Raw genomic sequence first — 71,017 nt, forward strand, 5'->3', positions numbered from 1 at the left:
TTTACATGTGAGTGTTATTGGCCGTGACTGAACTGCCTGCAGGCCCTGAGCAGAATCAACATGCAGCTTTAACATCAGCCATAAATTAAATTGTGTCAGAATAAGCTTTTATAGATTAACTTTGCATATTTCCAGTTGAATATATGTATGCAAATTGATTCTGTCAAAAGTTTGCTTTGTCCCTGTCCTGATAACATGACTATGCCCCTGTGAACAAAGCCCTAGTTTGGTGTGGAAGAACTTGGCTTGACCCCCACCCAGTACCACTGGGATAAACTGGAACTGTGAGTCAGACCTTATCACCCACCATCAGCGCTGGGCCTCGCTGCTGCGGCTGAATGGGAGCAAATCCCTGCAGCCATATTCCAGCACTGGTTTAAAGGCTGAGGAGCGGAGGCTGTCACAGCAGCACAGTAAGGCTGTTTTGCAGTGACATGCTCAGCATTTTTTTTTTTTTTTTAACATGTGGAACTTCACACGGTACATTTGGATTTTCACACACGAAAGAGAAACCACTAAAAATGGGGAACTCCTTCTTCCACCCTGTTGCACAAAAGGACTTAAAAACAGATCCGTAAAGATTTAAAGGATGTTCAGCTATGGTTTTATCTTAGTCTTTGTTGGTCAAGAAATGATTAACTTGGGCTTTGGACTGAGAGGTCAAAAAGCATTTCCATAGCAGAGGATTCATTCAGCCCGACTGCTGTCAGCGGAGAAGAAGCACATCTGCAACACCGTGAGTTATATCTTTCAGTACAATACAGGAAGACTGAATGACTAGCCATGAAGCTGATTTTCAGAGTAAAATTAGGTAAATTCATTGTACAACAAAAGCATTTTAACTGATCATTGGATTGGATTAAAAACTGGACTCTAACAGCTGTGTAGAACTACACAATGTGCTGTGTATTCAAAGGAGAGCTAAACTTGCAGATTGTGCAAAAAAAAAAAAAGACCTTTTAAAATAAAATGACTGCACAGAAGAGTAGAGTCACCATCAGTGGTTCAAAAGTCAGGAAGCAAATTTGTGTTTTTATAGGTGCAATATGTAAGAATTTTAGATGGAAACATTACAGCATTTCTTAAAAATATCAACACGTGAAGAAAAATCAGTTTTGACATGTCAAATTGTGCCCCAGAGATATCTACTGAAGTTAGCAGTATGACTAACATTTGAAACCATTAATAGGTGGTGTCATGAGATCATTTTGACCAGAAGGTTGAGAGACATCCAGACAAAGAGAGAAATCAAATGGATTTTCTGCAATAAGAAGCAACTGATACTTATAATTTCTTTGTTACTCTTAAAAAAGGTTTCATCTCTTTGCAGGCATCAGCCTCCCAGTCCCACAGCAATGGATCCGTTTGATGGCTCAAGTCCTGCAGAAACTTTGCGGCGAGTTTCGGCCTCGCTGGGTTGCAGTCTGACCTCTGCAGAAGTGGCTGCATACCTCGACAAACATGACAAGCTGAGGCATCTCAGGGAGCAATTCTTGGTGCCCAAAATTGCAGATTTGCCTCCTTGTGAGTTGACGTTGAGCATCTGAGAGTCAATTCAATATTCCTTTTATTCATCCTGCAAGGGGAAATGCCAATTCACAGCAGCACCAATAAAGCGGATAGAATATTATAACAAGTGCATGCAAGTTAAACACAAGTATATACAAGAGGGTGGGATAAAAAGAAAACGTCATTCTAAAAAAATTGTAAGTATAGTATTTACAGACTGTTATGTACCGGTAGTATTGCACGGTTATTGGACATATTATTGCACATATTATTGCACAGAGCAGTTTCTGCTGTACAGTCCGACGGCTGCAGGAATGAATGACCTGCAACACCACTCCTTCACACACTTTGGATGTAGCATCCAAAGTCAGAGAGTTGTTTAATCATATGAAAATGATTTACGTTTGCTCCCTTTTCATGTTTCTGTAGCTGATCTCTCGCTGGTCGACGGCAGCAAAGACTGCATCTATCTTGTTGGAAACTCGTTGGGGCTTCAGCCCAAAATGGCGAGGAAGTACCTGGAAGAAGAGCTGGAGAAGTGGGCTAAAACGTATGCTAAATCTCATTCTATTCAATGCTTCCCCAAAAGATTTTAATAAGAGAGAAATGTTTAGCTACGGTGTAAAATAAACTGTCTTTCAGGGGCGTTCATGGTCACACGGAAGGCTCTCGACCGTGGGCATGGGCTGAAAACAACATAGAGGAACTCATGGCTAATGTTGTAGGTAAGAGACACGTTTTATTGATTAAATCTGGCTCTGGCCCATGTGTGGCTGCCACATGTGGCTAGGATTTGGGATTTTGGACCTTTATTGAACCAGGAGGGTCTCATGAGATCTAAATCTTCTTTAGCACCCTTATGTAACACACAGCAACACAGGAAAAGGAAAAACAGTGAAAGCAACTAGATAAACCAGATTTTATTCATGCATTTTTTTCTTTTTGTACAACACAAAGTATCAGCATGAAGAGAAGAGGAAAATACATCTTTGGCCATCCTTCAACATTGTTGTTCTCCTCATGGGAAGGGCACACACCTTTGGGCAACTCTTTAACAATTCGTCTGTGAAGCTGCATGATCAGGTCACTGCACTTTTTGTGAGGGCCAAAGTTCACATGAAGGGTCTTTAAACAAACATGTGCTTCCAGACACATGGCCTGTGTGGGGTGCATTGGGCATTTTTAACACTGATGGACCATTGCTTGTAAACAGTTCAACACTAGATGCAGTCCAAATTTCATGTCTGTGCCTTATTTTGCTGCTTGTTTTTACCTGCTAGCTTACGCTCCAGACCTCCAGATCTGTTGCAGGTCTTGAACAAAGTAGATTTTCTCCTGATGTCTTGGTCTTGAAAACATCACTTTGGTGTCAGAATGTTAAGAAGATGTGTGGCTTGTGAAAAATGGGTCCAGTGTTTTCTCCAGTGACAGTGGGATGAAAGAATTGGTTATAATCTGACCTCATGTTCACTTATCCCATTGGAATCAGTAGACTCAACAGGAAGGGGCGGGTCAGTGCCACACTATGAACTTTGCATAAACAGCTTGTGCTTATCGGGAACATTACACAATAATCTGTTTCTTACAGGAGCTAAAACTGAGGAGGTGGCACTGATGAACGGCCTGACTGTTAATTTACACCTTCTGATGGTAAGATACTGACAAAATGGGCATTATTAAAGACATCACTCCAGAGCTGCAAATAAATCCATCACCAGAACCGTGCAAATGACATTTCATGACATTATTCCACAGCTTTCTTTCTACAAACCCACAGCAGCTCGGCACAAAATCCTCCTGGAGGACAAGGCCTTTCCTTCAGACCACGTGAGTAAACCTCTGAATGTTGGCCCAATTTGCACTAAATTCCTTAATTTCGCTCTAAATTATTCGCTGAAGCGCCATATCCTTGTTTGCACAATTTCATTGGCTCTACAAAGCGCCAGTCTTCTGCATAATCGGTTGCAATTGGCTCAGTCTCGCCCTATATTTTTAAAGTGCAGCCTGTCCTGTCATGTCCTGCTCAATAAGGCAGTTAAATATCATCATGTCTTGAGCTAAAAACTGTTTTTTTATTTATTTATTTTATTTCCTTTCCCTGAGACCAGAGCAGTGGCACAATTCAATTAAAAGCAACATAAATTAGTCTTAAGAAAATGTATTTAGTTTTGAGAGCAGCAGGAAGACTCTTTTTGAACGGTACTGTGGTCTCCTCTTGTGTCTCTAACTCCTCTCGTCCCTCCTGTGCTCAGTACGCCGTTGAGTCTCAGGTCCGACTGCGAGGGTTCGACCCCAAGGACAGCATGCTGCTGCTGTCTCCCAGGCCGGTACTGGAGCCACTTTACACTGACGGGATGCAGAATTCATGTTTGGTGTGTGCTGCTGCTCGCTGACTCTGCCTGCTGTTCAGGGAGAAGAGACTCTGAGAACTGAGGACATCCTGGAGGTGATCGAGAAGGAGGGCGACTCCATCGCTGTGGTGATGCTCAGTGGAGTTCAGTATTACACCGGTCAGCTGTTCAACATGGCTGCCATCACCGAGGCCGGCCAGAGGAAGGTACGTGCATCTAATCAGCAGAACTGTGTGATGTGTTTCCTGATTTAAACTGGGCATGAAATTACAGATTATTTTCCTCCATACAACATGTATGTGATGGAATCTAACTCAGTAGGCTTACTCAAGTGCAGTACAGCTTTGAGGGGTTTGAGTATTTCCATTTTTTGCCCTTCAGCTCCACTAGCTACAGTGAAGAGGAAAATCTTACTTTTTACTGCACTTGTTGATTATTATAATACATCCAGTAATAGAACACCACATGAGGAGCTCTGTTACTTCTTTCAATGAGTACATGTTGTTGTGAAAAGTTAAGTCGTGGCTGTGGAGGCGACGTGTGGCCTGAGCACGTCTCACCTGTCCTCAGGTAGTCAAAGACAAGGTGAAAGATGATGTTTCAGAGTATTTTTATTCACCTGAGACAGACTTTCTGCCTCTGCTTTACTACATTTCAGAGGGAAAAACTGTAAATTTGACTTCACTGCATTCATTTGATAACCTTACTACGACTAATACGACATTTTATTTCTAAAAACCTTTTCAAAACAAAGTTACAAAGTGCTGAAAAAGGAAAGACAGGTGAAATCAGACAGTTCAAATAATACAAAATGAAGAGGAATAAAAGCAGCAATGAAACAGGTGAGAGCATCGAGCTCAGAGTGCCCTCCTCTTTGTCTGACAGGGCTGCTATGTGGGGTTCGACTGCGCCCACGCCGCAGGAAACGCCGAGCTGAAGCTGCACGACTGGGGAGTGGACTTCGCCTGCTGGTGCTCCTACAAGGTCAGCTGACCGCTTCAGTCAATGCACGTGTCAACGCAGACACATGTAAACAACAAGCCCTGTCTGTCTTCTCACAGTATCTGAATTCAGGTGCCGGTGGTCTCGCTGGTGCATTTGTCCATGAGAAACATAAAGACACCATGAAGCCTGCGTGAGTGCTGACACACAGTTCACACACATGAAGAAAACACATTAAAAGTTGTTTAATCAGAGGTGGAGTATGTTTGAACATCTGTTCAGTAGGAATACCACAATTAAAAATGCTAAAGTCCGTAAAAGTACCCAATTATTATTATTATTCTGTTAAATTGTTATTGAAGCACGGCCATGTAAGATGCCTTTAAATGATGCAACTGCCTGCATCATTTTTACGTCACCTTCTTCCTCCGTCTCCTGCAGGCTGTTGGGATGGTGGGGACACAACCTGAAGACTCGCTTCCAGATGAGTAACGGTGAAAGCAAATCATTGTTTCTACCTCTATAATGTTTGTGCACTCTGCTGTGCAACATGATGCCAGTTTTCCGTTTAATAGTTCAGAAAAAGTCTTCACCTTCTGAGGCCAGGGGAGGGAGTTTAAGGCTGCTGTGTGCTGCCATCTCGTGGTGTCACTGAATATTGCATCTGCACACACATTTGAGTTTATTCACTTCAGGTTCTAAATGAATGACTGAAACATTTGTGATGTCTTTGACAGTTAAAACAGCTTCAGCAGTGGTAGAATCGCTTAAATGTCACACTTGTGTATTTTAACTGTGTTTTTGTGTGTTCGCAGTGTTGGAGCTGCAGCCCGGAGTCAGCGGCTTCAGACTGTCAAACCAGCCCATCCTGCTGGTCTGCCCCCTGCAGGCCAGCCTAGAGGTACTGCTGTGAGTGAAGTTGGCCCAGAATCTCAGGAAAAGAGCTCTTTTTCAACATTTTTCAGATTATTTACATGCTTATAAGAAGGTTTATTCAATCCACCAAAGAAGACTTAACTACAAAAATTCCACATTTTTGAACATGAAAGGATCTCAAACCTCTCTGACTGACCAGGTGTTCAACATGACCAGCATGCAGGCGCTGCGCAGGAAGTCCCTCCTGCTGACAGGTTACCTGGAGTACCTGATCCAGCACTATTACTCCGAGGACCCCGGCCAGCCACACAAGCCTCACGTCTGCATCATCACGCCCTCTGACCCTCAGCAGAGAGGCTGCCAGCTCTCGCTCTCCTTCTCCATCCACATCCGAAAGGTCTTCCAGGAGCTGGAGAAGAGGGGCGTCGCTGTGAGTAGATGTTCACGTAGCCAACAGGTTTTAGTGGATACTTCAGAGGAGTGTTACTGAGAAGAGCTCTGTGTCCTGTTGCTTATAGAGAAAACAAAAATCAGCACTCCAACTGACATGTATCAGTTGTTTGCAGGTGACGTCACGTCGCTCTTTATTTGTGGCGCAAACTGCAGATGGAGGAAGCACTTTAACACAGACTGAAAGTGCCTGTATTCTTTCAGAACACCAAAATTCAAGGTAACATTGGCGCTGTGACTTTGTGTTGTTCAGTGTGACATGAGGGAGCCCAGCGTGCTGCGAATCGCTCCGGTGCCGCTCTACAACTCCTTCAGCGACGTCCATCGCTTCGTGGAAACGCTGGGATCAGCTCTCACTGCCAGCAGCCAATGAATGACGGGAAGGACTGCGAAGCTTTTCTGAAAACATCAGCTCTGATTCCATCCACTGACTGCTGCAAACTCCTATAGGAAGGTATAGGTCACCTTTATTCTTAGATATGTGAATGTCCATATTGTTTACAGTTGCGTGGAAATGATTAAAACTACTTGAAGTTTATTACTGGAAACAGAAAGATGGTGGTTTAAACCTTTAAAATGGTGGATGCATGTTTGTTGTCGCCTCTGCTGCCTCTTGAAGCCTCATGAATCCTCAGCCGCTCTCTGGAAGTACAGACGATGGTGTTATTTGTCTATTTAGGAGATATGTAACATGCATTGACTGAAAAATAAAAAGCATTTGAACTGCATCCATTTAAAATAAAGTGAAAAACAAGTTGTCAGAGTTGGAGAAGAAAGAAAACATGGGTCTCAGTTCGCTTGCAAGTGAACAGTCAGTACAACATCCAACCAGTAGCTTTGCAGCCTCAGGTGTAGCTCAGTGAGATAAGGTGTTGCTGTCTTGATTCTTTAAGGCCTTTAATGCCTGGAGGGGGGCCAAAATCCTCAGCCGCTCTCTGGAAGTACAGATGACAGTGTTTTTATATTTGTGTGTTTAGGAGATATTTAACATGCATTGACTGAAAAATAAAAAGGATTTGAACTGCATCCATTTAAAATTAACTCAAAAGCAGCTCCCTCCTCTTCAGTCGACACCCACAGAGCTCCCAGCGTCAGGTTTGCAAATGACATGATTTTTGGGTACAAAAAAATTGTATAAAACCCCCTTTCTCCTCCCCCAGCTCTATGTTACACACATGAGTTAGCCAACAGTCCTCCCCTCTCCAATGAACACCTACTTTATTATAACGTTGACTTCTCCCTAATGTTCTCGCATGTGTTTATGCACTCTTACCTTACGCACGCCTGTTCCATGATGACATAGAATTAACATCTCAGTGTGAAAAACCTAAATGGATTAACCTTCTTTAAAAGTTGGGGAATGGACCAGAATTAGCATTTGTCATCTTTTTGGGGTGACGTGAGAATAAATAATGTATGTGTGTGTGTGTGTGTGTGTGTGTGTGTGTGTGTGTGTGTGTGTGTGTGTGTGTGTGTGTGTGTGTTTTTGTATGTATCTATCTGCACATAAGTGTGTGTGTGTATGTATGTATGTATGTATGCATGTATGTGTATATAAGTGTGTGTGTGTGTGTGTGTGTGTGTGTGTGTGTGTGTGTGTGTGTGTGTGTGTGTGTGTGTGTGTGTGTGTTACAGTCTAGGCTACATCAGAATATTCTATTACTGTTAATCCCATATGAATCTTAAAATACGCCGAACCATTTGTCCTGTATCATTACTACATGTATGACGTTTGCAGCAAAAAAACAAAACAAAACAAAACAAAACAAAACAAAACCAAAAAACCGTGTCAAAATCAGTTTTGTATTCAGAGTAACGAAGGATTAAATGCGCTGACATTTGTTTGCGTGTGCCTAACAGCACTGAGTGGAGCGGGTGACCGGTCCAAGACGGCGGCCCCACGGCTCGTCAGCGCCAATAGGCAGTAGCGGTCGATGCGGCGTCTGCTCTTCATATCTCTATGGTCTGGTCCTACAGGACCGGTCCATCCCTCTATCATCCCACTCTGAGTTTGAGTCTTTTGGTCACGTGACCTGGGAGCTATTAAGCTAAAATGCTATTATTTACATCTGAAGATGAGAGATGTATCTCATGCATGGAATAAAAAAAAAAAATAAGAAAAATAAAAGTACTTCAGCAACAGTCCAGTACCATCCAGTGGAATCAATCCAGCGGGGGGAGCATCCTCTACAGCATCCTGAACAGAGGCGCCCAGTGCCCGCAGGGACACCTTGAGACCGCCGCCGCGCAACAGATTTGTACCTGCGCGTCCAAGAGGAAACTGGTGGCGATTCGGGCTCCGCGAGTGGTTTTCAAAGCGGCCTCGCAGGTGCTTGCGAAAACTTTCCGCTTCGTGAAAAATGTAGCGTGTTTTCGGGGTTTGCCGGCGGAAGATCAGCTCCGGCTTGTGCACAACAGCTGGGCGCCGCTGTTGGTTTTGGGCATGGCGCAGGAGTCCGTGGACGCAGCAGCCCAGTTTGTTACACGCGATTTTAAAGCACAGCAAAGAACAAGCGGCCGAGATTGAAGATCCAGGGGTTCCCGTCGGGGACGCAGAGGGCATCGGAACGTGTCCGGTGTCGAGGACTGAGGATCAGCGTCAAAGAATACGCGTTTCTGAAAGGGGCGATGGTCTTCACCCCGGGTAAGACACACCACACGACCCCTTTAAAAGTTTCTCATTTAGGCTCATCATTTTTGGTTTGTATAACAACCTAACGCGGCTTTACTGGGCCACGCCGCAGTGGATTTTAGTATCAACCATCACTTCAGTGACTTTATTGCATGGATCGTCCAGCGCGTCTTTTTAGACTCTGTTTAACACCGTCGTTCTGTCTTCTCTCCCCGTTTGTCCCTGTCCCGCAGAAGTGACGGCGCTGGAGTGTCGGGACTACATCCAGGCGCTCCAGAGAGAGGCTGAGCGCGCGCTTTACGAGCACGTGCGAACGGCGCACCTGGGTAAAGCGGGCGGGGTGGCCAAACTGCGCGCCGTCCTGAACTCGCTGCGGGCCATGGACCCGGACACCGTGGCGGGGCTCTTCTTCAGGCCCGTGATGGGGACAAGCAGCAAAGAAGAACACGTGCTCGCGATGTTTAATGAGAGATAGAATCGCGAAGAACGGAAGACGTTCGGGACTGACGGTTGAATTTTAATGAAATCATGTATTAACTCATTGGTCTGTAGTGTTCTTTGAAGGGACTTCCTGTCTGCTTTCACCGCTCCGAGCAACACAGATGAAAACTGCTTCACATCTTGACTTTTTATATGTTTTTGTAAGGACGTTTAGATCATCTGCTGGTTATTAGCTCTCAAGCAAATCTGAAATATTCTCACCAATTTTTAATGACTTTTGTGTCTCCGTGCGTCTCTCATTTGCTCTCCTTCAATATGTCTCCCTATCCATCGGTCTTCTGTCTCCTCCTCTCTCCGTCACTCCGTGTTATTGTCCCATATCTGTTACGGGGGTGTCTTCCGAAACTCACCTCAACGATCTATTTATAGGACGAATCGTCCATGTTACAGTCATTCATGCCCTTGAAATAAAACCTGAAGCTGTGGGGATTTCATCATCCATTTAGACAACATATTAAGGGAAAGGTGGTCGGGCTTTGGGTATATGCATTGTTAAATAAAGAATTGATTGATTGTTTTATTGTGGCAGAACGTGAATGTGAATTTGAAGACCCAGATTTTCCCTTTAATGCCAGTTGGATCGATTTTTCAAACATTACGGTAGCCGACATTGCCCTGTAAATGAATTTCGTGGTGCGTGTTACCGTAATGGCCGTATTCAGGCAGAGGTAACAGATCACAGATCGTCGCTTTGTTTCTCCGCTTCAGACCTAGCTGGTGGATAGAGAGAAAAATGGATCGCGTTTGGCTGTGGATATTTTTCATAGTGCTCCAAGGTGGTTCCGGTATCAGGTAATACATTTTTATACAAATAAGACCCATGACATTATTTTCGAAGTCGTAGCATAACTTTGCTGCGCTTTGTTTCGTTGTACCTCCTTGAGGTAATTTCTGGTGTAACGTTGGTCATTCATCGCAGGCTAGCTAACTAGCCTCCGAGCTAACTCAACTAAGCTAACTGTTTGCTAACTTTAAGGTTTGCATGATTTGAGGCTAAAAGTTAGCTCGTTTGCTGACGGCAACATTGGCACTAAGATTGAAATGAATGAAATGATTTTATTTCTTTAGGCTGGGGGCGATGTTGGCAACAAGTCTGTTAAGGTAAAGTCGGTTAATACATTTTTTGTTTGGGGGTGTCCTCAGTGGGGGTCCTGACCCAGCAGTAAATTGTAAGGTTAGCTTGATATGAAAACCTATTGTGACATCGTTTGGCATCATTTGTCGGGAAATAATGGAAGTAACTCTTCACTCTGTTATTCATGTGTTTATTTTTTGATAGAACCAGTCCAGGATGTGACCCCCTGATTCTTCTGTCCAGAGAAGCTCCAGAGCTTGTGGATGCAGAGTACACTAAAAGCCGGGCTTGGAAGTCTGAGAAGGTCTGTCATACTGAACCGTCACCACTCCAGGGTCAAATACTCTGCAGTCATGATGATTTTTTTTCACACTGTAGAAGATATGACACTAATTTTACACACTGTCCTGTTCATATGGAGTCTCAAGGGGAAAACAATGTGAAAGTCAGTCTGTGTTAATGACGTACCAGCCCATGTTTTTCTCTCTGTTTTAGGACACTCTTGGTTGATGACTGCAAATACAAGTAAGTTCAATTTTGGACGAAGGGCCAAAATGATGGACACATGATGTTTGAGCAGTTCTGACAGTTCCTCCTTACCTGTACTCACATCTTTGCAGATATTTATTGAATTTCTGAGGTGTGGCTGCCAGCTTCCACCCTCAAAGTTTTGCACCGTTGGAATTGACTGGTCTGAATCTCCCCGGAGAAAAGACACGGCAGGACGGAGATGTAGGAGAGACGCTCTGCGGGACCAGGGCAGCTGTAGCGAAGGGAAACGCTCAGTGATGAATGTAATCGTTGCACCACCACATATGATTTCTGCAGCAACGCGTTGTATGAAAGGCTCTGATTCTGAGGGCGTGTGTATCGGTCCCTCCCTCCTGCTCCGGGGAAAAGTGACGTGGTCACCTGCCCCCCCCCCCCCCCCTTTCTCCTGATCCACCTGCGTTTCCACCTGTGGAGATTTACTGTTAGTTCATCTGGAACTAAAGTTGTTGTTAATTTGGAAGTGTGTTTTGTTGTGGCATCAGGAGAGTTGAGCGGATGCACGGAGTGAGTATTGTTTCTTTGTAGTTGTATGACGTACATCGTTCATTGACATAGGTGTGTGTCTCTGGCGCGAGACGTTTGATTTGTGCCGTTTAACATAGTTTACACATTGTGTGGTTTCTCCAGCTGATAAAGAGTGATTGTGTGTGTGAGTGGGTTTAGCCAACAGTTGGTACCGATGGTGCGATCGGTCGTTAATTGCCGACGTGCGTGTGTTTGTGACATGCTTAGTTTAGCCAGCAGAGGGCGCTATTGGACCAGTTAACCCGGTGTTATGTTTGACGTTTGTAGATCGTGGTTGATATGTGCATTGAACTGCCGTATATGCATAATGGAGGGTTTTGCATACGTTTCCCATTTATGTGGTTATATTTAGTTATTGCTGGGGTGATGTATAACATGGTTTACTGTTATTTTTTGCAGAATTGTTATCAACAGTGGGTGTCCACAATAAAAGCACCACAGCCATTGGATCTGCTGGGAAAAAGATCTCTGGACTATTGTCATTTTTACTCTGTTTTGACCGACACAGCATCTTGTCTGCTGCATAAACCTGATACGAACTAGCCTTGACCCTCACCTCCTTTCCACGTGTATAACATACTATGTTTACACTAAGTAGTCTTATGGAGCTTTCTAATAAATGAACATATTGCTGTGTGTCGGTCCTCCTGACGAATATGTAAATATAGCCTGGTGTATTTTGTTAGTTGTTTATGTGTACGTTTTAATTAAAGGTTGAAAAAACTCAAATCAAAATAAATATATTAAAATAAAAACGAGTTGGGGGCGTGGTCGACGGTTGACGTTCGACGCAGTTCGTGGTTCTGCAGGGAGGTGAAGGAGTTGTTTCAGGAAGAAGTGTGGAGGACGGCAGAAAAGATGAGATACACTGAGAGACGACGACAACAAAAACAACAACAACAACAGAAAGAAGTGGAGAAGTTCGTCGTGAGCGATGAGGTCAGTCACACAAACAAAACGTGGACGCGTCCTGCTTGCTGGCTTCAACTGACTACGCTGCCGTCTGTGCGGCGGTAATTAGAGAACTTCTGGTAACTTGTTGGCGAATAAGAAACGACACATCGGTCAAATTCGGTCGAAGGATACGAGCAGAAAGTCATAGTTTATCGACAGAGTGAAAAATGTGGTTTTTCTATTGTTTTTGTTGTAGTTTTCCAACTATTGTTGCTTGCGGTAATCAGCGGCACCTGTCTGTCAACCGGCTCTTAAAGACACACGGTGACAAGTTCAGATAAACACGGCGCTCACATGAAGTTTGAAATGTTTGTGAAAATGAGTTTGGAAAGTTGTGAAAGTAGCAAAGCTGCGTGCGGTTTATATGGTTGTTATGTGTCGCTCTGCCTGCGTGGTTTAGGTCGCGTGTTCAGCTGTTAGTCGTGGCGCATTTTGAAGTCATTGTCATTCCAGCACACTTTCCACTTATTTGTGTCACGCTTCAACTTAAATTGCCAACTGTTTAAACTGTGCGCGTGGTAAGCATAATTATCTCACTTCCGGAAATGTGGTCGTCACTGAATGTGAATTGAATCATGTGAAATGACAGACCAAACATGACCCATGTTTGGTCTGTCATTTCGCTCCTGAGGTGTCAGCAGTTGTGATTTTTGACACAACAGCGCGCCACTGTGTCAGTGTTGATTAGTCTATGTTGTGCACGGTGTTTCTAGGTACAGTGAACGTTTAAGTGTTAACAGGCTCAGTTGCACAGGTGTCTTGAACGGAGGGCCGGTTGACCCCGGTGACTCTTCTCGCCGTCCCGACTTTCTGTCACGCTGTTTCTGTCGTGCTCGGTGGTGATGAACGGGCAGAGACCGGACTGGATCAGCCGGCACAGGAAGCAGCGCTCTGGCCTCTTTGTTGACGGACCAGATGGTTCAGCCGTACCGGTTCCATTTGAATCCATTATCTGGAGTAATACAGCTGTTTGAAACGCACAATAACATCTCCCCTCTTCACATCTGTAAGCGTGTGTCGTGGTGGCTGGAATTGTTGATTTCAACAGAAAATTAGATATTTCTCGTAACCTCCCCATTGGTTTAATACTTCGGTCGGGCGATCTGACTGTAGACTGTGTGGATTAGTCTTTATTTCAAGCATGTTGAATGGTTAACACTGTTTTATCCTGGTGCGAGTTTGTAGCGCCCCCTAGCGACGGCGGTCCACCGCGTGTTGTTTCAGTTGGTGGTTAATATTCTAACTTGTTGTGCCACGTTTTGACCGGTGAAGCCGAGCTGGTGAGTTCATATGTATAATGATGTTTGTGTATGCTGATTACGTAATGTATCTGTGGCATTAATGTAGCGGTTTTGTTTACATTTGTGTTTTTCAGTTGATTACCTGCTTCTGTAGTCTACCACTGCCACCGACGGCACGTTCAATGTTTCTACTAGTTCATAGCATGTGTGGAGTTGCTAATGAAGAAAATGAACACCTGGAAAAGGACAGAGATCGTGCCGGAGCTGAGTATGACGCTGTTTTACCAGTCAAGATATTGTACGCCCCGTGCGGTGGGAATAATTCGATGAACCAAGTTAAATAAGACCGTACATATATATATACTGCGTGATGGTAGAAACGTGTCCGCCGGTAAAGATTTTTCCATACTGTTTCCACGGCAGAAGGTGTGCATTAAGATATATTTCCGCACTATATATATATTGCCACAATGCCACCCCGCTACACAGCGAGCGAGCGGGCGTTGACGACTTTGCGTGGCGTGCGGCCACTCTGTGCTCCTTCTGCGTGTCTGCGTGTCGCTCTCCACGCTTTGATTGACGTTGCGATATTAATATCAACGTACAAACAGTGATCGTTACGGATGAGTTGTTGTCATCTTCCTGCATGTTCCAGACCAATGCGTTATGTGTCTGTGCGAAAAGGCAATTGTGGACATTTTGCAGACACGACTCTGTTGATATATGTCCAGAGTTGATATGAGAAAAAGGCTTTTCCGATGTGTTTGCGGCAGGCAGCGCAGCGCAGCGCAGCGGAGGCCTCCGGCTTCCTTTTCAGAGAGCAGCGGTCGGTGGTGCCAATGCACCTCATTTCTCATTTACTCGTTTGAATAATTTCTCCTGATTTTTTGTTGTGTCATTTGAGGCACTTTTTTTGATTGTATGGAAGAATGAAATGAAGAGAATAATCATAATAACAGTTTTTAAAGCGTTTCTTAATTGAATTTATGGAACAATGACTCTCTTTACAGTTTGCATCTCGTCCAAGCATCGCTGTGGAGGACGCAGTCGTCTGGCCGCTCCATCGATCTTTTTTCCATCCGGATCAGGTGAGTATCATGTTTTTCGACTTCGGTGTTTTCAACACGGTCCAGCCGTCAGGGGGAAGCCGGAAGGAGCTGACGTAGACTGCCACCTGGCCGCGTGGACCACAGTATGCCAGAGTGAGCGACTGCGTGTCTGATGTGGGGGTGTACAGCACAGACTACTAGAAACACTCCTTTATTTTATGGCTGTAGGATGTTTTTGCATTTACTCCATTTTTCTAATTTGTACAAATGTGTGTGTGTGTGTGTGTGTGTGTGTGTATGTGTATATGTGTGTATATCTATATATACATATATACACACACACACACACACATATATATGTGTGTGTGTGTGTGTGTGTGTGTGTGTATGTATATATATATATATATATATATATATATATATATATAGACTTTTCTGTATTTTGTATACTTGCATATTATTATTGAGTCGTCTTTATGCCACTGTGTTTGCTGTGATGAGTAAATTTCGTTGGTGTGGGATCAATAAAGTCTAATGTTATTGTTACAATGATATCAAATGAGTATTGTTTTGAAACAACGTGGTCACCCATGTGAAGTAGCTCTTTCCCTTTTCTAATGAATGTGAGGGTCCGTTGTTTCAGCTACTTGGGTTATTTGACATGAAACAATGTAAAATGTAAATGTAGCACAGTTTGAGAAAGGACAGTAAAAAGTGAGGGTATTTTTCTGCACAGTGCTGGGAAAAGGTGAGAAATGAAGGTTGATATAATAAATGAAAGGAGGGACAAACGATCGGCGAGCTCGCACCCTCTTTCTTTCACACACACTCTGTCGGTTTGAACGCGCTCACTGCGGTTGAACTTGACACGAACGATCACTGATTTTGTGTTCGATTGTGCAGATGGACCGGTGCGGACACGGTGTCCGGTCTCGAGGACATCGTGAGCCATTTTTCAGTGTTTATGCTCACCCGCTCCTAGATCTGCGGCTTCTGCGGAGGATGAAGAGGATGAAGAGCGCGTTCTGCGGCAAAGCGCTGAGGTAGGCGGCTTTTTCTCAGTTTTACCAGCTGCTGAAGGAGTTGAATATTGAAAGCATACAAACATGTTAAATTGTGTGTTTTTGCTCCACCAAAAGAAGTGAAGTAGAGCCACTGTAAGAAAAATCAGGCCAGAGTCCTGAGTGTTGCTGGCTGGTGTCAGATGGCTTACAGGTGTCAGACTGTGGGGTCGCTGATGGGAAAGGCTGACGTCCTCAGCGTGTGGGCTTCAGTTGTACTTTGTGAACTTGTTACTGGTGCGGTGGATGTGGTTGGATGGCTGTTCCAGTGAGCGCATTTAGTGCTTGCTGTTTGTTGTGTTGTCCACCAGAGGGCAGCTTGCATTGTTTCCAGGTGAATGTGGCCAAAGCAATCTTTGCTTTAGATGCATTTTTGACAGGATTTCCCCTGTGTGTGAATGTCACAATTTCAGTCACTTGTAAGAAAATGTCATTTCATACGTGTTTATGTGTATATTTTTTCCTGTTTGGAAGCAAATGGTTATGTTTTTAAAATGGTGAGATTTTATTTTGAAGACCACTACTTCCTTCCTGTGTTGTATTGTTGTGGAAAAAAACAACCAGCCAGTTGACTATGGAATGAATGAGCTAGTGGTAAAAACCAAGGAAAATAAGGCACCAAATTTAAGGAAAAAAAAAAATGTTGAAGGCTGAGTGTATTCTAGCAGCCCCTGAGGAGGCACGCGGTCAGTGTGTGGGTTGCACTTACGGTCATTTTTTGGATTATTTGATGATTTGTGTGGGGAAATAAGTGAACTTTGTTGGCTGCTTATTTGGTGAATTGGCAGTGTATTGTGCGGTGTAATGCTGAGTTGTTTGAGAAAGTGCTGTCATTATTTCTCATTTCTTATAGCCAGAAATGCGATTGTGTTAGTTTTTTTTTGTTCTGTGAGTAGTCACTTGGTTTCTGGAAGAGCAATAAATGTTGAAAGCATCAGTGGAGTTAGTTGATATATTTTGTAGGGTATGTTTCAGCTGTCATACTCTGACATCTGAGCACTGTTGAAGTGGTGATCAGAGACTTGTGTGTGTGTGTGTGGGGGGGGGGGGGGGGGTTGAAGGCAAAACCCCTCCTAGCAGAAGTTTTCCAAAAATGTGAAGTTGCAATGAAGTTCCAAAATGCTGCTTTGAGTCCTGAGAAGACAGATGAATGACTGATGTTTACTGTGTGTGTGTGTGTGTCATATGATGTTGGAGAGGTCATGTTCAATGAACGCATCCAGGTCTCAGATCAGTTAGCTCTTTGTCTGAGCTTTTCCTGAAGGTGGTTTTGTGTGTGTGTGTGTTATTGTGTGTGTTGTCGATGTGACGGGAGCACAGGTGGGTTTGTATGTTACTACCTCGGGTGGTCAACGGTCAGTGTCTTCTGTCCCCGTGAGTGAGTGGAGTTCAGATGTGTTGTTGGTTGTCTTAGTAGTTTTGAGGAGAAAATGGGGATGATGATGATCGTGAGAAGACAGCTTCAGATGAAGTAACTGTCAGAGTGCGTTACCTCATGGAGTGTCAGCTTTTGATGTTTGTTATGTTTTTGGCTGTGTGTTTTTGTTAGTTTTTGAGAGTGTGACAGCATGAGGTCCATTTTGCACTGAGACCATGTTGGACTGCACGAATGGGAGAATTTCCAGTCAAGTACGTGTGTGTTGATTGAACACGTTTCCTCACATTTGTTGTCCGAGAGATGAACATGGACAATAATTAGTGAAATAGTCGTCAGTGTAATCCGTCCCTGCGTTTGTCTTGCATTTGTTTTTTCCAATGACAGGTTAAGATGGTGGCTTGAGGGTGTGTGTGGTGCCACATTGTGGAAATGGATTCCTATAGACATCCTTTTCTGAATGAAAGAGTCTGATCCTTTTTGTTTCATGCTAAACAACTGCTCTGTTTGTCTCACCTGAGACACCTGTTTGAATCCTTTATGGTGGTTTATGAATGTCAGTGAGCACTCCAGCTGTAAGGCTACCATATTTGACATTGATTGAACACGTGTACAGTGTTGGGTGGGTGTGTTAAAGTCGACAGGCATGTTGCTGCATAGTGTTCAATATGACAAAGAGATGACTGAGGTGTGACCTCCTCCTGCTCTGTATTTGAAGTTCAGTCACACTGAAGGATGCAGTCACTTCCCCCCGTGTTGAATCTGATGGGACAGGGTGAACGACCAGTGTGACGATCTTGTTTTCCCTGTAGAGTGCAGCAAGCTTGTGTTTAGTTCAGATGTTGTGTCACCACAGAAACAGTGAAGTTTGATGTGGCAGCGAGACACTCGGCGGTTAAGGCTTGTTTCTCCAAGCAGTTGGCATGTTTTTCAGCTCATGTCATAAACATGGTGTTCTTGATGGTGTTGTTCATGATCGGTGAAAGCTCTGCATTGTGTGACTGCTGACATGTAATTTGGTTGATTTGAAGGGCTTTGGTGGTTTGAGAGGGTCACATTTATTCCAGGTGTTTAATCCAAATGTTCTGGGATTTCTTTCTTTTTTTTTTTTTTTTTGCTTTTTCAAACATTAGAACATGAGAATCACATGGTGCTGTACTGTACATCCAAGTGGTTGATAAGGTATCTTTTCATGTAAATGTGATCTGTCATCACAAGTAATTTCCAACCTCATGGTGTGTTGTCAGCGGTGGACCTGTATGTCTTTTCAGTCTGATGTGGAGTATTTGGATGTAGTTTTTGTAACTTACTGATGCAATCTTGAGGCCATGTGTTAACACTGTAGTGTCTTTATTGGCACTTTATTTTTGTTTTTGAATGTGGCTCAGGAGGTGCACCTGGGTGGTTCCATCCCTGGTGTTGTGCCATTGGTGTGTGAAATGCATATGTATGTTGTTTTGGATCAAAGTGTCTGCCAAGAGACTCATTGTAATTCTGAAATTTTCTCCCACGTTTTGATCAGCTGTTCATTTTCCCAGAAATCTTTGATGATATTCAGGATTGGAATCCATTTTTTTCAAAGCGTAGTTTCAATCCTAACCTCTCAAATGTAACATCCAAAGGTGCTGCTTGGTTTTGAAAGTGGGTTTTTTTTTTTTTTGGTATTATTCTCAGACCAAATGGATGTCCATGTCTGGAGTTGGTGTTGAGCATTTGTGTTGCTGTATGTGTGTTATGTGTTAATGCATTGTTTTGTGGGTCGAAATGGGCATCCACGCAAGAGGGTAACATCTTTGTCAATGTCCAAAAGAGAAGTGGGTGACTGACAGCCCCCCCCCCCCCCCCCCAAAAAAATGTTAATGTTTGTTTTGACTGTTTCCTGTGTGTGTGTACTGCACTGAGGAACCTGATGAAACATTTGGTTGATACTATTCAGTCCATATTGACATAACAGAGTCCACATGTTTGGCAAGTATTGAATGGTGTCTACTATCCATGTGAGGAAAAGACATTTAGTGGGTTGAGCATTCAGCACCTGTGAAGCTTCCAATTGGATGGTCTAATTGTGTCATTAGCAGCAGCTGTTTGGGGTGAAGCTGGGTGATGTGTGCAAGTCTCTTCCTGTGGAGTTTGTGGTTCACCATTTCAATTTCTTTAAAATTGAAGTGTTTGTGAAGTTTGGTGCAACTGTGACTACTATGATGGTGTTTGAAAGGTTGTTAGGTTTTTCTTTAGTTATTATATATATATTTTTTTTTAATCAAAACAATTGTGTTCTGAAGACTTGTCTTGATGATGTTTTTGCCCAACTTGTTCCCTAAGCAGTTGGCCTCATTTGTGAGTATTGATTATGTGAGCTACACAACTGCAGGGCTGGCTCACTGTGTCTACTCTACATGGTGAAATGAGTTTTGTTTGATTGAATTTTTTTTATTATTCTTATTTGTTGTAGTTCTAGACTGCACTGCAGAATCTCAGCAAATGGAAGTGTTGGGGTACTAACATGATTGTTGACTGCTGAAGTGTGGTCTCACAGAGGACCTGGCTGTTGAATCATTTCAGTTGTGTCTATCTGTACATATAGTCGCCCATTGTTGTGTCAGTCCTGTGTGGATAATCCAAAGTAGTTGAGCAAGCATTAGACAGTGATACAGATCAGCTGTCCATCACGGTGAATGACTGAAGTTCTGTTGGTGAGGACAGCCTTGAATGGGCAGAGTGTGTTTGTATATGGAGTCATTAAATGTGACTGTATGGCGTAAGCCTTACATCGTGTAGCGTCTTCAATGTTTGATCGTTGTTGATGAAATAGTGTCTCTTCCAATTTCAACTGATTTAGTACTGGAGGTGCATGTCGTGTCTTTAAACCATGTCTTTTCAGCCACACAGTGCCAATGTTATCCATGCAACACTATTAAGAGGACATTCAATAGACTTGGTCTGTTTGGATATTGACTTTATTTCCCAGGATCATCTTTTGAGTGGACACCTGTAGCCAACTTGGTTAGCAATCAGTCTAATACAATCCAAAGTGTGTGGACATACAGACAACATATGTTCAAGTTTACTGTTGAGGCATTAAAGTGACAAACACAGAACAAAAGAGGCCAAAAGTCCCAGTCTTTGATTGGTCACATAACACAGGTGAACACATTTTATTAATTAGTTGCCGTTAGCTCAAGGTTACAGCTAAAGGTTGTAAAATGTGGGTCATTAAGAATTGAACAGGAAACCCAAATGAGAAATTACTTTGAATTTTTTGAAGTGTGGGCCAGGCTGTTAAGGCTCATCTTGACTTCCACCACACGGCAGGCCCGAGCACTGAAGAGAGAGCACAGACAAGAAGCGATATTAACAAAGTCATGATGTAACAAACCTAGTACATGTCACAAGCAACAACCAGAGCATGTGGAGCTCCCATTGTTGGAGAAAGAACAATGTTTGTGGAGATAGTGAGAGGAAGAGGGTTAGAAGAAAGGCCAAAAATTGCACAGCAGACAGCATGCAGTCACACAGCATGAGCTCTGAAGACAGGCTGCACACAAAAAGAGATATATTAGTCAAGGAACAACCAAGTGAAGCAAACAAAGAAAATGAGTGTTGCTCTGTGTGGAGAAAGAGCCAGAGCCAGTGAGTGTTAGAAGAGGGTGGAACAGGCAGGCAGGCAGGGTGGGTGAGGAGAGGAGAGGAGAGAGGCTGAAAAAGTCTAAGTGCTCACATGGATTTCTGAGTGCAAACGGGCAGAGTGTCCTGCGGTTCCTGCTCGGTCTCCGCTGCTCGGTTAACGCGCACAGGTCAACGCGCTGGTCTTTGCAAAAAAGGGTCTTCGCTAAAAAGTCTGCCGCTAAAAACGCTGCCGCTTTCGCTGCCGCTCAAGCCGCACTGGCTCCTTTTATCCTACCCTGGCCCCAGGTGCTCTGCGTCCCGGCTCGTTACCGAGGCCCCGTGACGGGGCCTCGGCCAATGCGCCGACAGGAGGTGTGGCCGCCCCAGCTGAACCTCGTGTCCGATTTGCCCGGTCGTTAGTGGCCTGCAGACACAAAAAAAAGCACCTGAAATTAGCATTAGCGGTTAGCTCCTTCCCACATTTTACACACATTTTTCTTGCTAGGTTCACATGTCAATGCGTTTCAACTAAAACAGAGTGCATTCATTTACCACTACAAAACACATTTTGCCAAAATTTGCCTAAACTGGCTCGTTGCTCCCGCCTACTGCACTACCATTTGCAGGAATCCACCACACCCCCACACAAAGCAACCAGTAACAGTGTCAGGAGCATCTGTCAGTGACTACTCACACACACACTGCTAACCACCCCCTCATGCTGCCAGCTGCCAGGAAGAGGCTAGTGGAAGCTATGGCAGGGGGAAAAATACCCATACCACCACTGCCAAAAACAGCATACAGCTCACACAACTAATAACTGTAAAGTTAAGAAACTTATTCTCAAATACTGATCAAATATGGCTCTCACAAAGGTGATTGTGACAGCAGGACGTGAATGCAGCAGAGTGGGAAGGGGGAATGACGTGGAACTGGCATTGACTCAAACTAAGTGTGCTCTCTTCTCCATCTTATCGACTGCAGCTTTAAAGCAAATTCCATTTCAAAGCATTTGCCCTATCTTACATTCATTTTTCCCAACACGCAATTGACGTTTACCATGAAAAAAGAATATCCCCGTAGGTGGACTGACAGCTCTTTGGACTCATATACAACAGTCGTGCCACAATTGTCTGCAGTCTACCCTTCATCCTTCACGGGACCCCGACTGACTCAAATGTTTACAGCTAACTATTACAGAAAACATCTTGTTGAACACTTTGGGACACAAAAACATCTGTATGTCCTTGTCGTTTGGAATCAATCTCACCTCATGTTCTTGAACACATTTGCACATCCTGAAAAATGTGACACTTCAACTTCAAACAGAAATATTAGGTGCCTGGAGACAGTCAATCCAGATAACAACACATGCTCATGGCACCTCTCTTCCTTATTTATGATGCTTGTTATATTATCATCCCCACGCCTGAAAACTGCAAACATACAGATTGTTTATCACATGTCCACAACAAGAGAAGTTGTGCCCAGGACTTGGGAACTAGCCAATTATAATCTGTAACATGAATCTGATTATTGTACAGGGTTGGTCAAACCCAACACCATCATTAACAACTTTAGTCTGAGAACGGTGCTCATTCTGGCTGAGATCCTGACAGAACTGTTCTATAAAACATCTTGTCTCCCTGATAGAAACCTCCAGTCATAAACATCAGGTCCCTGAGGACAGTGCTGATACCGAGACACTCGTGGCACCTCTCCTCCTTATTGATGCACGCCTGAAGACAACACATACACACATATCACTTGTTTAGAATAAACATATGTCGAGCCCAGTACTTGGAAATGTCTATCAGATTAATGTACAGGGTTGGTCAAACCCAATTTCATCAATATGAACTATTGTCTGACAACAGTGCTCACTCTGGCTGAGACCCTGAGAGAACTCTGACACTCTGAGTCCAACGCTGCATTGCCTTACCTGTGACCTACAATAAATACTTAGACTGTGAACTAAACACTTCTCCAGACCGTTCTTGACCTGCCAACAAAGAACCAGGCTTCAAAGCTAACAGAAATCTGACACCAAAGCTGCATTGCTTTACATGTACCCTCCAATAAATACTTGAACTGAAGACTTCTCTGGACCATTCTTGAGCCTCTTAGAAAAAAACAAGCTTCAAACATAACACAACTATTTGCCACATCTGCCCAAACATCAATCCTAAATCACACCCTCTAACTAACTGATTGACTTTTGCCCTCTGCAATGCAGTCCCACTTCCTCCGTTCTCACCAGACTGTACTAAATCACTGATTTGACTTCAAATCGACACCCTCTCATGTTGCCCTTCATACATCGGAACGCCTCCGTCGCTGCTGCTTAATACCCGTGACGGACCTCAACAATTCAAAGACTGCCGACTGACACTCAGAGTTTTACATTTGCCAATGACTTGCCAAAATAAATGCTCACAAGTTGGAACTGTCAGACCGTTGCACAAGCAGCAATGATAAAAAACTCACTTGTTCACACTGACGGCATGGTGTTGATTTCAGGTGAAATCAAGGATGTCTTAGCATTTAGTGTGAGCAGAAGAAGCAGGACTGGTACCAGAGAGGCCAAAACTCCATCAGTGAATGAGTGGATGTGCTTTAGGATGAACATATTTGCAACGAGTCACATCTATCTTCCAAACACACAAAAAACCAAAATGGCACCTCACTACATTCACAGAATAGCTGGCATGTTCTTACTGGTTTCAATTCTGTTCACTCATTACTGCTTTGCAAACACTTCCTACACCACGCAGCTACTTTTGGATTCAGGATTTCCATGCAGAAACTGTGCATTCTAGAAACTTCAGCTCCCCCCAAAACATTTGCTACACAGCAAGACAACACGGCTCACCTAAACCGACCGTCAACAGCATTCAGATTGCAGACAAAGAACAGGGAAACGCACAGGTCTACGGGCAAAACTACAGATCGTGCCGCACCGGCTACCGACAAACCGCTATCCTGCTCGCCAATGTTCACTCTTTGCCAAACTAAATGAACAAACTACCGCTTCAGATCACATCGCAGAGTATGTTTAGGGACTGCGACATCACACTTTTCAGTGAAAACATCCAAACTTTCAACACCTATTGACCGACTGAACTATTGCAAGAGGTTTGGATTTGGAGAGAGACAAGATGTCTGCCTTAAAAACATCTCCTCCACACTCTTTCAGGGAAACACAAAAACCAACACCTTCGAATCAAAGGCTAGCTCTTGCTCAAAATGTTCTCGTGGCAATACCGATTCTTTCCTGATAGCCCCGTGACAGAACACGACAATAAAACTGTCTGAATGAAAAAAGCCAAATCCCAGAGGAACCTACAAAATCAGATCGTGCTGAAGAGTTGGAAATTAGACATTCCTGAAGCTAACAGTTTGGATGTCTGTGTGCCTACTTTCTAATTCACCAGGATTACTGAATCTCTATTTTCATTTAACTTTAGATTTTCTTACAGTGCCAAACCCACCATCTGGAAGATATCAAGGTTTTTGCAGTGGTCCTAGCTTGGAAAATGACAAACCTGTGATTTGAACTTTCCTCCACAGTTTGTCTCAAATTCTACCATGGAACCATGCTGCCATCTACAGATTTGTACTCACACTTTCATTGTTACATTACATACTTCAAACAAAACAAATAAGATCACAAATAAGAATTATTTCAGGAAACTATAATGTCCTTCCTTTATTTCTTTGCTATGTTGTGTTACTTAGAAATTGAGTCATCATATATAATAGGAGGAGTATTAATGTGAATATTATTGTCAACAGTATCAAAATGCCATTGAAAATCAATCATTTGAAATATATCTGATTGACCATCAGAAGCAGATGAGTCCCCTTTACAAATCATTCATTAATCTTCCTCTTTAAAATGAAATTGCTCACTTGCACAAAAACTGCCCCACGTGTACAACAGCCTGTCGGCGATGACACATGCCTCAGAGGATCGCACCATCTGCAGCACACAGCGCAAACTCAATTTCTATTCTGTTCTCATTTTCTGTCGCTTCTTCATTTTTCCTTCTAACGCCTACTTGGTTGTTGTTTGTTAATGTCCAGTCGTTTTGCTCTGTAAGTTTCTCCGTCATATGCGCTACTCAAAACAACATTAACTAGCACGAGTTATTCTTCCAAAAACATCTTGCTTTAGTTTGGTCATGAAACTTTCATTTTACTCGCCACATTAAACCACGTGTTTTTGATTTCGTTTTTTGGATTTATTAGTGAATTTTACTCCAGCAATAATCTTTTTAAAGACAGTTTTCAACCAGCCATCAAAAAAACTATCAATCTTATTGTTATCATTCGAAAATCTTACTTCACAAACACAACTTAGCCAAAAAACCTGCAGCCGGCTGTTGATCCTTCATTTAAATTAACAACCGTCCGGAACCGTTCCTCACCTGCCACCGACACCGTCAAACCCAATTCCTGAAACATCACTGTCCGACCTCAGCTCTCCGCCTCGGTGTGCTCAGGTCTTCCACCAGACAAACGTTGGAAGTATGTTTGGGCCAGTTCAGAGCAGGCCTCGATAAGAACGCCACCGATCGAGTAGGCGTGCAAAACAGGTTGGAATAACACTTAGTCTGGAAAGTTAGGACACTGTTTGCACTAATTCTCTCAACTATTTGTTCAGTCAATTCACTTTACATTTGCATCCCTATAATTCCCTTCAAACTACTTCTTGCTATCCACAAAATCATTTTGCCATTGTGTTGCCATAACTTTCTCTTTGTGTTATGCCATATCACCTATATCTTCTGTCATTCTCTTCCTGATACATTATTCATTATCCATCATTTTTTGGAATAAATAAGACTTAAATGCAAGTCATGGTTCAACAGTGTCCTCTTGAGCTGGATAGAAACAATCCCTGCATCTGGAATTTACACTTCACATTATCAGACTAGTCTACTGTTGCTTCATTCACTAGTATTTTACAAGCATTATAGCAGTTAATCCCTGCAGTCCTTCTTAGCTAAGGAAGGTGGTGCCCCAGCATTTGATCTACAAATGCAACATCAAATTAAGTTCATTCCCCTACACCTGAGTCCTACTTTACAATGATGTGCACTTTGTAACTTTATCCTATATCACCCAGTTTTGATCCCTTAAAAAGGGTTGTTGAAAGGGCTTTTTAGAACCAAATCTGGATTTTTTTTGCCATCTGTGGATTGACAGTGTTAAATTGGTTGAAATTTGATTCATTCAAATCTAAATGACTGCTCAAACTCATAATGTTAGTGTGAAATAGAACACTACATATTGCTGTTGTTTTCCATTAAAAAACATTTGCACAAAGCAAGCCTATCCACTTTTCCATGTTTATAACAGTAAGAAAACAATAATTCCAGGAACATTTAAAATAGATCAAAATGTGCCATTCATTTGCTATTAATTGCCAGTCAACTATGACATTCGTGAGATGAATCACCATTAATTATTTTCATCAATTGACAGCACTAGTATTTACATAAACATAACTTGGTGCACACGCAGCTTATATACCCCTGGATGCTAATCCTATACTAGCAATGATAGAACTGTGTGCTGCAACAAACTGCACACCCTGATGGAGCCTTTATTGTTGCTGGACACTTCAACCGCTCAAACCTGACAATTGCTCTCCACACATTTCACCAAAATGTCTCCTCATCCACCAGACGTACCAAAACCCTGAACCGTTTCTAGACAAACATTCCTGAAGCTTACAAAGACGTCCCCATCCCCAACCTAAGACAGTCTAATTGCCTATCGTAGTTCCTACTCCGTAAGCACGCACCGCTCAAAAAACCTGTGCGACCGGCAAGGACTGCTAAAATATTCCAACACACAAGCAGGATTTTGTCACACTAAACTCAGGATCCATTGATGCCTCCTTCATTTTGGACCATATTAAAATATGTGTTGACAACATCACCGCCCACAAACGCATAACTTTCCCCAACCAAAAGCCTTGGATGAACCATAAGGTCCGCTGAGCGCCTTCGGTGGATTGTCTCAGCAGGCGACACAGCTGATCGCATGACTGACAGCTGACTTAAAAGGAAAAATGTCCAAGATAAAAGCCACGCTGCTGACTCTGGAGGAGCAGCAGCCCAGACCAAACTGCAGCTGTGAAAAACATAAAAGGAAGACGGGGGCAAAACCCAAAAATTACAGTAACATTAGCATTTAGTATTACATTGTGCCATTTTTAGGCCGCCAAACCTTTATTATTCTTATTGCGCTACATTCCAAAAATTTGGGAACCGTTCACGTTACATTTTACATTATAAAGTATTTTTGTATTTTAAAAGAAAAGGTGCAGCATCTGAGCAGGATTAAGTTCATAAAATCCAAATAAATACAAAGGATATATTCTCCAGAATGTAAGGAAATGTAAACGTTGCATGACCTCTTTGTACATTTTCTGTTTTACAGGCTGAACTCATCCCACAACAAAGCGGTGAACTCACATTTGATTGCCACTTTAACTGGGAGTCGAAACATGGATGGTGTGGACAGAGGAGTCCTTTTATGTAAGGGTTTTTTTTGTTGGTTTGTTTTTTTAAACCCCTTGCTGTTGAACACATATTTTTTCTTCCAGCGGCCTGGAAGACATATTATGAGACGGTGCAGAGAAGTTTCAGGTATGACCAAAAGGAAGCAGGTAAGAGTTACATAAAGGCCGCTTTATTTTCACAATATAAAAATGGGCAGAATTTTATTTAGAAGCTGCATTATTTTGGACAATACTTTTGCCCCTTAATAACTTCTGCACCATCACACACCCCCATCATCAACAACTGCTTTCCAGAAAATGGTCTTGGCCCACCCTGCTGTCTTCCCCCCACACTGGATCCCCGTCACTTTGCATACTGTTCAAACAGACCAAAAGACAATGGTATCTCCACATCACTACACTCCACCCTGACACACCTACACAACAACACCACCTATGCAAGGATGCTGTTCATCAACTTCAACTCAACATTCAACACACTCATCCCCTCCAACCTGTTCAACAAACTTAGTGAACTTACCATCAGCAGCTCCCTCTGCTACTCAATCCTGGACTTCCTAACCAACAGAACCCAGCCTGTCAGGTTAGACAACCACACATCCACCACATTGACCCTGAACATGCCCCAAAGGGCTGTGTGCTGAGCCCTCTCCTCTACTCCCTCATCACCCACAGCTGCATGCCTGTGCGTGGCTCCAGCTCCATCATCAACTTCACATAGGACACTACAGTGATAGGCCTGATCAAAAACAACAACAACAACAACAAGAAGTCAGCCCACAGGGATGACTTTCAGCAGCTGCTGATGTGGTGTACTAAAAACAAACTGACCCTCAACACTGAGAACACCAAGGAACTCATCGTGGACTACATGAAAACCAAAGGCTGCAGCAACATGGCCACCAATGCAAACCAACATTGTTTATCAATCAATCAGTGCATCGCTTCAAAGACTTGTTTGTCCCACCCTGAAGGCCACTCTCCTCCAATTAGAAAAGGCAATTGTGTGTTGTGAAAACTGACTGGAAGACAGGAAAAACCTCAGTTCTCATACTGTATCTCTACATTTCACATGCACCGCCCCCTCAGCAAGAGGACATGATGGGATCCACTGCTCCGCTCTTTGGCCCACAGTGTGCACTAGTCTGTTTCTACAAGATGCTTGGAAACACCCAATTGTTCATTTGCTAAACTCTGAGAAGCCAATTTTCATTGGAAATGCCACAAAGACAACTTATTGCAAGTTCACACTGACAGAGGTCAGTTTGTGAAAAGCGTGTCGTGGTTTACTGTGTGATCCCACAGACACGTTTCAGTACATTGGGGACAGAATCTTGTGGAGCGCTTTGCTGCATCTCTTCCTCCTTAAACAACTACACCAAGTGTGAGCAAATGATGGAGGTCTTTCCCTTCATGTCCTGTTGCTCCTCAAAGGAGCTGCCAAAATACACTGCAGCAAACACGAACAAATCTTCCTTACCTCCTCTGGAGTTTGATATTCCTCCACTCTGATCGGTCCATCTCTGCCATCCCGGCCATCGTCGGCCAAGAGTCCGCCACCTGCAAAATACATACAAACGTATCAGGGTCATGTGATCCATGGTAGTAGAGGGCACCGCATTCTAAACGAGGAGTAGTGGAGTTACGAGCAGAGTCGGGCCATTCGGAGATGACTTGATCAGATCATTCATAGCTTCTGTCCCTGCTTCAGCTTCACCTTTTAATGATTATTGTCTTTGATGTGGCTTGAAGGATAATTTCAGTGTTATGCACACTGCTTCTCCTCCTTTCATTAACCCTACACCTGATGTGTGTATTAGCACATGGAGTCATACACTGTGCACATAGCCCTCCATCACATGCTAATGCTCCTACATCTACTTTTCCCAGTAAATCTCTTCCAAAACTACAATCTAATCTCACCCCTTTCTGGTTTAAAAACTGATCATCAGCATGCTTGCTACATTCCATCGCACTCATTAGGCATCCCCATTTTCCAACTCGTAGCCAACCAGTTTGTATGGACTTCACCCGAGCAACTGGTCCAGTCGACGAGCACCGCTTGCGTTGTCACCGTTAGGTTTCCGCGGCCAGAGAGCTTGTTGACACCGTGAGGTTACCCCTCTCTGTTGCTCGTCGAGACACTGCTGTCAGAAAATATTCTACTCGCCACCCGCTGCAACTCTTTACAGACAAACACATCCAAACTAACCATTTAAAAAAGGTCCTACACTGTAACACCGGTTTTACTGTCTGCTCTGTTCTATTTCTACTTCTTAAACTGATCATCAGCATGTTTGCTAGGTTCCATTATGCTAGTTACAAATCCCCATTATCTGACTGTTGGCCAACCAGTTTGTATGGACTTCACCCGAGCAACTGGTCCAGTCGACGAGCACCGCTTCCGTTGTCACCGTTAGGTTTCCACGGCCAGAGAGTTTGTTGACACCGTGAGGTTACCCCTCTCTGTTGCTCGCCGAGACACCGCGCTGTCAGAAAATATTCTACAAGCCACCCACTGCAACTCTTTAAAAACACATCCAAACTAACCATTTAGAAAAGTTCCCACAGCTAAGGCCTACACATCTAACCTGCACGCCCACTCATTGTCTCCTGTATTCTTCTCATATACACTGCGGACTATCGGTCCCACACCGTGACATTTGTTTTACTGTCTGCTCTGTTCTGTTTCTACTTTAGAAACTGATCATCAGCGTGCCGACTACGTTCCGGCACGCTACTTAGACATCCCCATTTTCCAACTCGTGGCCGACCAGTTTGTATGGAGTTCACCCGAGCAACTGGTCCGTTCGACAAGCGCCGCTTCCGTTGTCACCGTTAGGTTTCCGCGGCCAGAGAGTTTGTTGACACCGTGAGGTTACCCCTCTCTGTTGCTCGCCGAGACACCGCGCTGTCAGAAAATGTTCTACAAGCCACCCGCTGCAACTCTTTACAAACACATCCAAACTAACCATGTAGAAATCTTACCACAGCTAAGGCCTACACATCTAACCTTCACAAACACTTATATTTCACATTAACTGTGGACTATCGGTCCCACACCTTAACACTTGTTTTACTGTCTGCTCTGTTCTGTTTCCACTTTAGAAACTGATCTTCAGCGTGCTGGCTACGTTCCGCCGCGCTAGTTAGACATTCCCATTTTCCAACTCGTGGCCGACCAGTTTGTATGGACTTCACCCGAGCAACTGGTCCGGTCGACGAGCGCCGCTTGCGTTGTCACCGTTAGGTCTCCGCGGCCAGAGAGTTTGTTGACACCGTGAGGTTACCCCTCTCTGTTGCTCGTCGAGACACCGCGCTGTCAGAAAATGTTCTACTCCCCACCCGCTGCAACTCTTTACAAACACATCCAAACTAACCATTTAGAAAAGTTCCCACAGCTAAGGCCTACACATCTAACCTGCACGCCCACTCATTGACTCCTGTATTCTTCTCATATACACTGCGGACTATCGATCCCACACCGTGACATTTGTTTTACTGTCTGCTCTGTTCTGTTTCTACTTTAGAAACTGATCATCAGCGTGCCGGCTACGTTCCGCCACGCTACTTAGACATCCCCATTTTCCAACTCGTGGCCGACCAGTTTGTATGGAGTTCACCCGAGCAACTGGTCCGTTCGAGGAGCGCCGCTTCCGTTGTCACCGTTAGGTTTCCGCGGCCAGAGAGCTTGTTGACACCGTGAGGTTACCCCTCTCTGTTGCTCGCCGAGACACCGCGCTGTCAGAAAATATTCTACTCTCCACCCGCTGCACCTTTTTACACACAAACACAACCAAACTAACCATTTAGAAAACAACTAAGGCCTTCAGATCTAACCTGCACACCCACTCATTGACTCATAGTATACTGGTACTTGTACTGTAGTCTTCTCACTCAGACTGTGGACTATCAGTCTGCTCTGTCCTGTTTCTGCTTTTTAACTAACCATTTAGAAAAGTTCCCACTACAGTTGAGTGGTATCCAAATTTTGATACCATCAAACCTTCCCCACATTTTCCCCAGGTATATGATATTCCGGTCACTAATTAAAAATCACTTTAGAAAAATTTTTGAATGATCATCAGAGTCTGAAAGAAGTTTTTTTTTTTTTTTTTTTTTTGGAAAATCAGGTGCATCCACCTGTGCCTCTGTACACATGTCAAACCGCTTGTCTCACTCACATGATTCAGTAGTAAAAAATAAGCCCGCGAGCTAGCAAAAATGAGTACAAAAAACCATCTTTGGAGAGCTTCTTCAGAAGGGGAAAAGCCCAAATGATGACACAGAAGAAGAAGAAAGCTACATTGAAGAGACAATATCAGCCGTCCTACTTCTAATACAGGTTTAAGCTTTAGGTGATTCTCAGGCACCGAGCTGGCTCTGCGTAATATGTGGCCACAGGCTCACAAATGAGGCAATGAAGCCTTCTTGTTGAAGAGGAACAAGCGCAGGGCTCCCACTAATTACAACTACATTCAGGGTAATAATGAGTTGTATTTTTAATAATTTGTTTTTATTCATTTCTGCGCCGGTCCAGCTAATTAATGCTTTATGTGAAACCGGTTGGTGCCGTGTAAAAGGTTGCCATTGCCCTTAGATATCCAATCGGGTGAAATATTCCTGCATGTCTTTCTTCAATTCCTGCAAGAATATCAGCTTTGTGTTCAAATAAACAGGCCAAGGTTTCACACTGAGTCAGTACACTGAGTAAATTGAGACTACATTTTCATTATATTTCAATCAATTTATTTTTTGTGACTTTTTGGTTTGCTGGTGTGCCTTGTGATTTTTCCAATGTAAATTATGTGCTGTGGCTCCAAAAGGCTGGGAAACAATGCATTACGACATGGAGTTGTGCTCCATGCACTTAGCCCACCGTCACATGCTCATGTCCTACATCTACTTCTCCCAGTAAGGCTCCTCCCAGAGGGTAGACTGGGCAGACATGGGACAAAACCACTTTAGCTTAAACCTGTTTGTTTGTTTCTGGATCAATTATTCATGTTTTCAGTGACACGTTTTCTTCACAGACTTCACCATTTGCTGATTGCACACGGTTGACATGAAGATCTTGAGCTATGTCTGCTCTGTCGTCAGGATGGAGGACAGAGCTCCACCTCCAGTGTCTCATGGAAACAGTACTTCTGCTCTCATGTCCTGTTTAACATTCAACATGTCCTAAACTCAACTCTTCACTGTCCTCTCTCATGTTGTCTGTGCAGCCTCCTGCCCAACGCCCTCACTTACCACAGATGTAACAGCCGTCCCCATCACCACGTGGGGGGCCACATCCCCTTCCTCGTCCGCCAGCTCCGCCTCTTCCTCGCCCACGTCCTCCGCCTCTTTGTTTGAAGACACCGTTTCCTCTTCTCCATCGATGAGCACAGAGACCTGCCTCTTGTTTGCCTTTGTTATCTCTGTGTTGCACTGACAAACACAATAAACTTCTATCTAATCTCATCTCTTTCTGCTTTAGAAACTTATCTTCAGCCTGTTTGCTACGTTCCACCACGCTTGTTAAACATCCCTATTTTCTGACTCGTGGCCAACCAGTTTGTATGGAGTTCACCCGAGCAACTGGTCCAACTGACGAACGCCGCTTCCGTTGTCACCGTTAGGTTTCCGCGGCCAGAGAGCTTGTTGACACCGTGAGGTTACCCCTCTCTGTTGCTCGTCGAGACACCGCGCTGTCAGAAAATGTTCTACTCCCCACCCGCTGCAACTCTTTACAGACAAACACATCCAAACTAACCGCTTAGAAAAGGTCCCACACCTTAACACCTGTTTGACAGTCTGCTCTGTTCTGTTTCTGGTTTCCAACCTGATCTCCGGCCCATTCCACTGCACTTGTTAGGCATTCCTATTTTCCGACTCGTGGCCGACCAGTTTGTATGGAGTTCACCCGAGCAACTGGTCCGTTCGACGAGCGCCGCTTGCGTTGTCACCGTTAGGTTTCCGCGGCCAGAGAGCTTGTTGACACCGTGAGGTTACCCCTCTCTGTTGCTCGCCGAGACACCGCGCTGTCAGAAAATATTCTACTCGCCACCCGCTGCAACTCTTTACAGACACATCCAAACTAACCATTTAGAAAGGTACCACAGCTAAGGCCTACACATCTAACCTGCACAAACACTTATCTTTCACATTAACTGTGGACTATCGGTCCCACACCTTAACACCTGTTTGTCAGTCTGCTGTGTTCCTCTCACAAAGGCCCGCTGTGGTCAAACCTGCAATACACACACACACACACACACACACACACACACACACACACAGAGTGGAGGACAACATATTCACATCATTTACTTCAGTAAAAGTAATAATACCACACCGTACAAATACAAGTCCTGCATTGGTTAGTTATGAAAGCAGAATCTGTAAAATGGACTTCAAGTAATCCATGCAGAAACATGTCCCTGTGACTGCTGGACAAACTATTGGACATGAAATGATTGTTAGGACTTTGTCCATTGGTTAGCTGAGAAACATCACATTTCAGAAAGTCTCTGCAGGATTGATGTGCAAACATTGTCTTTTGGAAAGGAGCTCACGCTGTCAGGTGGTCGATGCGAAGTCAAAGTATTGATCTCTGAAATGGACTTTAGTAGAGATGCCGTGAAAAGACGCCAGTCAAGCACAAGGACGCCACATTTCCTACTGCTGCGCTTCAGTAAAATCACTTTGTTCCATTTCATCACTCATTTGAAATATAATCCTAAATCCTTTCCTTTGATCCACACTCATCTCACACTGTTAGTTTCCTTTGAACCACTGACACCGTGTGAAAGCACAAACTAAATCTGAGCAGTGAACAGGTACCAGGTGCTCATCATTCTGCTTTTGAAACTGATCTCCAGCATGTCGGCTGCGTTCCGCCACGCTTGTTAGATGTCCCCATTTTCCGACTCGCGGCCGACCAGTTTGTATGGACTTCACCCGAGCAACTGGTCCGGTCGACGAGCGCCGCTTCCGTTGTCACCGTTAGGTTTCCGCGGCCAGAGAGCTTGTTGACACCGTGAGGTTACCCCTCTCTGTTGCTCGTCGAGACACCGCGGTCAGAAAATATTCTACTCTCCACCCGCTGCACCTTTTTACACACAGACACATCCAAACTAACCGCTTAGAAAAGTTCCCACAGCTAAGGCCTCATCTGACCTACTGTGACCCCGCTCTTTCCACACATTCACTTCTCCACCTCCATCATTCTGTGGGCTGACATTAATGAGCGTGACATCCACAGTTTAGTGTTTCCTCACCGAGTGGACATCTCTACTGGATGCTAATGACTTTAGGTTAACATTAGCTTCCTGTGTCCTGAGCGCATAGTAACACATGCGTCTTCTCTCTCGTACTCTCCTCCAGCATTTAAGTCATCTTACGCCCACGTCGTTACATCTGTGGAAGCCATCTACAGCTGATGAAATGTGACCTGTGACCTTTGACTTCAGCTGCCACGAATCAAAAGTCGCTGTCCAGAAACGACAGCTTCTGTCTGAAATCGATCGTGTATTGGCCAGATATGAAAACAGACATGAGCTTCAACTCGGCTGGGAAAGAAAAGGCCTTCGTGACTGCTCTCAATACTATTTAATGTGTATGTGTGTGTGTGATGTGTCTCCTACCAGGTGAGTGCTGTGGCAAAGAGACAGGTGATCCCCGAGGTGACTGACAATAGCTGGGGTGACGGAAGACGTGAGGAGGCGCAGAGGACAGACAGAGCAAGGAAGAGACTGAATTCACTGAAGGTGACCTAGGTTGAAAGGAAACATCGGGGAGAGAAGGAGACAAGGGAAGGGTGTGAAGGAGGCGCCGCCCACAGTCAAAATGGCAGCCGTGCCTAAAGCCTGTGGCGCTGTGGCTGTGTTGGCCGGTCAGGTGCTGGCCTGTATCCTAAATATCAGTCGAAGTATTTTTGGGACCATTTTGTGCCTTAAAATCATTTTAATATTTTCATTCATAAATAAAATGTTTAAAAAAATAAATAAATAAAGCTCCATGTCTTTTTTCTGATTATCTGTGTCTTTGCAGTCATGAGTGGACTCTGCTAACCTCACAGGACTAAAACACATGACGTGATGTGAACAAAACACTGAGATCTATTTCCACAGGCATTTCCAGCATTTATGTATTTGTTCTGTTCAAGTGTGTTTCTCAGATTTTAGTCACATCATCGTTCATTTATTGATGAATGTTCCGTTTTCATCCTCCCAACAGGAAATTCTGACATTTCCTAAACTCGATCCCAGCTTTGACTCCTTACTATGCTTTAATATTCTACGATCTGCATTCTGTGGCAGGAAAATGTGACACTATGAGCCCTAAAATAAAACCTGCCCACAAATCATTCAACAATACTTAAAGCCATGACACTTTTACAACTTGATCACATCAAGTCACATTTTGTCAAGTTAAACCACTAAATTCAGCTCATCCAGAGCCTTTAAGCCTCTGAGTCGATGGAAACGTTGAGACGCAGGTGTGCTCCTCACCTTGCGGTCGTGCTTCATCTCCCAGCCTCTGGACGGCTCCAGCTGTTTGTTGGTAAACATGCTGAGGATGACCACCGCGTCCCTGCAGCGCAAACACGTGTTGGTGGTAAACGTAAGGCAGCCACTCTGACACAGAAACAGTGATGGACAGAGAAGAGGGAGGGAGGAAAAAGACAAAGAAGAGAGGAAACAGTCAAGGTTGGTCATGTCAAGTCGCCCCTCTGTGATTCTATTTCATCATATTTGTGACTGTTATGAACGAGTCATGGCGCTGCCGTCGGCCTCAGCTGATTCTGTCCAGAGCTCATCAGCTAATGTTTGTGTGTGACGTGAGCTCTGAAGCCCCCAAAACTGCCCTCCACCCACACATAACCCTTCTGCTGTCCCGCTCCCCCTAATCATTTCCACACAGTCCCTTAACGAGCGCATGTGGTGACCGAAGCGGTGGGACACTGCCATGTTGTAACCTGAAGAGGGAAAAGCATCTAAACAAACAGCTGGATCACTGACTTCACACATCAGTGAAAAGACAAACAACGAGCCAAGAAGCTTGAGGATGCAACCGTCATGTTTCCAGTTATGACAAATAGAAAGACTTTATTTGGGCTCTGCTGGGCCCAGCGGGAGGCTGGAACATATCAGCGTGTAAAGTGAATGATTAAGACCCTCCGTTCCCTAAATAACAACAATTAAGGAGACCGTGAGTGAGGCAATTAACCTCCAGCTGCTCCGGAGCAGTGTGTCTCAGCATCCCCATATATTCACTGGAATAACAGAGGTTTTACTTATATATATATATATATAGAGAGAGAGAGAGAGAGAGCGAGAGAGAGAGAGAGACAGAGAGAGAGAGAGACAGAGAGAGAGAGAGACAGAGTCATGGATGAAAGTATTGGCACCCCTCTGGAAGTTTTTCGAGCAAAAATCACACACTTTTGGAGGTTTTTGATAGAATAGCCAAATCAGAATCATTGCAATAATAGCAATGTTAGTCCACTGGAGCCCTTTGTCCTTTATCAACGGACTGATATTTGTCAGGAAAGCTACCAGAGCTGAAGTGTGACTGTCCATAACCTGAACACAAGAGTCTAACAATAAGAAATGTGCTTTTATCAAGACAAAAGATACTTGTTGTGAAGGGGTGCCAACATTTTCACACCCCACAGCATTTTGGTGGTATTAAGTGTTGAATTTGGGGAAACCAGTCATTGTTTTAGTTGTGTTATTGAAATGATCCTGGTTTGGTTTTTTTATCCAAAAAACTCCACAAGTGTATGACTTTAGCTGGAAAACCAACACTTCCAGAGGGGTGCCAATACTTTCATCCATGACTCTGTGTTTGTGTGTGTGTGTGTATACATTTATCACTTATGATAAATAAGGCATCGATAACTGCTTCACTAACAGGACATTTAATACATGCAGATAACTGGTTCATGGACTCAATGTGCCACAGAGGACGACAGCGGCAGCCTGAACCTTTATTTCACCTGACTCGCTCATAATCGTCTGGACATTAACTCCTGACAGCTGTGAGTCAGGAGACAATCGTCCTCTTTGTGGAGGGACGTGAACTTACGAGCTGCCGGTGAAACCAGACTGGGTCAGACTCCTCTGGAGCTCCTCGCCGTCCACCTCGCCATCCTGCACAGAACAGGAAGTGACATTCGGTCAGCTGTGACGTGATGAGGTGGACAAACGCTGCTCATGCTGGACACACAACAGTGAATGGACATTTTAAAACCTCAATGAAAAGACACCAAAGAGAGATAAAAACACACAGCTGAATGTTTGCTTTGCATTTTTTATTCACACATTTTTACTGCGGGAAGATGCTAAAACACACACTCAAAGTGCTGATAGCTAATTAGCTCGTGCTAGCTCAGTAAACAGACTGCTTCACCAAAGGAGGATGAGCTAATTGCTAACAGGCACAAGACAAAGAGCTGGAGCTGTCTGAGGGGCTGAATGTGGACAACAGGACGCTTACAGTACGTCTCATGAGGACAAACTTTATTCAACACAGCGCCTGGCGGTCATTCATTCCAACATCTGTTAGCATTAGCATGTCATCCTCCAGTACATCAGTGTTTTCTGTGAGCTCACACTCAGTCACTGCTGACACATTAAAGGCAGGCACTTTGAAAACTTAACTATTTCATTTTATTTTCACGCCCCCACCGCCCGACCCCCGAGCACCAATGTGTCTCCAGATCAGGTGAACAACCTCGTTTCATCCACAGCGTCACTTGGTCGCACGCAGAGGGAGACAGTGCTGAGGCTCGGCTGGCTGAGGGACGCCGCTGCCGCCTTCTGTGTGCACAGGATCCACACTAGGCAACGGTCCAGCTGTGTGTGTGTGTGTGTGTGTGTGTGTGTGTGTGTGTGTGTGTGTTTACTGCCACACTCTTAATGCTGCGTTAAATGAAGTTTATGAAGAACAAAAGCTCAAAATGAATCGACTCGTTTCTGTGGCCGTATCAGTGAGAGCGGCCGAGACCTCTGAACCCTGACGCTCGCTCTCCTGTGAATGAGCTTTCAAACACACATTCATGCACATTTGACACATCAGGACATGAGGACATCTGAACCACTGTCCTCTGACTGGAGCCTGTGGGCTGAAGTGCCAGTCAGACAAAAATTAGGAGGAAAAAAAAAAAAAAGGCGAAGACAAAACGCTGCGTTTGCTGTCAGGACACTCCACATGCTGAGACGCTCCGACTGATGAAAAATACAGTGAAAAACAGTAAAACTAGCAAAAAAAAATAAAGAAAAATAAAAAATAAAAAACAGGCTTTTTCCTCCTTTTTTGTCACTGTGACTTTAAAAACATGACTCGGTGTAAATTAAATAATTAATTCTACTAAAACACTATTTTTTAAAGCTACTTCCTGCCTCTAAATCAGAAAACTTCACAGGAAACATGTCACACACTTCTGCCTTTGCGACTCATGCACGTACCTTCCTCTGGACGGCCGGGCGGCCATGTTGAACAGCTGACTCCACTGATCACCACGGTGATGGACTCGCCCTCCTCCTCCATCACCTCCAGGACGTCCTCAGCTCTCAGAGTCTCTTCTCCCTGGACACACACCACATGTCTGGATCCGGTCCCGGCCTGGGAGACAGCAGCACGCTGTCCTCGGGGTCGGACCGGAGACTCCACGGCGTACTGAGGACAGGAGGGACAGAGGAGTGAGAGACACAATAGGACACCACAGGTTGTCCACAAAAAGTCTTCCCGCTGCTCTCGGCACTAAAAACATTTTCTTTGATTTAAGACATTTCTGTTGCTTTTGATCAAACTGTGCTGCTGCTCTGCTCTCAGAGAGAAGAAATCAAAGAAAGAAAAAGTTTTCAGCTCAATAATTTATTGGTTATTTAACAAACCAATAAATTACTGATAACTGATTTATCGGTTTGACTCATTCTTTAATTCACAATTCTCTGATTCCACTTTCTTTAAGTTCTTTCTTTGAGTTTCCACATCTTATTGACCCACAGAGCTGCTGATGAAGGACACAGAAGACGCTCTGGAGCTGATCCGCCATCTTGGTTTGACACATTTCTGCTGCACTTCCGCCAGCTGACCACAGGGTCACAGCGTGTGGACGAGCACGGTCAAAGAAATGAAGCTGCTGAATGAACTGTGAATTCACCTCCACATAAATACATGTTTTTCCTCCATAATATTCAGCAGAAATGCATTTGTTGGTTAGATTTTGTATCATTATTTGATTCTGGACATTAAACACTGAATGTCAGCTGAATGTGTGGAGCACAAAGTGTAAAATGAGAAATACTCAAAGTACTATTACCTCTAAATTGTCCTTAAACACAGTATTTGTGGCCTGGAAATGATTTTCGACTACTTGACTTAAACGTATCTTCTACTCTTGACATCTTCCACGACAGCACGGCAGGTACAATCAACACAACAAACTGACGTGATTCAGGTGACTCACCACCAGGTCTCACGGTCCACACGTCAGTAACACTCTGACCGACTCATATTTGGTCCAAAACGTGACATTAACCCACAGAAACATGTTTTATCTTTTCTAAAAAGCTCACAGACTCCTAATTATCCGTCTTACCTCCACTGAAGCTCCACAGTTTGCACAGGTGTTCCAATCAGCTCTGTGCTGTCCACACACGCCTCATTACTGCCACCTGCTGGACTGCAGCAAATTCACAGTGACAAAAGGTGAAACCAAACACATAGACCTGCTGACTTCATTAATGATTAAATATTAAATATATGAAATGTATTATTCTGACAGAAAACAATACCACACACGTGAGGATTACTTTTTCCCCTGATTATCATCGGGAATTATCACACATTGAGCGCAGGCGTCAGACTTGATCTACCTGTGATGAGCTGATGGTCGTCAGAGTGGAGGAGGTGCAGGAGGGAGTCCGCTCCTTTCTCCTCATGTTCAGCACCCCCCGATTCAGGCTGGTTTCCTCACCTAGAAAACATTTATTTGTTTTGGATTACATCTTCACATTTTTCTGTGTTAATCATTTCATTTAAACCAACAAAGAATCACATCTTCCAGGTGAACAGTCACAAAAACAGACATTATCACATATTTCTCACACCATTTGTGTTCCTGTCAAAGCCTTTGGATGTTCTGTGGCGGTAAATGCTCGTGACTTTAGTCACTTATTATGTGGAAGCCTAAGCACACGTGAAGAAATGATGTCAGTGCTGCACATGAGCATCTAAATAAAAGGAAACATCATCGAGCTCCAGGAGGAGCCTTGGAGCTGGTGGACAGCAGCTGTCTTTCAGCCAATATAGTATCACTTAATCTGGCTTTAAAATCCTGTTTTCAAGCTTTGATTGTCTTACTTCATGTATGAGTTTACATGTAAAAGTACTGCATTCAAAATTTGTCTGGACTATAAGAATCTAAATATACTTAAAATACCAAAAGCAAAACTACTCATGATGCAGAACCAGCCATTGGAATAATACACAGTGCATGGATTATATTCATTGATGCATTAATCTGGTCATCACTTTAATGTTGCAACAGATTAAAAAAATACAGAAATAAATCAAGCAAAGATCAAGTACCTAAAATCTGTCCTCAAATACAGCACTTGAGTACATGTACTCCATTACATTACACCACTGTACTAAACTAAACTCTGCTTAATCTGGCATCAATTTACCACTAATTACTATGTGTACTTCGTGTATTATCTCCACTTCCTGTACACGGGGGGGGGCACTTGGGGGTCAACAGGGGCCTCCAGCTCATGTTAGACCCTCACACAGCTGCTTCAGCTCCAAAAACACAAACACAGACTAATTAATTATGTTTTTTAAAGCCTAAATATATCAATAAAGGAGACGCTAAAGCTAACGCTACTACCTAGCATCATTAGTGAGCTCGTTAGCTTCACCTTCAGCCACAGGTGCGTTAATCACCACTTGCTCTCCAGAAACATCTCCAGCATCTTTCTGGCTTCCTAATGAACTTTTCCTCTGTGTTAAAGAAACAAAGCCACCGCTCAAACACCGTTTTTAATCTGTCTTCTCTCCTGTTTTTCCTACTTTGTTTTCTCCGCCGTCTCGAGCGGCGCGGCCACCAGGCAAACTCTACAGGACGAATGTGATTGGTCAATGAATCGAGGCCAAGTGGCAACGGCTGCTGATTGGTGGAAGTAACACTCACTTGGTCTGGCTGGACACCAACATCGTGCAAAGACGTTGCAAGCACTTCAGGGACACAGAGCAAATACTTACCTGCTGTGAGTACAAAAACACACCTACACATTAAATTACATGAAATATAGTCTCTGATCATCAAATAAGTGGTAGAAATCTGAGTAACTGGACGAGTCCTCAGGCAGGGGCTGATGGGATTTACTGACTGAAATCAGGAGTGGAGGAAATAAAAGTACATAATATATAAATATACTTCATAACAAGTAAAAGTCCTGCACTGACACCTGCATGTTTTTTCTGTGAAGGTTTGAGCTAGATTAGTATTAAAGGACATTTGTCCAGTCTGTCCCTAAACAGCACTGACATGTCCACATGTGGACACTGAAAGCTGAGGATAATATGAGGCTTCGGCACAAATCCAGCGGGGACCTTCCGAAAGTCTCTTTATGATGACCTCGACACTTTAGTTTGTTGTCTGTCAATCACAGTAAAATCTGCTCAGAAATCAGTCCACTGAGTCCTGCTTTGGTCCGAGATTAGATGGAAAAATGAGTCCTGAGCTGTCCTCCTTCAGCCTGAGCAACAGGACCAGACAGGAGTGGGTCGTCTTTTTGAAGTTTTTCCTTCTTCATTTGGACACCGGCCTTCAAAAATCACACACTTCCAAGACCTCTGAACAGTCCTCGGCAACAACAATGGTGCAGAGCAGCTTGGCTGGGACGCTGGGACACTGGGACACGGATTTTCATCTGGGAGTTGATACAAAGGCTCCAAATGAGAGCAGAGGTGCATCCGCCGACTGTCACTCTCTAAAGAGGCAGCTGGAGTCTCCGCTGTGCTGCCTGGCCCAAATATAGTAAAGACCCTTTTCTCATATCAACTCTGGACAATGTCAACAGAATTGTGTCTGCTAAATGTTTACAATCACCCTTTCACACAGACACAACACTCCTCAGCAGCGCCCAAGTAGAGCATGCAGGACGATGACAACAACTCATCCATAATGATCCTTCTGCCATGTAAACGGTGCTGCTACATCTGTACAGGTGGACACATTTCTACCATCATAGAGTAAAAACAGTCACATTGCCCTGCCCTAGTAAAAAACCAATGGGGAGATTATAAATAATACGACATTTTCTGTTGAAATAAACTATTCGAGCCACCACAACTAATGCTTAAAGAAAGATTTAAAGGTTACGGACTGTTTAAAGTCTGCATGACACCAGATAATGCTTTAAAGATGTAAGTGACATGGATGAATAATCAGCTCCGTCAACAAAAAGGACAGAGGTTGGACTTCCTGTTCCGGCTCAGGAAGTTCAACCAGCTTCAGGAGCTGCTGATCCAGTTTAACCATAGAATAATCCAGTCAGGTCCCTGTCTGTTCATCACCACCAAACACGGCTGAAACACCTGTGCATCTAACACCTCAGCATTCACTGTACCTCTAAACAGACTGTACACAACATGGAGACAAATCAACAATGTCCAAAATGACTCAGTGGGACACTACGGTCCAAAATCATTCTGATTATCGCACCTGACGAACACCTCATGAGTGAAACTACAAACCAAACATGGGTTCATTTAAACAAAACAGCAATACTTTGAATCACTCAGTGAATTGATATTCAATCACGACCGCATTTCCGGAAGTGACAACATTGTGCTGACCACGCGCACAGTTTACAAACACACGGAGAGGCAACCAGGAGCAGCACACACGCAACAACCAGTAAACTGCGCGTACCTTTCCCACATTAAAAACTTTCTCAAACTCTCATTTCTAACTTCGTGTGAGCACCGTGTTTAACGGAAGCTGCCACTTCTTCCCTCCTGACGCTCGCGACCTGTTGGCTGGTTGACAGGTGGCGTTGATTACCGCCGACAGCAAAGGTTGGAAAACTAAACAAAAACATGCCATGTTTTCCTCCTCTCAATAAACTATAACTTTCTCCCCGTATCGTTCGGATGAATTTGACCGATGTGTCGCTTGTTTATTCGCCGCGAACACTTCTTATAAGTTCGCTAATGAGCTAATGCGCTGCATGGACATTAGCATAGATGCTATTTAAGCTAGCAAGCAACGGACGCTGTGTGCGTGTGTGGCCGTTGAGCCACCGACTGACCTCATGATCACGACGAACTTCTCCACGTCTTTCTGTTGTTTTCCTTCTGTTGTTTTTCTCCACAATTCGTTAGAAAACAGGTTCTGGCAGAGCCAACAGGACACGCGCCATTTTCCGCTCAAACTGGACCGTTTGCGTCGACCGTCGACCACGCCCCCCGGCGTTGTTTTTTTTTTTTTTTTTTTTTTTAATCCTTATTATACACATGTGTTTAAATTTCGTCATATATCATTTTATTTTTATTGTCGTTTTGATGATTATTGTTGTTATCATCATCATTCTTCTTCTGCTTGTTGTTATCAGTGTTTTTAATAACATTTTCGCCGGTGGTGGTCTTTGGTAGCATAACTCCTTGCCTTCGTCTCTCCGCTCCTGCGGGGGACGACGATCATCTGCCGTTCCTCACTCGCAGCTCTTCCCACCATGCCACCGGATCCTCTTCACTCTGAATTCTGCTCTTTAATTAGCACGATAGCCATTAGAGCAGTATTAGCATAGCATTCATCAGCTAGCAGAAATGTACTCATGAACTCTTCTTCCGCCTTTGTATAACTTCAAATATGACTCCGACTCACATTGTGTTCATCGAGGTGAACTTTATTTGAAAGTGTACAATTGCACAATTTGACTGGAGGAGAAAACACCCACACTGTTCCTACTAGACAGGCTGATGGACATGAAACCTCTGCTGAAAACAGTCATATTCTATTGGTTTCTAATGGTTCCTGGTGGTTTTGTAATGGTTTCTAATGGATTCTAATGGCTACTTATGTTTTCCTAATGGTTCGGTTTGTTATTCTAATGTGTTCTATTATCTCCTACACAAATCTACAGGACTTTAACTGGTCCCTACTAATGGTTCCTACAGAAGTCTTAATGGTTCCTACAGAAGTCTTAATGGTTCCTACAGGAGTCTTAATGGTTCCTACAGAAGTCTTAATGGTTCCTACAGGAGTCTTAATGGTTCAGGCGTTTCTGTTAATAAAAGTTCAGTTGACTCAACGAAAGTTTGGCAGTTTTAAGATGAAATATGACATTTTTCAGATCAAACTATTGAACAGAAACTTTAAATAAAGCCCAAACGGACCAACTTGATGATTTAAATGCAGCTTGGTTTAATAATTCAGCACCAACAAACGACTCAGTGATTTCAGCTGTGACTGAATGAAATCAGTTTACAGTAAAGTTTAGATGAAATGGAACAAAAGTTCATCTGATTTCATGAACGTGATTAAAGAGGAATAGACTCACCGTGTGTTCAGGAGGCTGAAAGTGACGATGGAACGTCTGACTGAGTTTAAAGTGAGAGAATCAGCTGATCACATGATGAACGTCCTCATGACAACAGCAACAACAACACACTGATGCACAAAAAACAACACATACCAACACACACCAACACACAACCTTTAAAACACACAGAGGAAGAAACACAACATCTGACAATAAAATCACACAATTTAGAAGATAAAATGTACAAAAAGTCATAATTTAAGAAGAAAAAGTGACATATTTTAAATGTTTGCTTCATCTCAGTCTGCGTTGAACTTTCACTCAATGTGTGATTAATGTGATTGTGACACTGTGTTCATGACTGTGCTGCCACATCAGCCTCCAGTCTACTGCGGTCAGCCTTTGCAGCAGATATTGAAGCTGCTGTTTAATCCCAAACGGACACCAGAGCATCACTGAGGTCCAACACTGATGTCGGAGATCAGGTCTGGCTCACAGTCGGCGCTCCAGTTAATCCCAAAGGTGTCCGATGTGGTTCCAATCATGGCTCTGTGAAGACCAACGGAGTTCTTCTACACCAAACTGGAAAAATCATTTCTTTATGAACAACAGCATCCAGAAATGTTTCTTCGTATCTTTCAGCTGAGTCCGGTCAGCAGTCCTGACCTGAAGAAAGACCATAAAACACTCACAGCAACATTCAGCTTTGACTGGAATAAGATCCAGAATTGAAATCAAGACACAGCTGAAGGTTCAAGTCAACAGCATTTCCACAGTTTAATGATCACAGCTTCCATCTTTAAAGGACTGGAAGTGGAAGAAGTTTACAAAGTAAATGAGGAATCTTTTCAATCATTTTCAACAAAGTTCATTGATCAATTTATTCCAATAACCTGAAAAACTGATGTGACTGAGATCCTGCACAGACTCAACTGATCTGTTCAGCAGTGTTTCTCTAACAGGAGGAGACTGTCCCTCCTACAGAGGACACAGACACACTGAGGAACCAGATCTGGACCAGAACCCAAAGCCAGGATAAAGAGGTTCAGTGAATGTGGTGTTGAAGGTGTGGAGGTGGATCAGTGAGTCAGAGGAGACTCTGTAGAAGGACAGAGTGCCAGCAGGACAGTCCACATACACTCCTACTCTGTGAGAGACAGAGGAGGAGGAGGACATTATTCTGTTATTGTGACAGACAGAGTAATGACCATCAGCGCAGATCAGTCTCCAGGAGTGATCATTCTCTCCAAACAAACACTCTTCAATGCCTCCTTTCCTTCTGATTCTTCTGTAACTCACTGATACATAAACTGTTCCTCTCCACTCAACCTCCCAGTAACAGCGACCAGTCAGACCAGTTCCACACAGCAGCTGAGGCCACCAGTCAAACCTGTCTGGATGATCAAGAAATGACTGATCCTCCTCCACATGTGTCATCATCCTGTAGTTGTCAGACAGTTTGATCTTTCTGTTCACTATGTTTGTGTCCAGTTTGAGTTCACAGGAATCTGATGGAGAGAAGAAGAAGAAAACAGCTGCAGTTATTGATCGATCAGCTGTTGATTGATGGACAGTTTGATGATGACATCAGAGATGTGAATGAGTGATGTCACAATTTGAAGATGGCTGAATGTGCTCTGCTTTGTTGTCATCAGTCAAATGAAAGACACACTTACACTTCCTCAGACCTGGTCTCAACCATCGGACTCCAGCAGGCTCCACCCTGAAAGGAGGAGGAAGGTCAGAGCAGCACCTCCTCTTTCAGCATGCAAACATGGACGTTACATCACTCTCATACACACAAACACAATACATTGATCCTGCTCCTGCTGTCCCTAAACCTCTTCAGCTCTGCTCAGACACTGACAGCGACACTGATTCTCTCTCATCATTAAATCTGCCTTCATCAGCTCATTTCCTCATTTCAATCTGTTGCTGACTTCTATTCTGAGCTGCTTCACTCACTGATCGCTCTCTTGCTCTCCCACCTGTGATGATTAATAATCAGTCTGACTTTGTCTTCACTCAACAAACCAACACAGCTTTAATCATTTATTATTGGACACGGTTGTCCTCTTCATGTCCCATATGTGACCATGCTTCATGTGTTCATTACAAGTGTGAAAACTGTCAGTAAATTCAATAACTGAGACAGTCATCATGACTCTGCTGTGTGGAAATCTTTTCATGTCAAACTTCCTGAAGTTCACCAGAACAAGAAGAGCCACTTGATGTCTGCACATGGAAATATTTACAAGCCATGTTTGCTGTGAAGACCATGTTCAGTCCAATTGTTGTCCACCGATGAAGGAACAGTTCAACATTTTGAGAAAAACACTTCAATGAAGCATCTCAAAAGTCCTGCTCTGTCCTGTGGTTGTCAGGTTCCTGCAACTAAATATAATTGCTTTGGACTTATTTGAAGCTTGTTTTTATGTCTCTGAGGACAAAAAGGACATTTGTCACACTGACAGACAGTTCTTTGACCATGCAGAGATCTGTCCAAACTGCATCAATGATGACCAACAGGTCATCATCATGTTTGTTGCTGGAGATGTTCTCCTTGAGACCTCCAACACAAATATGTCCTTTTCATGTTCAACCAGTGTTTATGTTGTGATCAAAGGAAAAAGGTTTCCTACATGTGTGATTGTTCATGTCTCACTCATGTCCACCGTCAACCAAAAACACAGACAGCATGTTTTCCAGCTGCTGCCAGAGAAGCACAGCCTTCCTCTGTGATCAGACAGCCTGACAGCCTGAAAACACACACAACAACACACATGGAAGATCATCTGAGGATCCTGCTGTGTCTGTCAAACCATTGCTCTCAAAATGCAGAGATCTGATAGGCTGAGCAGCATCACGTGGGAGGATTTAAAACACATAATAATTCGCAACAGTTTCTGTGTTTTAGGTCGACTTCACACTCAACACTTTACTTCCTGAGGTCCTCAGCGACTCCTTTGTGGTAATTAATCATGACTGAATCAGGAATAAAGTGACATCCACTAATCAAAGTCACATGACAACAAAACATAAATGAGGATTTCCATCTCTGCCAGACTTCATTAATAAAAGGTACATTGAGAGAAAAAAAATCTGCCAATCAATGAATGTATGTGTCAAATGTGTGGACTTCTGAGGTTAAAGAAAGACGTCAACTCTTTTACAACAAACAGTAACTTGATCTGACCTGAGTTTCCAGTGCACAGTGTGGACTCTCCAGTCCAGCAGACAGAAGCTTCACTCCTGAATCCTGCAGGTTGTTGTTACTCAGGTCCAGCTCTCTCAGACTGGAGGACTGGGATCTGAGGACTGAGGACAGACCAGCACAGCTTCTCTCTGAGAGGTTACAGCCACTCAGTCTGAAGAGACACAGGAAGGAAGCAAACAGTAAGTTAGACATCAGAGTATTTATTGATGAAGAAACTTCACTATCTCTGTACTTACAGAGCTTTGTTGGAGGCTTTGACCACTGGCAGCAGCTTCAGAAGAGCCTCCTCTGAAGCAGAGACTTTCTTCAGGTCAAACACGTCCAGATATTTTTCTGATGACAGTAAGATGAAGACCAGAGCTGACCACTGAGCAGGAGACAGTTTATGTGTGGAGAGTTTTCCTGAACTCAGAGACTGTTGGATCTGATCCACCAGAGAACGATCATTCACTTCATTCAGACAGTGGAACAGATTGATGCTTTTCTCTGCAGAGGGAGTCTCTTCAATCTTCTTCTTGATGTACTCGACTGTTTTCTGATTGGTTTCTGAGCCACTTCCTGTCTGTGTCAGCAGGCCTCGTAGGAGACTCTGATTGGTCTGCAGTGAAAGTCCCAGGAGGAATCGGAGGAACAAGTCCAGGTGTCCATTTGGACTCTGTAAGGCCTTGTCCACTGCACTCTGATATAGGCGTGTCTCTGCAGATGTGCCTCTTCTGGATTTAGATTTCTTTGAGGTTCTTTGTTCTTCTGACAGCAGATTGACTCCAGACTTGATGAAGGTCAGATGGACATGAAGAGCAGCCAGAAACTCCTGAACACTCAGATGGACGTAGCAGAACACCTTGTCCTGGTACAGTCCTCTCTCCTCTTTGAAGATCTGTGTGAACACTCCTGAGTACACTGAGGCTGCTCTGATATCGATGCCACACTCTGTCAGGTCTGATTGGTAGAAGATCAAGTTTCCTTTCTGCAGCTGCTCAAAAGCCAGTTTTCCCAGAGACTCAATCATCTTCCTGCTCTCTGGAGTCCACTGAGGATCTGACTCAGCTCCTCCATCATACTTGATGTTCTTCACTCTGGACTGAACCACCAGGAAGTGGATGTACATCTGAGTCAGGGTCTTGGGCAGCTGTCCTTCCTCTCTGGTCTTCATCACATCCTCCAGAACTGTAGCAGTGATCCAGCAGAAGACCGGGATGTGGCACATGATGTGGAGGCTTCGTGATGTCTTGATGTGGGAGATGAAGTACTCCTCCTTCTGTTCATCAGTGAACCCTCTGACCTCTGTCACCATGACAATACACTCAGGAGGGATCTGATTGGCTGCTGCAGGTCGTGTGCTTATCCAGAGGAGAGCAGAGGGAAGCAGTTTCCTCCTGATGAGGTTTGTCAGCAGCACATCCACTGAGGTGGACTTTGTAACATCAGTCAGGATCTTGTTGTTGGTGAAGTTCAGAGGAAGTCGACACTCATCCAGACCGTCAAAGATGAACAAAACCCTGAACTCTTCAAACCTGCAGATTCCTGCTTCTTTGGTTTCAGGAAAGAAGTGATGAACAAGTTCCACCAAGCTGAACTTTTTCTCTCTCAGCACATTCAGCTCTCTGAAAGTGAACGGAAACATGAACTGTACGTCCTGGTGGGCTTTGTCTTCAGCCCAGTCCAGAGTGAGAAAGACTGGTTGGAGTCAAATCTTGCATATATCACTCTGCTGTGTCATATTAAGTCATTTTGGGGCTAAATATCTCTCTATGTACAATACCAGAGGCATGAATCACTTTTTGGCAAGCAAAATAAGCTGATTTTTACATTGTAATGTCCCTTTACTCATTTTTCAAGAGGTAAAAAGGACTGGTTGGAGTCAAATCTCGCAATTGTTACTCTGCTGTGTTATATTCAGTCATTTTGGGGCTAAATCTCCCTCTATGTACAATACCAGAGGCATGAATCAGTTTTTGGCAAGCAAAATAAGCTGATTTTTACACTGTAATGTCCCTTTACTCATTTTTCAAACCGTACAAAGCACTGTTTGGGGTCAAATTACTCTGTTGAGGGATCTAATGTAATTTTGGTGCAGAAAAAAGAAGCTCCCTCGGCGACAAATATCTTTATTAGCGCAAATACAAGCCAGATTTAAATCACCAACTAGCCTATTCAGCAGCAATATAAGGCAGCTGGACGTACATGGTCATGGTTGTCCTCTATATGAAGGTGTTTGTGGTTGCTGTTTCTCAGGCACGTGTCATTCGGTTGCAGACTGCTGCTTCCACTGTCACTGCAGCTCCAACCGCAAAAAAATCAGAGAGGAAGGCAGCCGGGACTCTTGGCATTGTCATAGCTGTATTTTTAATGTGCTTCTGCCCGTATTACTACCCTGCTCTCACAGGTGAGGACACCTCCACTAGCTTGTCCTATTACGCTGTGTTATATTGGATCGTGCTGACAAACTCGTGTGTGAACCCTCTGATTTATGCTCTGTTCTACCCCTGGTTTAGGAAAGCCATCAAACTCATCTTCACACTCAGAATACTGCAGCCTCACTCCCAGGAAGCCAAGATCCTGTAGACTGTGTTTTGTCACTTTTCTGTTTTAATGAAACACACTGTCTTGTATCACCTCCTGCATGTGTGTGCACACTGTGTGGCCAGACTCACCGTGTACTCAGGATGGAATGAGGAGCCCTCATCACCCTTGACGGTGGCTGCGCACATCTGTCACACACTCTGCAGCCAAACATGAATGCACATAAGAAGAAAGAAAGGTATGACAGTAGCATGAACATCATTTCATTTCAGCTTGATTTATTCATAGCATAGAGTGGTTCATTCATAGCTATTTCAACAAATCCACTTTAAATTCCGCTCCGAGCACACATCATTCTTTAACACGCCTCGAAATTGATTCTTTCCTTGTCTATAAAAATCTGTTCCATGAACACTGGGTTGTTTGAATAACGTAGCTCTGAGTTTGTGCCAGCAGGTGGCGCCAGTTAATTTGAGTTGTCATGAAATGCTCCACATTGAGGGTGATCACAGCAAGGCAAACTCAGCATGGATAAAGGGTAAGAAACACTGTTTGCTGTGTATTTTTAGTGCAACAAGTCACAGACCTAAAACCTACTGTCTCAAATGTCTGGTTTTCAAGGAAAGGGGGTCTCTATTCCAACACCATCCACTCCATCAACCAGGTGTCAGGTCAGTGTGAAATCCACTGCCTGCATTATGAAATCAAAGATATCTGAATTTGCAGAAATCACAGCAACTCTTCACTGTAAACCCTCATTTTTTGGCCCATCTTTGAATGCCATATACGGAGTTCCTTAATTGCAGCCGTAGATTTCTGATCAAGCACAGCGTTCGCGAGTCACTGCCAATCATATTTTATTAAATACATGTCAGCTAAAGTATGTAATCCAGCAGGAAAAGAGACGGACTTTGTTATCAAACTACTAAAACTAAAACTAACTAAAACCCTCCATATATCATAGGTCGACTCCAGCGCTTTTAAAGGATTCAGTATTTGGTTTTATTCTCGGTAATAAGGAGAGGGATTTAAAACAGCTTTTAGAGGTTGGGAAATAAACAACTAGTGCTGTATTTTACAGGTCTCTAATTTCCTAGGAGGTTTCCTGGAAAGGACAATGTTATTGTGGAGAAACTACTTGTAGAGACTTCTCTCTCCTCTAACATGCTGTGGATGACTACAGTAAATACACTGTAAGTATGATGCCCTTCGGCCAGCGTTCAACAGGAACAGATGCAATCTAGAGATTACACCCACCCACGCTTTGGTTCTCGCCATAATATGGATTAGAACAGCAGTCAAACAGGGTTATTCACTGTATCGATCTTTGTACCAATCTCACCTCTGCACAACACAACTGATGGTCTGAAACACATTAAGAAAGAAAGACACGCACAAGCAACGCGCTTATTTCTTCTGATACAAACAAACAATATAGTAGACGTGCTTTCAGAGATCCAGAAGAAATACAGTGTGTTGGATGTCGATATAGAAAAGGCAGGTGAGCAGAAGATGGCAGATTTGCCAGTTCAATTCAAGTACAGAAAAGTTGTTTTTGCAGAGGATGATGGCCATTTTCCATCGACATAATTAGTCACCTCTACATTGCTATACAGGTAATGCATGATGTAACATCATGCATACAAACACATGCAACTGTAATACCACTGAGAGTCAATCAGGACTTCTCACCCAACAGCAAAACAAACACTGATTACTGGTTAATGTGTGCCTGGTGCATCTCATCACTGGAAGAACCAGTAACACCTCTAAACCATTGAGACACTGGGGCAATCTGAGGTGTGACAAAAACAAAGTGTCCTGATGAAATCAGGTAAACAAGTCAAATAACAAATTGACTGTCTTCCTGTTAAACTTTTAATAAAGTTCAATTCGGAAGAATCAACGGTAGAAAAATATTATACTCATTTCTAATCTACAGACATTCTACAATTTGGAGGGGGCTAAGACATCTCCACCATGATTCTAACCTCTGAAATGACCTTTTCACTCCCGACGCTGCACGGCAGACGGTGGTGGTCTGATGGTCCTCGGCCTTCAGATTTATTTAGAGCTTGTCTGCCGCAGACCAAAGATGGTCTTGGAGGCTCGTCCATTCTGGGGGTGTGATGGTGCCTGAAGATTGAGTGAACATTTTTTAAAAACACTTCAGCATGGGTCTATAATTCTGACCAAAACATCTGCTACGTAAGGGTTAAGACTAATGTGAAAAGGTTTGCGTTCTTGAAAACAAGGTTTTCAAGTCATAAGGTCGTGTGACATCCTCATCACATGAAGCTGTGACTTCTCTCTGCAAATGTATGTCTGTTGACCCTGAATGAAACACTCATCATGTCATTACATATGCAAACATGAATATGAGCATGTGTCATACGTGGCGTGTGCAGCCACCAAGGTTTTCAGGGTCTGGTGATCCTAACGGGATGGCAGCCCACTGCTCCTACCGTGGAGGAAGGCAACCAGGATGGGTTAAAGGCAATTTTGGGACAAATTTCCCCAAATTGCATGGTGTGTGTTGCAGGTATGTAATTGTGTGACAAATAAAGGGGATTGTCCCTCTGATTCTTCTTCTTCAGAGGAGACTTGCCCTGCAGTCCCTTTGCCTGCTTGCAAAGACCACTCAGACTGACCCAAAGGCTGCCTACTGCCTATCCCTACCCTTCAGGGAAACAACATATGAATGACAAATAAAGATAAATGTGAAAAGATGATGGATGGAAGTAAAATGGAGAGGGAGGGGCTGATGAAAGTGAAGACGATGAGGGCCAGAGGTGACATCATCTTTGGGGATTCCAGCCAAAATGGGAGGGTGATGTTAGAGAAAGATAAATGAAGTGTGCGCTAGAGTTCAACCACTTCTCTCGGCCTCTCCTCCTCCATGATGGACGGCACCGGGGGTCCTCCGCTGTGCTTCCCCAACCTCAACTCCTCCTGCAGGCGGCTGCTGCGACCCCGCTCTGAGGCTGCGGTGCTCTACGCCCTGCTGGCCCTCTTCTCTCTGCTCACCGTGAAACTCAATCTGCTCGTCATCGTCTCCATCTCCCACTTCCGTCAGCTCCACACCCCGACCAACAGCCTGCTCCTGTCTCTGGCTGTGTCCGACCTGCTGGTGGGGCTGCTGGGGATGCCCATCGAAGGACTGCGCTACATGGAGACGTGCTGGCTGCTGGGGAGGCTGATGTGCGCTCTGACTCCTTATGTTTCCTACTGTCTGCTGTCTGCCTCTGTGGGTCACATGGTGCTCATATCTATTGACCGTTATGTGGCTATCTGTGACCCGCTGCTCTATTCCACTAAGATCACTCTGAACAGAGTCAAATTTTACATCTGTTTATGCTGGGCCTGTTCAATCGTCTACAACGGGTGTATTCTGATGGGACACTTGGGGCGGCCGGACAGGTTCAGCCTCTGCCACGGGGAGTGCGTGGTGGTCATCAGCCACATTGCAGGAACTGTTGACCTCTTTATGACATTTGTTGGGCCCTGTACTGTCATGGTTGTCCTCTATATGAAGGTGTTTGTGGTTGCTGTTTCTCAGGCACGTGTCATTCGGTTGCAGACTGCTGCTTCCACTGTCACTGCAGCTCCAACCGCAAAAAAATCAGAGAGGAAGGCAGCCGGGACTCTTGGCATTGTCATCGCTGTATTTTTAATGTGCTTCTGTCCATATTACTATCCTGCTCTCACAGGTGAGGACATGTCAAACAGCTTGTCATACTTTGCAACGTTATCTTGGATCATGCTGACAAACTCGTGTGTGAACCCTCTGATTTATGCTCTGTTCTACCCCTGGTTTAGGAAAGCCATCAAACTCATCTTCACACTCAGAATACTGCAGCCTCACTCCCAGGAAGCCAAGATCCTGTAGATAGACAGGAGTGAAGTAATGAAATAATCAGTGTTTCACTTTTCAGTGTCTAGTCTTACCTGTGGCCTGTCTGTTCACACACTCATGAGTAATAATAACTGAGTAATATGAGTACACACCTCATCACATAAAGCTGTGACTTCTCGCTGCAAATGTCTGTCTACTGACCGTGAATGAAACGCTCCGTGAACAGCATTTGTGCCTGGCAGCAAAATATGATCAGAAATGCAAGCATTTCAAAAACAGTGATATTCAGAAGTGTCTCTTCGGTTGTGTCCTTTCATTTTTATCTTTACCAAATTGTCATAAGCAGACAACTTGTACAAAAAAGCAAATATCTTCATGCCAGTTGATTGTAATACAGTAAACTAAATACACACTGTAATTCCACAGACTAATCACTTGGATTCTTTGCTTTGCTCATGTCCTCGCTGACCTTGTCAGTTTCTCTGATAAGTTTACTCTCTTCTCATCACTATCACTAGTATTCAGCACTGAAATGTATCTTGTATGCACTGTTCTTGCCAGCTCTGCTAATAAAAATAACCACGTCAGTGTGGCCTTTCTCTGCCGTGGTTAATTCACTTTAACACAGCACTGCTGACAAATGCAGTTCTTGTCTTCATGCAAATTACTGGCTGTTAAAAGAAACATGAATACTTTGAATTTTCTGACACCAACACACAAAAACCAGCATGTTCTGTTCCACCAAATATATCAAGTCCCACAAAAATCATTATGTACTTCCCGGCACAGTAACTATAATATCCATATATTCATTCGGAATTCTCACTTTGCCTTCAATGACTTATCAATTTGGCAGCTACGCCCAGCTGGCTGTGTGAATCAGGCCTGTCAATCACATTCATTGGAAACTGTTTATAAAACATTTGAGGGTGAAGGTTGACAGATACGGTTCAAAAACAGTCATTTCAAATGGAAAACTCTGAATAAGAGAAAGAAAATAAAAGACGCATTCCCATCTTTTTGGCCCAATTGAATATGAAAACTCAGCTCAAACAACTGTTTGAAATTATATATTTAAAAAAAAAAACATCTCTCTTTTCTCAAGCTGACAAATGCTCAAAATTTTGGGATGTTTGGGATTATTATGGGAGTAAAATTATGTACAAATGTGAGCGGATGGATGTGTGCCATTTGTGCATAATCAGATTTGTAAATGTAATGTGGGAATAAAATGGAGGGGGGGGGCTGATGAAAGTGAAGACGATGAGGGCCAGAGGTGACATCATCTTTGGGGATTCCAGCCAAAATGGGAGGGTGATGTTAGAGAAAGATAAATGAAGTGTGCGCTAGAGTTCAACCACTTCTCTCGGCCTCTCCTCCTCCATGATGGACGGCACCGGGGGCCCTCCGCTGTGCTTCCCCAACCTCAACTCCTCCTGCAGGCGGCTGCTGCGACCCCGCTCTGAGGCTGCGGTGCTCTACGCCCTGCTGGTCCTCGTCTCTCTGCTCACCGTGAAACTCAATCTGCTCGTCATCGTCTCCATCTCCCACTTCCGTCAGCTCCACACCCCGACCAACAGCCTGCTCCTGTCTCTGGCTGTGTCCGACCTGCTGGTGGGGCTGCTGGTGATGCCCATCGAAGGACTGCACCACATGGAGACGTGCTGGCTGCTGGGGAGGCTGATGTGCGCTCTGACTCCTTATGTTTCCTTCTGTCTGGTGTCTGCCTCTGTGGGTCACATGGTGCTCATATCTATTGACCGTTATGTGGCTATCTGTGACCCGCTGCTCTATTCCACTAAGATCACTCTGAACAGAGTCAAATTTTCCATCTGTTTATGCTGGGCCTGTTCAATCGTCTACAACGGGTGTATTCTGATGGGACACTTGGGGCGGCCGAACAGGTTCAGCCTCTGCCACGGGGAGTGCGTGGTAGTCATCAGCCACATCGCAGGAACTGTTGACCTCTTTATGACATTTGTTGGGCCCTGTACTGTCATGGCTATCCTCTATATGAAGGTGTTTGTGGTTGCTGTTTCTCAGGCACGTGTCATTCGGTTGCAGACTGCTGCTTCCACTGTCACTGCAGCTCCAACCGCAAAAAAATCAGAGAGGAAGGCAGCCGGGACTCTTGGCATTGTCATAGCTGTATTTTTAATGTGCTTCTGCCCGTATAACTATCCTGCTCTCACAGGTGAGGACACCTCCACTAGCTTGTCCTATTATACTGTGTTATATTGGATCGTGCAGACAAACTCGTGTGTGAACCCTCTGATTTATGCTCTGTTCTACCCCTGGTTTAGGAAAGCCATCAAACTCATCTTCACACTCAGAATACTGCAGCCTCACTCCCAGGAAGCCAAGATCCTGTAGACTGTGTTTTGTCACTTTTCTGTTTTAATGAAACACACTGTCTTGTATCACCTCCTGCATGTGTGTGCACACTGTGTGGCCAGACTCACCGTGTACTCAGGATGGAATGAGGAGCCCTCATCACCCTTGACGGTGGCTGCGCACATCTGTCACACACTCTGCAGCCAAACATGAATGCACATAAGAAGAAAGAAAGGTATGACAGTAGCATGAACATCATTTCATTTCAGCTTGATTTATTCATAGCATAGAGTGGTTCATTCATAGCTATTTCAACAAATCCACTTTAAATTCCGCTCCGAGCACACATCATTCTTTAACACGCCTCGAAATTGATTCTTTCCTTGTCTATAAAAATCTGTTCCATGAACACTGGGTTGTTTGAATAACGCAGCTCTGAGTTTGTGCCAGCAGGTGGCGCCAGTTAATTTGAGTTGTCATGAAATGCTCCACATTGAGGGTGATCACAGCAAGGCAAACTCAGCATGGATAAAGGGTAAGAAACACTGTTTGCTGTGTATTTTTAGTGCAACAAGTCACAGACCTAAAACCTACTGTCTCAAATGTCTGGTTTTCAAGGAAAGGGGGTCTCTATTCCAACACCATCCACTCCATCAACCAGGTGTCAGGTCAGTGTGAAATCCACTGCCTGCATTATGAAATCAAAGATATCTGAATTTGCAGAAATCACAGCAACTCTTCACTGTAAACCCTCATTTTTTGGCCCATCTTTGAATGCGATATACGGAGTTCCTTAATTTCAGCCGTAGATTTCTGATCAAGCACAGCGTTCGCGAGTCACTGCCAATCATATTTTATTAAATACATGTCAGCTAAAGTATGTAATCCAGCAGGAAAAGAGACGGACTTTGTTATCAAACTACTAAAACTAAAACTAACTAAAACCCTCCATATATCATAGGTCGACTCCAGCGCTTTTAAAGGATTCAGTATTTGGTTTTATTCTCGGTAATAAGGAGAGGGATTTAAAACAGCTTTTAGAGGTTGGGAAATAAACAACTAGTGCTGTATTTTACAGGTCTCTAATTTCCTAGGAGGTTTCCTGGAAAGGACAATGTTATTGTGGAGAAACTACTTGTAGAGACTTCTCTCTCCTCTAACATGCTGTGGATGACTACAGTAAATACACTGTAAGTATGATGCCCTTCGGCCAGCGTTCAACAGGAACAGATGCAATCTAGAGATTACACCCACCCACGCTTTGGTTCTCGCCATAATATGGATTAGAACAGCAGTCAAACAGGGTTATTCACTGTATCGATCTTTGTACCAATCTCACCTCTGCACAACACAACTGATGGTCTGAAACGCATTAAGAAAGAAAGACACACACAAGCAACGCGCTTATTTCTCCTGATACAAACAATATAGTAGACGTGCTTTCAGAGATCCAGAAGAAATACAGTGTGTTGGATGTCGATATAGAAAAGGCAAACAGGTGAGCAGAAGATGGCAGATTTGCCAGTTCAATTCAAGTACAGAAAAGTTGTTTTTGCAGAGGATGATGGCCATTTTCCATCGACATAATTAGTCACCTCTACATTGCTATACAGGTAATGCATGATGTAACATCATGCATACAAACACATGCAACTGTAATACCACTGAGAGTCAATCAGGACTTCTCACCCAACAGCAAAACAAACACTGATTACTGGTTAATGTGTGCCTGGTGCATCTCATCACTGGAAGAACCAGTAACACCTCTAAACCATTGAGACACTGGGGCAATCTGAGGTGTGACAAAAACAAAGTGTCCTGATGAAATCAGGTAAACAAGTCAAATAACAAATTGACTGTCTTCCTGTTAAACTTTTAATAAAGTTCAATTCGGAAGAATCAACGGTAGAAAAATACTACACTCATTTCTAATCTACAGACATTCTACAATTTGGAGGGGGCTAAGACATCTCCACCATGATTCTAACCTCTGAAATGACCTTTTCACTCCCGACGCTGCACGGCAGACGGTGGTGGTCTGATGGTCCTCGGCCTTCAGATTTATTTAGAGCTTGTCTGCCGCAGACCAAAGATGGTCTTGGAGGCTCGTCCATTCTGGGGGTGTGATGGTGCCTGAAGATTGAGTGAACATTTTTTAAAAACACTTCAGCATGGGTCTATAATTCTGACCAAAACATCTGCTACGTAAGGGTTAAGACTAATAGGAAAAGGTTTGCGTTCTTGAAAACAAGGTTTTCAAGTCATAAGGTCGTGTGACATCCTCATCACATGAAGCTGAGACTTCTCTCTGCAAATGTATGTCTGTTGACCCTGAATGAAACACTCATCATGTCATTACATATGCAAACATGAATATGAGCATGTGTCATACGTGGCGTGTGCAGCCACCAAGGTTTTCAGGGTCTGGTGATCCTAACGGGATGGCAGCCCACTGCTCCTACCGTGGAGGAAGGCAACCAGGATGGGTTAAAGGCAATTTTGGGACAAATTTCCCCAAATTGCATGGTGTGTGTTGCAGGTATGTAATTGTGTGACAAATAAAGGGGATTGTCCCTCTGATTCTTCTTCTTCAGAGGAGACTTGCCCTGCAGTCCCTTTGCCTGCTTGCAAAGACCACTCAGACTGACCCAAAGACTGCCTACTGCCTATCCCTACCCTTCAGGGAAACAACATATGAATGACAAATAAAGATAAATGTGAAAAGATGATGGATGGAAGTAAAATGGAGAGGGAGGGGCTGATGAAAGTGAAGACGATGAGGGCCAGAGGTGACATCATCTTTGGGGATTCCAGCCAAAATGGGAGGGTGATGTTAGAGAAAGATAAATGAAGTGTGCGCTAGAGTTCAACCACTTCTCTCGGCCTCTCCTCCTCCATGATGGACGGCACCGGGGGTCCTCCGCTGTGCTTCCCCAACCTCAACTCCTCCTGCAGGCGGCTGCTGCGACCCCGCTCTGAAGCTGCGGTGCTCTACGCCCTGCTGGCCCTCGTCTCTCTGCTCACCGTGAAACTCAATCTGCTCGTCATCGTCTCCATCTCCCACTTCCGTCAGCTCCACACCCCGACCAACAGCCTGCTCCTGTCTCTGGCTGTGTCCGACCTGCTGGTGGGGCTGCTGGTGATGCCCATCGAAGGACTGCACCACATGGAGACGTGCTGGCTGCTGGGGAGGCTGATGTGCGCTCTGACTCCTTATGTTTCCTTCTGTCTGGTGTCTGCCTCTGTGGGTCACATGGTGCTCATATCTATTGACCGTTATGTGGCTATCTGTGACCCGCTGCTCTATTCCACTAAGATCACTCTGAACAGAGTCAAATTTTCCATCTGTTTATGCTGGGCCTGTTCAATCGTCTACAACGGGTGTATTCTGATGGGACACTTGGGGCGGCCGAACAGGTCCAACTCCTGCCACGGGGAGTGCGTGGTGGTCATCAGCCACATTGCAGGAACTGTTGACCTCTTTATGACATTTGTTGGGCCCTGTACTGTCATGGCTGTCCTCTATATGAAGGTGTTTGTGGTTGCTGTTTCTCAGGCACGTGTCATTCGGTTGCAGACTGCTGCTTCCACTGTCACTGCAGCTCCAACCGCAAAAAAATCAGAGAGGAAGGCAGCCGGGACTCTTGGCATTGTCATAGCTGTATTTTTAATGTGCTTCTGCCCGTATTACTACCCTGCTCTCACAGGTGAGGACACCTCCTCTAGCTTGTCCTATTACGCTGTGTTATATTGGATTGTGCTGACAAACTCGTGTGTGAACCCTCTGATTTATGCTCTGTTCTACCCCTGGTTTAGGAAAGCCATCAAACTCATCTTCACACTCAGAATACTGCAGCCTCACTCCCAGGAAGCCAAGATCCTATAGACTGTCTTTTGTCACTTTTCTGTTTTAATGAAACACACTGTCTTGTATCACCTCCTGCATGTGTGTGCACACTGTGTGGCCAGACTCACCGTGTACTCAGGATGGAATGAGGAGCCCTAAACTCCCTTGACGGTGGCTGCGCACATCTGTCACACACTCTGCAGCCAAACATGAATGCACATAAGAAGAAAGAAAAGTATGACAGTAGCAAGAACATCATTTCATTTCAGCTTTAATTTCAATTTGCACAAAGTTTCCTCTCTGTGCTTTGGTGTCATAAATACAAATCAACATGACAAAAATGACGGCATAATGTGATGAAGCTTCGTACTTGAATCACTTTTATACATGTGAGTGGCTTCAGTCTGTAGAAATGACTCACTGAATATAACACAGCGGTAATACCATGAGTTTACTGCCACTGACAACAGCTTTGTTAGTTTCTCTACTTCCTCATTACCTTAGCTGCTTTTATATTCTGCATTTTTCTTTTCAACCATGATTGCTGGGATCTGAAGAAGCTTTTGTAACCCACTTCTCTGTCAAGCTGTGCTAAAAACATAACCGTGCTGCTTCATGATTTATTTCCTGTGGCATTAACAATGCTGTCAAATGAAATAAGAAAAGTCTGTCATGTTTACTTTCTGTCATCCTGCAAATCTGTTTCATGTCTAAATTGCTGACGTGTATGAAATGACATCGTAATACTAAAAGAGTGACATAAAATAAAAATGGCGTTCAAATAACAATTGACAATCACTGCAGCTCCATACATTCTCAGATTATTCTGAATTTTCCCCTTTCATCCATATACTTACTTATGACGCAGGCTTTCTCGCCAGTCTTCACGAAGCAAGCCTGCAAATCATATGGTTGGAAAAATCATTATTAAATGGCATTCAAAATGTACAGATAAGACTTTAATGATCTTACACTGTTACAGCCAGCAATGTATTACAAATAGCAAAATCAGTGGCACATAATGGTCAAGGTAAAACAAGTATACAGGAAACAGAATAGAAAAACAACTTTATATATGCACTAATTATAAAAATACAAAATGCCATGAAAAAAATCCTTCTGTCCATTAAAGTATTACTGACAATATTCTTATGAGAAAACTACTAATGTCATAAGTTGTATTGCACTCGAGAAAATGTGTTGCATTGAAATCTTGAAAGGACGTTGTCCAAATGTCAGGTGTATTTGATAAAGCTACTTAAAAGATAAATGGTAGTGTCTGGGAACACATCGTCGTCGCCCGTCCTTGACGCCACAGGGACACTCAGCTGCAGTGCTGCAACCCGAACCAGCAGGAGTCGGTGTTGCACAATAACATTTGATGGCGAACGCCATTGTCCTGAAACAACATGTGCTATTTTTAAGGTTTAACACGTTTGTATGAGCCGCTACTTTTAATTCAGCCAATACCTGTGCAACATTTAACTACGTTCGTTTAAAACATGGTACGGCATCGTGTCCGGCGCTAACAAGCAACTTTCTGTGCCAGCTAGCTTGGTTGAAAGACAGGTCGGCTAACTAACAAGCTAGGTGCTAACTTTAGCCGCCAGTTACTCTTGTATTTGCGAGCTATTTTAACTGTCGCGTCAGGGAGCACTTGACATATACGTTTTCTACATTCATTCAGTAAACTCTGAAACATAACCAGGCAACGTTACCAATGATAAACAGTAGCTTGCTTACATTAGCTTGTCGTCACTAGTTGTTAAACAAACATTCGGCCACTGCCAACCGACCGGAAGTCGTCACCAGCACGGTACAGGTGAACAGGTGTGACAGTTTCGGTCTATTATCATTGTCAAATATCGAAAATCTTAATAATATGTCTAAAACGCTTAGTTGTACACAACACAACTACTAATTAAATCGTTGGCTTGTAATAGATAAAATTCCATTTTGGTTCCAGCACTGACAAACACTCATTTCCGTCATGACGTCATAAACCCGACGCTTTCTTACAGCAACCAACCTCTGCAACAGGACTGAAAAACACAGAACAATGTGTCCGAGTGATTTATTTATAGCTATTTCAACAAATCCACTTTAAATTCCGCTCCGAGCACACATCATTCTTTAACACGCCTCGAAATTGATTGTTTCCTTGTCTATAAAAATCTGTTCCATGAACACTGGGTTGTTTGAATCACGCAGCTCCGAGTTTGTGCCAGCAGGTGGCGCCAGTTAGTTTGAGTTGTCATGAAATGCTCCACATTGAGGGTGATCACAGCAAGGCAAACTCAGTATGGATAAAAGGTAAGAAACACTGTTTGCTGTGTATTTTTAGTGCAACAAGTCACAGACCTAAAACCTACTGTCTCAAATGTCTGGTTTTCAAGGGAAGGGGGTCTCTATTCCAACACCATCCACTCCATCAACCAGGTGTCAGGTCAGTGTGAAATCCACTGCCTGCATTATGAAATTAAAGATATCTGAATTTGCAGAAATCACAGTAACTCTTCACTGTAAACCCTCATTTTTTTTATTATCAAACTTTGTCATCCCCATAATTCACTACATTTGAGTAATATAATTTGCAGAACCATCTTGTTTTCAGGTATTATGCACCCCTTTAATACTTAATCCACTTGAGAGTACCCAGAGGTTATGAAAATTGCCTGCACCTAACCGCTGGGTGATTTAAGAACTATCTTGTTTCCTTGGAGGAGAAATATTTGACATCCTTCTTTGTTTCCCGTGTAGGGGGAGGCTGAGCACCTGAACAGGACCTCGAGTCTGAGGGGATACGGAACGCGGCCATTAACATCGCAGAGGGTGGCAAGCAAGCCAGAGTCCTCGCTTCAGAGGGAAAGAGGGCCGAGCAGATAAACAAAGCAGCTGGCTGGTGCATTTTACTTTTTGACTTAAAGAAACAACAGTTTAACTGGGATTTTTCCATTGACTGAGTTACATGCATGAATCATGCGATCGCATATGTAATTGACGGTCTTGTTAACGTACGTCTTAGGCCGTCATTACACGAAATCCACAAAGCATTTAATTACGTGCCTGCAGACTCTGTTACAACACTGCACAAGGATCTCATGACTCAGACTTCAAACATGGTTACTGACAACTTGCAACCACATTTGTGTAGAAGTGAATCACAGGAATGTTGAAAAAGGAGGTTTAAAGCCTCCATTAAATCCAAAACAAATATACTGTTGTTATTAATTTACATGCTGTGTTGTCTCTAGGTGAGGCCCAAACTGTGTTAGCCAAAGCAGAGGCCAAATCCAAGGCCAGTCGTCTGCTGTCAGAGGCTCTGACTGAAGATTTTATGCCTTCGTTTGTCAGTGAAGGATTAGAAATCATCCCGTGTTATTTGGAAATGTTACTCTCAGTATTGTACAGGAACCTAAATTTGGTTTATTCTCTTGTTTGACAGAATGTCAGAGCTGCAGCCTCACTGTGTGTCAGTACATCTCTGCTTTGTCCAACCTCGCCAGAGTCCAACACTGGTGACATCACTGGAATATATATGTGTGTGTGTGTGTGTGTGTGTGTGTGTGTGTGTGTGTGTGTGTGTGTGTGTGTGTGTGTGTGTGTGTGTGTGTGTGTGTGTGTGTGCGTATATATGGCATTACTGCTCTGCCCTGGAGCAGGCACTGAAAAAAAGCACTTTTCCATAATTATGGAGTACAATGACACTGCTGTGTGGACTCGTTCACTGTCTCATGCAAAGGACAGTGGATCTACTACAGGCCACAGGATGTCAAGACAGAGGAGCAGCACAAGGACGGCTGGGAAAAGAGACATTATGCAGAAGTTACTGAACATTTCAGGTCTGTTGTCACCCAGTCTGGTTGGTCATGTTTGAAATATAATTGAATATATGGCAAAACCAGTTGTTTCATTTCTATATTGCATACAATCCTTTAAAAATTGACATACAGTTCAAAACCTTAAAGCACTCGGACATGACAATAACATCTTAAGGGGCTTCAGTTTGGGAAGATACAGTATAAAATACCTAATTGTCATGTTTTCTTTTGGTAGAAACGCAGACGTTTTTATTATTTATTCCTGCTGTGTAAAATTTGCTTAATGTATGTTGATAATGCTACCTCAAATTGTTTGACTGTGTGAGACCTGCTGGTCTCAGTTTTGAGCAGGATCACAAAGTGCATCTGTCAGTCCGACTGCTATAAAAACACACACTTTCTCAGATGTGCACCTGTATTCAAAGCAGTTATTATACGTGGTTATGAGTCTGCGACAGAATCATTTTAAAGCAAAAAACACACTGTGGGCCTGAGGGCAAGGACCACCCAGGAGGATGCAAGATTAGCAACAGAATGGGAAAGAAAAGATTTATTTCTTCTATACTAAATCATTTCTTTTATTTCTATTGTTGTTTAATATTTTTTTTTTGCTTAGGTTTGAGTTATGTTGGTTTGTTGTTGGCCTCTGTGGAGGATCATCAGCAATAAATATTTTGTCAGAGAGGTTTAAATTCTCCCCATTACCTCTTAAGGAGACATCTAATCCTCTCCTATTACACAAAGGAAATGTCATCTCATACATTCAAGTGGCAGGTGATTTGTTTTCACTCTTTAAACATAAAAATTAGACCGTTAAAAAAAAAGCCTGCCGCTTGGTCTGTTCGCACCACAGGCGTCTCCTGAATAGGATCACTTCTGGCATTTGAAACTGATAAACTTCCCTCTCTATCATCTCCGATTCTGTGCTCCAAGCTCACATGATGAAATGGAGAAAGCAATGACTGGAATGTGGAATTTGGTTGCACAGATTTCAACACATAAAGCGTACTGCAAGCAGACACTTGCCACTGTGTGCGTGCATGTGTGAGTGTGCGGGGGTGTGCGTCTTTAATCCTTGAAAAGGCTGGCGGTGACTGGCCCAAAAATCGGATGTTTTCTCATTCGAGCGTTTCCCAGACACACCTCTTTCTCCCTCCGTGTCCTTGTCGGCCTCCCGCTTCTCCTCTTCCACTTCTTTTCTTGTCTGACTGTCCGTCTTCCCCATAATTTATTTTACAGTTGTTGGTAACTGCTTTGCCCTGGGAGAGGGAAAAAAAGATCATTCAGACAAAGATGTAAGCTCCGTCTGCTGTTCACCTCTCCTTACCCTCCCCTCCTCCTCATCCTTCATGACACACAGACATACATGCCCACAGCCTTGGGGCAGTATAGTTAAGGAGGTATGTAAAGTTTGTCATTTTTAGGACCTTGAACAGCCACACAGGAAGGAGAAAGAACAAGGTGAAAGGGGAGGGGAAGAAGACAATGATGGAGCCTGATAAAGTGTGAAGGAGCAAATGCAGAAAAGGTGTTTGGAGCTGCAGGTGTGAGACCAGTTTTGTGGCTTTAGTTCTCTCTCTCTCACACACACACACACACACACACACACACACACACACACACACACACACACACACACACACACACATAAATACAAGTCTTGACACTGAATTAATGCTGACTGAGATGAAGAGAAACCAGCAGGAATTGGGGACAGCTGACATAAAGCAGAAACAGCCGAGAGAGACAGCAAAGGTATTAGCAGCTCATAAAAAGGCACTTAGAGCCGCAGTTAAGGAATTCACATATTCATCACCGCTGGCTGCTACTGAACACACACATTTTTGAAGTCTCAATGGCAAGCTTCTCCCATTATGAGGAATTACACAGATGGAAGGATAAAGGCGAATGTGTGAGAAAGGGAAGAGTGATAAGGAACGCGGGAGGATAATCTGATTTCAGAACTGACGGTTGAACCTGTTTCTTGTCTGTGAGAATGCCTTTTGGAAAAGTTAGAAAAACACACGGCAACAAAATTCAATTCAATAAACAAGCCTCTGCAGTGAATTTAAATCACAAAACAAAAGGATGGCAGCATGTGCGAAGAGAAAGTGTGTCAGTGCCAAGACGCTGCCTGCGTCTGCAGACACTGTATAGCCTGCAATTTCTGGAAGAGAAAAAAGAATGTGCCAGTATAATCAGCTATAACGCACGAATCATCTCCTTCAAATCCTTCACTCCACCCACAAGATACAATCCGTCCATTCTTGCATTTTTTCTCATTCACTCCACCAGGATGTCTATGAGCAGGACTCACTCTGTTTGGACAAGAACTTAATACCAAAAGCTGGACATTTTTTTAAACCTCCTGCTAAAAACTCCATTTGAGAACAGGATTTGGAATAAGCTCTTCCTCTCTGTCTCTTTGATGCTTTTCTAAGGATCAGACAGAAAAAGTTGTGACAGATTTAGAAAGCTGCAAAAAAAAAGGAAAAAAAAAAAGTCCAGAGAGAGACAGACAGAGCTTTGCCCTGGAGGTTTCTGAGGAGGAAACAGGAGACAGATAAAGAGGCAGCGATAATCTCAGAGAGAGGGAGACAGACAGAGGGAGGGAAGAGCACAGCTGTTGTGAGGAAGAGAAGGGAAAATATAGATAAAGACAGCGAGGAGGTGCACAAGTGTGAAGGGCGAGGAGCTGGGACTGACGAGGACAACCGAGGCTGGAAAGAAAAAGAGACGTACGTGGAAGAGACAGCAGCTGAAATAGAGAGCTTGAGGAATAATTCAAGCTGAAGGTTGACATAGAAGAAGAAGAGAAACGAGCAGAGACAAACTGTGATTCGCAGAGGTGAACAGGCACCTGATCAAATCAAATCAAACAACAGTGAGAATGGAGACGCAGCCAGACAGGAGAAAAGACTTCCTCTGAAGTGAAAGAAATAAAAAAGGAGCTGTGTTTGACGCGGCGAAGAGGAGACCATTTCCTCATCATGTTTTATTCAGCTGGCTTCCCAAATTCAAACAACCTGCGCCGGAAGAGCAACTTCGTCCCCGGATAGAATGAAGAGAGGAGCAAAGAGATACCGGCCGAGTCTGTGATACCCTCCTGCTCCTCCTTTTCCTCCTCTCCACTTCAGATTCCTCCACCTTCCTCTCCTCCCCCCGTCTTTCACTTTGCATCCATCTTTTAATTCACTAACTTCCTCCTCCTCTGTCCTGATATCTCCTCTCCTCTCCATCTCCTCACTATGTGGATACCAGCATTGCTCCTATGGATTCTTAATATCAGCAATTTGTGCTCAGGACAAGACTATACAGACTATTACCAAACTGGAGACATGGGCACCGAGGTGAGACATTTCATTTCTCCATCATCTATAAAATCTACTTGGCCTGAACTCAAATATAGCTGCATCATTTCCCACTGGCTTTAGGCCAAACTACTGAAGAGTTTCACTTACTTCCACAGCTTAGTGTCTACACACAGGTCAACACAAAGATAACAAATGCAGATGCTGCCACACCAGCAATGAGGGATCAAAAAAAAGTTGTCACATCTCAACCCAAGTGAATACCTATGGGAGGTTTTGGACCAGCGCCCTCCAAAATCATCTAAATACCCAATGAGAGACAATGTTTTTTGGGAAGAATGCTGTTAGTTAAGATAGTAAAAGGCTGCTTATTCAGGAAGTCTCATTGAAATCAAGATCGCTTTTACAAGAGAGACCTCACAAGCAAAGTATGTGTGTACAACATCTTAACGAGGCAATTCAGTCACACAATGATCCATCCAGTGGTTTAAGTATAGTGGTTGCCGCATGAGCACACAGGATATCTCTATAATCCAGTGCAGAGAGGAAAGAGGACTGTTTGATGCTTTGTCTATTTTGGAAGGAGGAACAAGCACTGTTCTGGTATAAGAATTCAGTTTTTGAGTTAGGTTTTGCAGAGTCGTATTTATTATGCTGTAATGTATACAGTTTGGAGAAGGAATATCAAGGCTCTGTGCTTTGTCCTTTTGTCTTTTTGAGACTGGAACAAGTTCTCAATTAACAAAAGACCTAGTTTGCACTGGAGCTGATTTCATACAGGACGTCAGTATAAAAATGCACATTGCAATGTTCCGTTGAAAATGAATATGTCTAAATAAAGAGAGAGATTAAATAGCAAGGGTCCTGAAATTGATCCTTGAGGAACATCTTTGACTTGATTTGACACTGTAAGCAACAGCCCCCAGTCAGGCAGGATTTGAACCAGGCATAAGAAGAATCTTCAGAACCAATGGAAAGCAGCTTATTTTGCAAAAATATGAAGGTTCAAGGCACATTCATTCATAATTCTACAGCACAACAAAATTTCCGCTGCAGTGCCTTTGCGCTACACACTCAACAAACAGCTTGTTTGTGGTGGCATGCAGAGGACAAATTGAGGATAGCCTGAGGCTCGTCATAAGGCTATCATGATTAACAGTATCAAAGTGTGCAGCACAATGTTGCTTTTTAACAAGCATCCTCTATATTAGTAATTATTATATTAGTATTATTGTACTATGAGCAGGTCTGAAGCTCTACTGCCAAAGGATTTCAGTTCCTGAAGTGACCAGCGATCCCAGGGAATTCAGATACGCAGGTCTTAGAAAGGTTTTCATATCGGCCAAAAAGGTCACAAGCGTAAGCAGCTTTATGGAATCGTCTCTAAGACACTTTTGTTGGGTTTTCCTTGAATATACAGTTTATTAACACATATCATTGTTATCAATTTTAACAAAATGAACTGGCAAAGACACTCCAGGTAGTTGCAATTATGCAAAGGCTTTAATGCAAACTGAGCATTGAAACAATTAAAGCCGGTCTCATTTAAGCCCCAGCATATCAAATTGATGCCAAACGTTTGCTTTTTGTGAAGTTACAACTTGTTTCTGTGATGTCATTTCAAAAAATACCATTAGAACAGTTCTGTGTAAACAACACAATTTGCTTTTGTTTCAACTTCACTGTAAATGCTTCTGTTGAATTCTGACAGAGGGCCTCTTCTGTGGAAGTGTTGTGGTTAAGTTAAAATTTCCTGGTCAACAATTCCTTGAATAACAGTGAGTCATGGCACGTTAGAGTAGTGGTATCCAGTGAAAAATGGAAAGGCTGATTATCTAGTCATGGTTTATCATATGATGTCACCCCAAAAAAGTAAAAAAGACTCCGGGCATCCGGTTGTGGCATCTCAATCACATACTTTAATGGGATCAACGAAAAATAAAAGACTGAATAAAAGTGTGTGTGAACGTTACGATAGCCTCATACAGAAGATGTTTATACTGGAAGGCAGAGTGAGTGACAAATGCATGGGTGTGTACATGTGCGTGTGTCTGCATGCCAGGAACATCTAATGATGGTCATTCGTCCATCATGACCTCATAGTCCCAGAGCGATGACCTCATGTCATGTGATCACTTCACAACACAAAGGAGAGAGACCAAAAGAAAAAGAGGAAATGTGAGAAGATGCTGAAAGAAAGAAAGAAGAATCCATCTTCAAATGGACAGCAGAATTATGTCGAGTCCAATATCGCAACATATTATTGATTATTATCTTCATTGCTTAATTTTAAAGGTGTGCGCTGCAAGAGAGAAAAATGCTTTACATGATTTACTACCAAGGTCACGCTCGTCCATACGGTCTCATGTCTGACACTGTTATGGAGGCTTCATTGGCAAAGTGACTGAGCTCCAACACTAAAATTGGGAGTATAGATCAGTGATGATATAACTAAAGGTAAATATACTGATGACTTTAGCCTCTACTCTTTTCTGAATCATTACAATTGCAAAGATTGATTGTACACATGAAACTATGACTTGAATCTGCGTGTACAGTTGAGTGTTTTTAATCATTAAGAAGGCAGCAATGGTTAAATAATTAACATTCATTGACAACCACAAGTCACTGCCTGTTGTTGATGGCAATGTCAGGAATGTATGACTATGAAGTTTGGTTCAGACAGTCATGGTTCCCAGAGGATGAATCATACTGACGCTAGTCCTGCCCGGATTTTTCTTCTAGCACCACCATGAGGTTGACTTTTGTGGTTTTTAGTCAAATGCCACAAAAGATATGGGATGGAGTAACATTAGCTATTCACTAATTAGCAATCGTTAACACACTAAATTAAGATGAACACTATCACTGCTCAGCACTGTCATTGTGGGCAGCTAGCATGGCAGTAAACTCTTGGTCTTGTACGCTACTATAGTCTTATCTAAGTGCAAATCTTGCCTTGGAGGAATTGTAGAAGTTACAGAGAAGAAAGCGTTTCATATCTGATGTCCTAGGTGAAAAAACTGGTGAGACAGATGGAGAGAAACGGAGAGGGTGGGGGACAGGGAGTGAAGGAGGAAGAGATTAATGGAGAGAGTGATAACAACAGAGATCTGGTTTCTGTTTAGGTATTGCCAGCTGTACCAGTCTGCTCCTTCTCATCCTGGGAAACCAAACAACCACCCTCGCTCCCAGGAGGAAATAATGTGGCACTCACAACAGCCAGCTCCCAGCTGACATTTCGTGCCCCCCAGATAATCCAGAGGCCTCTATTAACCAGTCTGTTATACAATTAACCTTTTATCGTTCATCTACTGTATTTCCACTG

At 43.6% G+C, this 71,017-nt stretch overlaps 7 protein-coding genes and 1 pseudogene across 7 annotated transcripts in view; 7 read left to right on the forward strand and 1 right to left on the reverse strand.

The window, feature by feature from the left end:
* The first annotated feature begins 211 nt into the window (after positions 1-211).
* kynu (kynureninase) lies at positions 212-7,867 on the forward strand. Its single transcript, XM_070994089.1, has 13 exons — positions 212-1,524; positions 1,939-2,059; positions 2,152-2,234; positions 3,098-3,159; positions 3,265-3,336; positions 3,762-3,836; positions 3,920-4,066; positions 4,746-4,844; positions 4,922-4,995; positions 5,244-5,296; positions 5,618-5,703; positions 5,878-6,108; positions 6,382-7,867. The coding sequence occupies exons 1-13, from the start codon at positions 1,356-1,358 to the stop codon at positions 6,499-6,501; spliced, it is 1,392 nt and encodes a 463-aa protein (XP_070850190.1). The 5' UTR covers positions 212-1,355; the 3' UTR covers positions 6,502-7,867.
* A 195-nt stretch (positions 7,868-8,062) lies between these two features.
* On the forward strand, positions 8,063-9,310 carry LOC139328065 (nuclear receptor subfamily 0 group B member 1-like; annotated as a pseudogene).
* Positions 9,311-12,216: 2,906 nt separating this feature from the next.
* Positions 12,217-27,955, forward strand: LOC139351940 (uncharacterized). The gene is made up of 7 exons (XM_070993867.1): positions 12,217-12,352; positions 14,619-14,696; positions 15,561-15,700; positions 27,153-27,250; positions 27,319-27,361; positions 27,602-27,817; positions 27,910-27,955. Exons 1-7 carry the CDS (start codon positions 12,272-12,274, stop codon positions 27,953-27,955), a joined length of 702 nt encoding a protein of 233 aa, XP_070849968.1. The 5' UTR covers positions 12,217-12,271.
* A 20,353-nt stretch (positions 27,956-48,308) lies between these two features.
* On the reverse strand, positions 48,309-50,189 carry LOC139351941 (protein NLRC3-like). Its single transcript, XM_070993868.1, has 3 exons — positions 50,182-50,189; positions 48,414-49,601; positions 48,309-48,330 (listed from the first exon to the last, which is right to left on the reverse strand). The coding sequence occupies exons 1-3, from the start codon at positions 50,187-50,189 to the stop codon at positions 48,309-48,311; spliced, it is 1,218 nt and encodes a 405-aa protein (XP_070849969.1).
* Positions 50,190-53,422: 3,233 nt separating this feature from the next.
* LOC139327888 (trace amine-associated receptor 13c-like) lies at positions 53,423-54,444 on the forward strand. Its single transcript, XM_070957900.1, has one exon. It carries the CDS (start codon positions 53,423-53,425, stop codon positions 54,407-54,409), a length of 987 nt encoding a protein of 328 aa, XP_070814001.1. The 3' UTR covers positions 54,410-54,444.
* A 1,318-nt stretch (positions 54,445-55,762) lies between these two features.
* Positions 55,763-56,749, forward strand: LOC139327879 (trace amine-associated receptor 13c-like). The gene has a single exon (XM_070957892.1). It carries the CDS (start codon positions 55,763-55,765, stop codon positions 56,747-56,749), a length of 987 nt encoding a protein of 328 aa, XP_070813993.1.
* A 2,860-nt stretch (positions 56,750-59,609) lies between these two features.
* On the forward strand, positions 59,610-60,596 carry LOC139327907 (trace amine-associated receptor 13c-like). The gene has a single exon (XM_070957930.1). The coding sequence runs from the start codon at positions 59,610-59,612 to the stop codon at positions 60,594-60,596; it is 987 nt and encodes a 328-aa protein (XP_070814031.1).
* A 6,115-nt stretch (positions 60,597-66,711) lies between these two features.
* LOC139327810 (vascular endothelial growth factor C-like) overlaps positions 66,712-71,017 on the forward strand; it is a 12,663-nt gene continuing 8,357 nt past the window's right edge. Inside the window, exon 1 of the mRNA XM_070957808.1 lies at positions 66,712-67,728. Coding sequence (XP_070813909.1) covers positions 67,627-67,728 — 102 coding nt within the window. The 5' untranslated portion in view covers positions 66,712-67,626. The remainder of the gene's footprint in view (positions 67,729-71,017) is intronic.

This window comes from Chaetodon trifascialis, chromosome 24 (assembly GCF_039877785.1).
Source record: "Chaetodon trifascialis isolate fChaTrf1 chromosome 24, fChaTrf1.hap1, whole genome shotgun sequence".
Classification (NCBI taxonomy): Eukaryota; Metazoa; Chordata; class Actinopteri; order Chaetodontiformes; family Chaetodontidae; genus Chaetodon; species Chaetodon trifascialis.

What these genes read in the sequence shown, in the direction of transcription:
- kynu (XM_070994089.1), top strand. Translation starts at nt 1,356, where the DNA reads ATGGATCCGTTTGATGGCTCAAGTCCTGCAGAAACTTTGCGGCGAGTT. An exon ending in TGCTGCTGTCTCCCAGGCCG is followed by an intron (nt 3,837 to 3,919) that starts GTACTGGAGCCA and finishes CCTGCTGTTCAG; the next exon opens with GGAGAAGAGACTCTGAGAAC. An exon ending in CCCTGCAGGCCAGCCTAGAG is followed by an intron (nt 5,704 to 5,877) that starts GTACTGCTGTGA and finishes CTGACTGACCAG; the next exon opens with GTGTTCAACATGACCAGCAT.
- LOC139351940 (XM_070993867.1), top strand. Translation starts at nt 12,272, where the DNA reads ATGAGATACACTGAGAGACGACGACAACAAAAACAACAACAACAACAG. An exon ending in CTTTTTTCCATCCGGATCAG is followed by an intron (nt 14,697 to 15,560) that starts GTGAGTATCATG and finishes TCGATTGTGCAG; the next exon opens with ATGGACCGGTGCGGACACGG. An exon ending in ACGGTGCAGAGAAGTTTCAG is followed by an intron (nt 27,362 to 27,601) that starts GTATGACCAAAA and finishes CTGTTCAAACAG; the next exon opens with ACCAAAAGACAATGGTATCT.
- LOC139327888 (XM_070957900.1), top strand. Translation starts at nt 53,423, where the DNA reads ATGGACGGCACCGGGGGTCCTCCGCTGTGCTTCCCCAACCTCAACTCC.
- LOC139327907 (XM_070957930.1), top strand. Translation starts at nt 59,610, where the DNA reads ATGGACGGCACCGGGGGTCCTCCGCTGTGCTTCCCCAACCTCAACTCC.
- LOC139327879 (XM_070957892.1), top strand. Translation starts at nt 55,763, where the DNA reads ATGGACGGCACCGGGGGCCCTCCGCTGTGCTTCCCCAACCTCAACTCC.
- LOC139351941 (XM_070993868.1), bottom strand. An exon ending in CTGGTGGATCAGATCCAACA is followed by an intron (nt 48,331 to 48,413) that starts GTCTCTGAGTTC and finishes TACTGTCATCAG; the next exon opens with AAAAATATCTGGACGTGTTT.